Genomic DNA, 71,119 nt, shown 5'->3' with positions numbered 1-71,119 from the left:
TAGCATGCATATATTCATGGGGAGTTAGCTTTACTGATTGTGCTCCTTGAGGGGGAGTATTTTTTATGTGTCCCTGAATGTTTCTATGGATGTTGGAACATCTTGTTTGAGCTATTAAATGTTGTCTGGGAGTTTATTCTTTTCATGTTTATATGAGTAGCATGATGTGACAGTTGACTGTCTATTTAGGATGTTATACGAATTTATTTTTCCTTATATGTCCGCTGCTGCAAGACTCTGATTCTCTATGATGATACCTACTAGTTCTCTTGTCTGCATATTTCCATGTGTTAATTGTTGTGTGAAAATATTGGAAGCAGAATCTGAGATCTGTAATATATCTCATCTAGTCCTGAAGATTATGAATGATGACTGAAGAACTGTATTTATGGTATCTATTGGTAATCTGAGATTGTGAACCTTTCTTCAAGGTAGAGTTCTTTTGAAGATTGAAGGAAAGGTTGCGTGTGTTATCTCTCTGATTTATTTGAATTGGCCTCAAGTTGTTTTAGCCAAAAATTTGCCAAAGGGGGAGATTGCTGGATATTTGTATGTTGGCTTCACTTTTGCCTAAAACAAATATTCATTCAGATGTGGAACACAATGTTCCAACATCCAGGCTTGGTCTGTACGTTTTGTGCCTTGCCTAGGTTTACGCACGCGTTCGCTTGATTGAAAGAATCCACGCCAGCATATGTTGGTCAAAACCGTGTGCAGTTATGAGAAGATCAGAACGATGTGATTTCCTAAGGGAATGGTAATGACTTAGGAAAGTGTTTTTAAGGTGATGATAATGTGACTTTTAATGTGCCTACTTTTTAGGAGTTTCCTTATCCGGCCATGTTGATTGAGTAATGAGTCACCGGTTTGATCTGAAGCCTGATTGAGTTGATGACGCGCTTTGCTTCAGTATTTAAAGGAGGCTGCAAGACCTGAAGAATTATTCAAGACATTATTTTCAGAAATAGAGTTTATCTAGGTTTTGAGTCTTTTGTTTGTGAGCCTTTCGTGTATCATCCTGATGCATGTTTAGGACTGTACTTTGAGTTGTAATTTGTGCACTACTCCGAAGCTTTTAAGCAAGGAGTTAGGTAGTCTGTGAACTGCATCTAAGCTTTTAAGCAAGGTTGCATGTTGTCATGTTTTGAAGGTAACTTCATTTTATATGCGTCTGTAATTTGTGAATCACAGGGGTGTGTGATCAGTTGTAAGGGAGTGAGATGGGATCTCAGATCTAGGAGTTCCTAGGTTGAAATCTTGTTGGGGCAGGTCCTAGGTCATAAGTGCAAACGTGGTTTGTTGAGAGCTTTTGAATACGGACTGCACTAGTGGATTTCCTTCCTGGCTTAGTAGCCCCCAGAGTAGGTGACGTTGCACCGAACTGGGTTAACAATTTCTATGTGCCTCTTTTTCTTTCTTGTCTGTTATTTTGTTTTATTATGTTGGTTAGCTTAATGTTCTAAACATCGTATACAACATTTTTTTTTTGTGTTTCGTGTTGAAACATCTCTTAGAACATCTTAAGTCTAACGTGTCAGAATTTCACTTTGACTCTACCATCTTGAATGAGTAAAGTTGTTGCTTTAGGACTTGCCGATGAGCCAAAGACTTTGCCATATACAAATATTCAAACTTTGACCACATCAATGCCGCATTTGTTTCCTTTGCTACTTCTCTCGAAACTTTATACCCGAGGCACAAGACAATGGTACTCCTGGCCTTGTCCACCATCTTTGTCTTCTCTACTCGTGACATGGTGACCGATAACGCACCTTCACCCTTCAAAGCTTTCTCACATTTTTGTTGTATTAACACTGCTTCCGTCTCTACCTTCCATAACCCAAAATCGTTATCTCTGGTAAACTTCTCAATATTCCACTTCGAACCCATGATACTTGATTATCCTTTGACTCTTGCCCCACGGTGGGCGCCAATTGTTGGTGAATTCGATGAAAACTCACACCAATAACAACTTGATGTGTGGAGCAAGGGATAGTCAAGCAACCAAAACAAAGTGTATGGAAGTTATAATCACAAGCAAAAGTAGAAAACAACATGAGAAAAGAAGAGAGAACACAAAAGAATTTGTTGACCCAGTTCTGTCCAAATTGACCTCGTCTGGGGAGAGAGCATCCCTCCGTTCCACTATAATGATGAGTAACTTTACAAAAAGTGATATCAATGGGTTACAAGAATAAGTCTCTCGCCTAATTCTACCCAAAGCCCCAATCTCTTCCCGTAACCAAGAGACTCAATCCTAATAGTGTTTCCCAATGTAATCAACCCTCAAACCCTAGTGTTTGTTCCCAAGAGACAAACTCTATACAAACCCTAGTTTTGTTGTTGCCTTTCTAAACCCTTGTTTTAGCCCCCTCTATCTCAAAGTTTAGTCTGATACAAAGTCTATATTTATAGTAAAAGTATCACTTAAAATTTGGAACAAATCTGCACCCAAAGATATGTTTATGTTATTCGCTGCCAGCGCACCATCGTGCCATGTTGCGATCCCATCGTGCCACATTTTTTCCAGTGACTTGACTCATAACTGAAACATCCCATCGTGCCACGTTGCCCTTCAATCGTGCCACAATTCCTGCAGAACCTGATTTTAAGTTAACTCTCACAATTATATTTTGAGTGATAACAAAAAAGTAGGACATATACTCATATCGTGTTTCTTACATGATATATTTTGTGTGATAACAAAAAAAATATTGTGTTTGTTACATTCTTTTTTAATATATTAATTCACTTTCTTCCATTATCTTTTCTAAATGATAAGGAAAAAATTGGACATGTACAATATGTTACATTTTATTATATGTGTTATTTGCATTGAAAATTGAAGGTAATTTTGAAAGGTAAAAAAGACAGTCCAAAAGAGCCGAAAGAGCCATAAAACACATGCATTTCACGATGTACCGACATACCTTGACTATTTTGCTTTGCATGCATGCATTCTGGCTCCGTCATAAGTGGAAAGGGACAATACAATTGGTTTATATGAAATTTGTCAAGTAGAAAACGTTACCGTGGAAAAGGAAGTTACTGCCATGGTTTATATGAAAAAGGAAATTCTGTGAAAGAAAATATCAAAGAGTCCGTAGAACATTGAACATTTAACCAGCTTCTTTTTATTCCCTATAATTTAGAACTAGGGCATTTACATAACAGGAGGGCATTGCCATTATTATTATTATTTTTACAATGTGGTCCATACAATGTGGTCCTGGGACAATTATTTTTTATTTTTTCATAAACAAAACGTGTCCCAAAAAGTCTATTTTGGTGGGCTGGATGCTAAGTTACTCAATATTTTTCCTCAAAAAAAAGTTACTCAATATTTACCAGTAATAAAATAACTGTACATAACCTATCAGAGACCTTATAAAAGGGTTGCTCAATCATTCTAAAGTAATCAAACTAGCTAAGCACAAAATGGATACAAAAAGGCAAGCATTGCTCCTTCTGTTAGTCTTAACAATATTTCCCTTCACTATCAAAGCATCTTCAAGTGATGGTGGCATTGCCATCTACTGGGGCCAAAACCTAGGAGATGGCACCTTGACATCAACATGTGACACTGGTAATTACGAGATTGTACTCTTAGCTTTCCTCAATGTCTTTGGAGAAGGAAGAGTCCCAAGTTGGAACTTTGCAGGTCATTGTGGTGACTGGAGCCCTTGTACAAAACTCGAACCCGAAATAAAACATTGTCAACAAAAAGGCGTCAAAGTTTTACTTTCCCTCGGAGGTGCAATTGGACCCTACTCCCTTAGCTCACCAGAAGATGCTAAAAATGTTGCTAATTACCTCTATACTAACTTTCTTAGTGGTCAATTTGGTCCACTTGGAAGTGTTACCTTAGATGGTATTGATTTTGACATTGAAGGAGGTACAAATCTTTACTGGGATGACCTTGCTAGGGACCTTGACAATCTAAGACAACAAAACAGGTAATATTTTTTGAATGACAAGTTTTAGCATGATAGTACTAGCTAGTAGTACAACTTGACCGCTGTACAACTTGAAACTATAAAACTAAAAATATATATGGAAAAAAAATTTAAAAAAATATGAAGATGATGAAGAAAAAGTTGAACACATCATCCCCACTTTTATAAAAGAGATAATTTTAACTACGTTCTTACATATGAAGTGCTCCTTTCTGATATCTCCATGTCATGATATATTTCTTTATGAATAAAGTTGCACGTGCCTTTGTGTGCGTAAAGAATAAGGTTGCATGGTAGACCAAAGAAAGTGGCATATGCTTGTGAACCAAAGACAAGACACCACGCTTTATTATAGAGATTTGTTATTTGAACATCCATTTATTTAACAACATAATGAACAACCATATTTTTTCAAAGAAAAATATCTATTGACACGAAAACTATAGCAATAAAGAGAGAAAGAAAAAATATAATGTGAGTATGAGAGGTAAAGTTAAATCATCTGAAGTGTATAATGTGATGTGAGTATGATAGAGAAAGTATAACATAGGAAAATGTTAACTTGTGCCCCATGTTAAGGAACCTAAAATGGAATTTTTGTTTAGGAAATTGTGTCAATTTATTACTCCCTCCGTTTCAAAATATATGTCCAAGTCAACCACTTCACATAAGTCAATGCACAATTTTGACCGTTAATATCTTTAATTATCTAAAGTAAAAAATTATAAAAATTTAATATTTTGAAAATATTTGTCGAGACAAATCAAACATCATCTTACATGCTAATATTTATATTTATATTTATATTACCACTTCATAAACTATACTCCATTACTCCTAGTAGAAGTAAAACATTTCTTAAGAGAATCATTGAATGTGCAAAATAAGATAAAATGAGCTTAACTTTATTAATTTTGTTTTATTAACAGTGGTTAATAGAGTAGTTATAGTGGTTTGAAATAAGGGGTGCCAATTTAGTTGATGATGTCTTCTATTCTCTTTGATTTCTTTATGCTCTAGAGAAATAGCATTTTTCATATAAAATTTATCAATTGTTTTCTTTTTTGAAACTTTAAAAAGTGTTCTAAGGACATTTATTCGCATGACTCATATAATGTTTATCATTCAAAATTTAGCTCTCTATTCAATATATTTTTGAATTCTTCTTTGCTTACACCCTAATTAACAAATCAACCTTTTATCTCTTGCAGTTACTTTTACTTGTCTGCGGCACCCAAATGTGTTATACCAGATCACTACCTTGACAAAGCTATCAAAACTGGCTTGTTTGATTATGTACTTGTTCAATTCTACAATAACCCTTCATGTCAAAACTGGCTCTTACAATCATGGAATGCTTGGACATCTTTAGTTCTACCAAATAATACCGTTTTCATGGGACTACCAGCAGCTCCTGGTGGTGGTTATATAGCACCAAATTATCTCATTTCTAAGGTTCTTCCTATCATTAAACAGACTTCGAACTATGGAGGAATTATGCTTTGGGATAGATTCCATGATATTGAAACTAATTACAGCAATCAGATAAAGGAGTATGTTAAACGATCTGTTCTTCGTTTTAAGACACATGTTTCCGAGATAAAGGATGTATCTCAGCAGCTTTGAACTCCATGTTTCCGAATTAAATCATATTATACGCGTAGTTCACTAGATATATGTATGAGTATGGAATAAGACAAAACTCAGATCCTCTACAACGGTTATAGATCGTTAGATTAAGAAAGAAAAATGATCAGGATCACTATTATGTACCTAGTTACACTTTGATTCCCTCAGTTTTCATGTAACCCTTGGGAATCAAAGCGTCTTATCTTATTTATGTACTGGAAGTCACTTTGAAATTTGAATAAAATTGAATTGCGCGTTTTCAACTTAAATTCTTACTAGTCTATGTAATTCACAAACGTGTATAAGCTACATATAAACACAGCTATATATTTTTGTAAGTTTTTGCGTAAAACATTTTCTTAACAAAATATGTATTATAACTTGAACTTGAGTAAAGTTTTTTGATCTGATGAAACATCACTACGGGGTTATACTTGATGGCTGTTTGATTTTTAGTGCAACAAAGGAAACATGGCAGTTGGTTGAAGGTAGTGAAAGGGAGTAGTATGAACTTCTGCAAGCTTATGTGCATGAGTTAATTAGAAGCAACTAGGTTCTTTTGTGAAGATGAATACCATACAAATTCCATAGTCCCCACCAAAATTCAAAACATTTTATGTTTGTCCTGATCATGCATGTAGAAAAGGGAAAACCATTGTCTGTTGTGGTACAAGATGAAAATAATTGCAATTTTGTCATTGCTTATGCCATTGTGGATGTAGAAAATAGGGATAATTGGAAGTGGTTTTTGACACTATTGCATCAGGAGCTAGGATACAACGTGCAAAACAGATTGAATTTTATTTCAGACATGCAAAAGGTAACAAAATATTGCATGGATTATATTCTATTTTGATACATTTATATTCTGTTATTATATTCTGCATGTATGTTATAATTGCTAATTTTAGAATCAACTTGATTTTGAATGTTGTACTTTTATGATCTGTTTGATAGTAAGTGTAGTAATATAGGGACAATTTTGACAGTAAGTGGTATTTTATAAGGATCAATGTGATAATAACTTTTTTTGAAATTTGGCAGGGTCTGATTCTTGCTATGCATGAATTGATGCCATGGGTGCCACATAGATATTGTGTCATGCACCTTTGAAGGAACTTTAACAAGCAATGGAAAGATAAGGAGTTGAAAGGGGTGGTCTAGGAATGTGCTAAGGCAACAACTCCTACTCAGTTCAATCACATGATGGGGAGGGTTAAGAGACTGAATGAGAAGGCTTGGGAGTATCTGATGACAGGTCATCTTACGTTATTCTTAGCATGTTTTTCAGTTTATTTTAGTAGGATTTAGCAGCAAAAATGAGGAGTATTAGAACGATTACCTAAGATTTTGGGACTTTTGTAAATGTTTTCTATATTTGAGTCTGTAATTCTAGTTTTCCCGAAACATATAAATTTTATGGGGTTTTTAAAGTAATTCATGAATAAATCATACAAATCGGCAAATCAAGAACATTCGAAGAATTATATATAAAGATTCAAGAAACAAGAATAAAGATCCATGAGGCCTCAAAAGACTTACATTGGGAGGAATTATGTTCCCAAAGCACCAAGGCAAGTTATTTGAAGATGAAGACCTAAAAACGACATAAAATCGGAGATTGGGCCCGGAAAAATGCCTAGGACATGAAATTCACATCTCATGCGCCTAGTGCATCATCCATGCGCCCAAGGGAAGCAATGTGATACACTCACATGCGCCTAGGGGATTTTGCATGCGCCCTGTGCAAGCAAAAACTTGGGGCGCAACTGTTTTTTCATGCTTCCGTTTTGGGTAAAGCCAGCACTTTTAGCCCAAACCTAGGTAGAAACTCTCACGATAAATATCAGCCTTCCTCATTCCGAATTTTCAAGAGGAAGGCGACTTTGGAGCTTCAAGAGAGTTTCTATCTTCTCCTTGATTTTCTAGGGTATGTTTTTATCTTTAGTAATTTGTTTTTAGTTACCATGTATAACTAAATCTTTTTAGGTTAGAGTTCTAAGATGAACCTCTGTATATTTTGGATATTTATTTATTTTAATATGTCATTTATTATTTTATTTATTTTTTTGTTCGCTATTAAGTTTTATTAGTCTGCAGTTTTATTTATGTGAGAGGTGCAACCCTAGATTAGGTATTTAGGTTGTGAGAGGGCCTAATATTGCTATCATTAACCGGATGTTAATATCTTGATATTTATATCCCTTTACTGATAACTATCTGTCTAGGAAGTAAGTGATTATTAATTAACCAAAGATACCATAAGAATTGTTGACCCTAGGTGTAGGTACTCAGTGTTAAATCCCATTGAGTCGGGTGGTGTCTTACCGAACCTAGGAATTAACTGGTTAGTAATTAGGGAAACAAGCACCTAGTTGTCCAACCTAGAGCTACAACCTAATAGAACGATTCTCTTGAAACCCTTAGTAAGGTAGACGTAGATTAGGGCTGCCCGTTTGTAGAACTACTAAGAAAGCGTAGAGAAAGTGTGCTATGAGGGTCCTAAAATTCATATATGGTCAGACCTAAGGGTACCATGGCCTTCATTGCCTTGGGAAACATTGGAAAGCCAATATAAAGTTTATGTTTCAATTACCTATGAATTAGCAAGATCCCACACGTAATGATCACTGTGCGATCAGCAGGTGAAGTTAGCCATCGAAGGGAAAAGCCTAATTAGATACTCAGTGTTAAATCCCATAGGGTCAGGTGGTGCCTTATCCAATTAGGAACATCCCAACGGCCTCATCACTTGTATAGTCTATCTAAGATAAATAAACGCGACATATATTTTACTTATTATCCAACAATGAATATACAGAGGGGATTTGAAGAATCATAACCGCTGCTTACTTTTCTGCAACCAAAAACAGGTAAACTTGCTCTGTTGCAAACAGATAAAAATTGCAAGTCTTTTTAACCCTTACCTTTTATATCGTCAACTTAATAAAAATAAGTAATGCGAATTTTTTGGACGAAAGAACAATCTTTGTTGATACGATATACTCTACTTATCACTTTATTGCTTGGTAAACGATTGGTACACTTGCCATTAGTCCGATCGTGCATCAGTATCTCAATAAATGGCTAAACGAATCATGGACAAAAGCACATTTCATAGAAAATTGCAAGGCATATAACATAGGGAACAATACTTGTGAGCTTTTCGATGCAAAGATTTTGAATTATAGATGGAAATCAATACTAAATATGGTTGAGTAAGTCAGATGATATGTGATGATAACTGATGGCAAAGCATCATATATGACATTTTGGCTAAATTATTAATACTTTTTCTTTGAATTTGAAGACAAATAAGATAAGAGTTAGAGGAGTTGTTAATGGTTTGAGAAACATATTGTATTGTTTTCAATCAAGTCGTTGTAATTCAGTTTTATCCTAGATCATGCAACTTCATACGTTTTTTTTAGTGTTTTGTAGTGAGGACTCATGTAACACTACAAGAAAAAAAGTGTTTTGCGACTTTTAATATGACTGATTGTGACTTTCCTGTAGTGTAAATCTTCAAATCAAGACATCACATGAAGGATCAAGGATGAAGAATTGAAGATCAAGAGTTCTTAGAAGGTTGTTAAAGACAATATAAAAAGTGAAGAAAATTCATTTCCACTTCCAAGGTGTTTTAAGACGGAAATACGATCGAAATCGGGAAGAATATGCAAGAAATCACACCTGCGGGGCTGCCTCAGACGCCCCTGCACCAAAGACAACATTCCATGCTGCCTGAGGCGCCTTGCGCCTAACCTGTGCGCCTGGTACTAGGTAAAAACCCCTTTTTGCTTGTTTTCCAAACTGGATCGGCGGATAAAGTCCAGTTTTCTTCTCTTAATCCCTAAGTAACCTAATGCTACAAATAGAGACCCTTGCACACTATTTTATTCATTCAGAAACATTGACGTTTCAGAGCAAGGGTAGAGCATCAGAAATTCAAGGTGGATTTCTTCCTCCTTTTATTTTTTCTAGGGTATGTTTTTCTATTATTTTGTTCTGATAAACCTCTTGATTAGAGTTCCACAATGAATCCCTTCTTATTTGTTGGAATTTATTAATAAAGTTTTCATTCAGTTTATACTTTTGAATGTGTTGATATTTAAATTAGATTATGCTCGTTCTTAATACTTCGTCAATTGGTTAACTACGAGTGTAACCTTGAGGATTGATCTGTAGGATTAAAGTAGGCACTGACAACCTGAAATTTTACCGATTAATTGGTTTTCTAATTACTACTTCTTATAGAGCTTAGGAAGTTAAGGTTGGAGTCGTCTCCGTCATTACTCCGCTCTTTTGAAAAACGTAGTACACTACTCTGGTGGATCCTACACGAGTTATCTAAAGAGCCTAGTATGGGTTTTCCCGTCGTGGCACATTAAATCAGTGATGCACCACATAAGTTGTTTTATTTCTTAAAAGATAATTCTAATAAAGACGAAGGGGGAATCAAGGAAACTTTAATCGTTAATCATCTGAATCACAAAAACCTAATCTTGCATTGGGCAAGGAAATTTAACCCTGCAATTCTATAAACTTTTATTTACTTTTCGCTTTTGAAATAAGTTTTACTAATTAAATTTGAACGAAAATCCCTATGGAGAACGATAAAACTTACTACTTTACTACTTGTTGCGATTTGGTGCATTTGCCAATTTAGTCCATCATGTTTTTGGCACTGTTTCTGGAGATTGTTGATATTTCGACCGATGAAACTTATTTTTAAGTTTAGAACTAGGTTAGTTTTTCTTGTTTTTAAATTTTCAGATTTTATCTTTTTATTAGACTAGGGTAGCGATTTCTTTTTGAGTAAATTACAATCCCCTCCCCTCAAAGATGCTTGAATTACACTCCCCTCCCCTCTTATGTTAAAATATACACTCTCCTCCCCTCTTATTCAAAATATATTAGAAAACTTTTCACTCCCCTCTCCTAAGAGAAACTTGAATTACATTCTCCTCCCCTCTTATGTTAAAATCTTCACTTTACTCCCTCAATATTTTTATTTTATTTCTAATAATCTTGCAAAAAAATAATAATCTAACACACTTTCAAAAAATAGTAATGCAGGTCTATTTTAATATAATAAAAAATTGAATACATATTTTTTGATATTTTTTATTCACAAATTCATTAACATGTAGTTTTAAACTCTATTATAAAATATGAAACAACCCAAAATAAAATTGAAATATGTGAAAAATTACTAAAGACATTAAATCATGGTTATTAAAAAGTTAATTTTATACTCTAAATTATAAAATCAATAGAAAAATATTTAAATTGACATTTAAATTATAAAGAAATGAATTAATTTTTTTAAATGGTGGTTCAAAATTAATATATATCATAAAAATATTGATTTATGTTAAAATATATTAAAGTGTAGTGCATATTTAATTATTAAGTGAGGGGGATGTAATTCAAGTATCTTTTAAGGGAGGGGAGTATAAATTTTATTTTTCAAGGGAGGAAAATGTATATTTTAACATAAGAGGGGAGGTGAGTGTAATTCAAGTATGTTTGAGGGGAGGGAAGTGTAATTTACTCTTTCTTTTTTAGAGTAGAATTATGGTTTAGTCTATTCTCTATATATGAAACTTAATGTCTACCAAAAATACAATCTTAGCCCTTCTTAATTTTTTGACACGTCATCAAAATTATATACTTTTGTGTCTTTTGCATCAACTTCCCCCTATTTTTCCTCTTCAAAAAACAAACTAAAACAAACTTACTCAATAAAACACACTAACTCAATCTTTTTTTAAAAAACAAACAAACTTAATCTTAATCTCAATCAAAACAAATTTTCCTATAATTCAACTTTTGAATATCAAGAGTTAAAAAAAATACAATCTTCTATTCTTTAATTATGAAATTAATGTCTACCAAAAATACAATCTTACCCCCTATTAAATTTGACACGTCATCAAAATTATATCTTTTTGTGTTTTTTGCTTCAACTTCCCCATATTTTTTTTCTCTTAAAAACAAAATAAAACAAATTCACTCAATAAAACACACCAACTGAATATTTTTTTAAAGAACAAACAAATTTAATATTAATTCCAATTAAAACAAATTTTTCTATAATTCAACTTTTAATTATCTAAAAAGTTAAACAGAATTACAAAATATTTATTACAAGGCATATACCTACTTTTTAAAAAATTACACATTTTCAATTTTGTTTTTTTTTCAAAAAAGAATTTGCATTTGTTTTTTTAATCTTTTTCATAGTCAAAAGAAAAAATATATTAAATAAAAAAATAGATAAAGAGACCGAGGGCATTAAACCTGACTCAGGTACAACAAAAAACGAGGATACAACATAATAAATCAGACCATGTTGATCAACCCAAATCTATCGTAACAAAAATTCACTAATCAACAAGAGTAAATTTACACGGGCGCGGAACCAGGTTACAAAAAAAATGAAAAATGGACCTCTGTGAAAAACAATTAATGGATCGACTGTGAGCACAATATCAAAATCCAAGTGTCAAGAACTCCCTAAACAAATCAACAAGCATAAAAACTCTTTCGAGCTTGAAGAACTAGAGTGGAGACAAACAACACACTTTGAAACCTGCATATCTCAACATATTTGAAAACAACTGAGAATCAAAGAAGTCAGACCATCATGTCATATTATAAAATATTATTTTTTATTGTTGTAGATTATTATTATTATATCTTTTAGAAAAATGACTATAAAAAACAATGAAAACATGATAAATGAGTCACTAAATAATATTGTTGTACAATTCATAAACGTGACTCATAACGACATCTATATCAATAATGAAATCTTTACTATTTTAAATATTTCTACATAATATTACACTAACCTCCCTTAAGGTCTTCTTAAATAACACAACACCCGCTCTATTAGAAGCTTGCAACACTATCCGCCCAGATGGAATCTCGGAATCGGACAAATGCCTTAGGTTGTTTGGATAATCCCTTAAGGGACATGCCAAGGATTGGTTAAATGTCCTTCAAAGAGGAAGCATAGAATGAAAAGTTTTGTTTGTTAAAAATAGTGAATATCTTATAAGCTAGTTTATAATAAATACCTTATAAGCTATATTATAATAGATAGTTGATAAATTATTTTATATTGGATAGTAAATAAGTTAATTAATTGAATTTGTAAAGTTTGATAAATTTAATGGTTGAATTAATTTATAAATATGAAAAACATACAAAAGTCATATTTAAAACTTTTTCCAATTAAAATTGCGAAGAAAAAATTGTGAGAAAAAATTAAAAATTATAATCTATTTGAATTAACTTATAAAACGTTATCTATATATACTAATATAAAAAGAAATGTCCGGTGAATTGACCAATTTGCCCCTAGGAGGGGCATTTTGGTAATTCAATTATTGGAGGTTTTTTTAGGGTTGGCCTATGAATTTCCATTTTTGCCCCTAACCAATTTTTTTAATTACTTTCTTATTTTTATATTTTTAATAACTTTTAATTATTTTCCAATTTTTATATTTTTAACTATTTTTCAATTTTTACTCCCAAATTCATTTGCTTTTACATTGCCGTTGGGTGAGATTAAGGTATCGTTTGACCCGACTTTTTTCAAACTTCTCTACATTTTTAAGGAGAAGTTAGGCCGAATACAATATCAATTAAGTACTTACTAAAAAAAGTACTTTTTTTGAACGCATAAAATTGAATGGAATGAGCTTTGACCAGAAGCTGTTGAATGTTACTTTAAAAAACTACTTCTCGACAATTTATTTCACAAGCACATCTTTTCAACTCACGCTGGGAACCTTTTCTTTATTTTTTAATATTATATTTCAATATGTTTTTTTCTTCCATTTAACTTTATTTTTTTTAACCGTTCCATTAATTTTTTAAGGAGGTTCCATTTAATTTTATTACCTTTTTTCAAAGGAATTTTATTATCTTTTTATCACTTATATATTTAATTTCAATATTGTTTAATCATCACAATCTCACAAATATTTTTATTCACGTTGTCATTTAGTGATCCCAAATATTTTTATCTCCTTTCTTCAACCTCGCTAATATATAAACACATTAACGTTTAGAGTAATATTTTATGTCCGTCTGTCTGTTTTTTTGTAACGCTAATGCATATAATTTTTTTATTGTTGCTTCGTTGAGTGCTACCTCACCAATTTTTTTTAACTATTTTCTAGTTTTTATATTTTTAAAAACTTTTAACTATTTTACAATTTTTTATTTTTAACTATGTAAAACTAAGTTGATAGTTCATGGTTTTTAAGGTTTATATTTTGACATATTACAATCATTCACAATTATCCGTCATTTTACCATCTATTCTTTCAATGTAATCTTTCAGACTGAATATTACTAAGCATATGTGAAGAGACTGAATATTGCTCAGCTGATATTACTTTTTTGACGTCAAAGAGATTTTTTATTTTTTAACGGTCAGATTATTAATAACCAAGTTCCTACACAAGACGCTTAAGAGTTTAATGTGTTTCTTTAGCTCATTTTGTGTCACGTAAATATTGGTGTTAATCCCTTTTTGGTAACTCTATGACAGTAGCGCTCACTTTTATAATTTTAACTAATATGTAATTTATGATGTTTTCCTGCTCTTGATAAAGCTTTCATAAATATTTCGATAAAGATTTATAATTTTTGTGCAAAATTCATTAATTTGTTCATTTTTCCTTCGGAACAATTTTATTACAAAATACATTACTGAACCCCATGCCTTAGACCATGCATCATAAATATTTGGATTATGCGACCTTCATTCTCAAATTTACGAAGAATGTTAATATTCCGTAATTTGAACATCTCTCCTTTAAAACAAGTTTTTTAAAAGTGCGTATAATTCACATGAAAGGACTCGATACTAAATTGCAGTTAATATCTGCCTTTACTGTAGATCATGTGAAATGATTTATATACGTTGAAACTGAAAGGCAAAATGATATAAATCAAGTAGAGAGGCATTCAACTATCTGTCTGATTCAGAAGTTTGTTCACCTGAAAGGACTGGATACTAAATTGCAGTTAATATCTACCTTTGATGTAGATCATGTAAAAGGATTTATATATGTGGTACTTGTAACGCCCTCTTTAATTATTTAATCATTTTGACGAGTTTAGAATATATATATATATATATATATATATATATATATATATATATATATATATATATATATATTCAAGTGGTTTATATTAGAGTTATGTGATTTAAGTGACTATTATGAGATTTAAGTGATTTATATGATTTAAATGAGCTATATGAGATTTATGCGATTTATGTGATTATAGAGATGTTATGAGATGTTATGAATTATTTTATTATTAAATAAAATAAGATATGAAAATAAAATAAAATATTAAGAAGTAGGGTGTGTTGTGAGATGAGCAAGTTTAAAGGGTAGAAGAGTAATAAGGAGAGATAAATATAACAACATAAGTTAGAAAACGTTTTTACGTTAAACGCTTTTGGAAGAAAGAAGAGAAAGGAGAAGAGAAGAACCTAAGAGAGAAGACCTGGAGGCTGCTGGTTTCATCTGTTATAAGGTAAGGGTGAGACTATCTAGCATTAATACTAAGTCGGTAAATCATTTGATTACATCTAACATGTTTAGGGATTAGTTTTTGAGAGATTGATGAATTAGGGTTTGAGTGAGATTGAGGATTAATTAATGAAAAGTTATTAGATTGATGAAGAGACTGTAATTAGACCTTAGATAATCCCCATGATGATTATCAGAAGTAATTTTGAAGCTAAAACTATGTGATTAGATGAGATGTCGGTGAGTTAAGAATTAGGGTTGTGAGGTTTTGGAAAACGAGTTTTGATTGGTTTAAACTTGACTTTTTCTGTAGAATATGATAGAGCTTAGTCTTAGGAGCGCGTAGGCAAAAACGGCATCGAAAACGGATTAACGATTTGGGTTTTACACACAAAAACGTGAAAGGTAGAAAATCTGATGTTGTCTGTCGAGCTAAGAACGTGCCACGATGGAAGCCCAACGTGCCACGATTTTTCTAGAAACAAAACCATTTTTAGGCTGTCCAAACGTGCCACGATGAAGTGTTGACTTAGACTATTTTTGACCTATTTTTATGCCTCTAAAGGGGTCCTAAGATGTATAGTAAGGCCCCAAATCAATAAACTTAATGAGAGGGATTTTAATTAAGGTTTATAGGATAAGTTTCTTTTGCCATAAGGTGAAATTGTTATATGATCATTATGTGAACTACGTATGATGTTTTAAGATGTTATTGCTTATTGAATGATATTCATATATTGAGATGTTGTTCTTTATTGTCATGTTGTTGTTAATCGTTTAATTATGCTGCATGAGTCTACATGAGATGTCGTCCAAATTGTTGGAGTCTTTGAGAAGTTAATAGAAGTGCATGATGTTTGAGATGTAAGATGAGTCCATGCATAATCATTTCTAGACGAGGGCTCAATTGCCCTAGGAGCTTTTGCTCAACCACGACGATGAGAGCTTTTGCTCAACCATGACGATGAGGACTTATGTCCTAAGAGTATATTGATGCTCATATGAGACGAGAATGGTACCACATGCATTTGCATTTCATGATGATTCGAGATGGTTTAAGACGCTAAGAGTTGCATAGTCGAGTTTAGACGCATTGTCGAGTCAAGTCGTTGAGTTGTGTCATTTTAATGAAGTATCTTGTGATGATTATTATCTGAGACGATATGAGAAGATGATTGTGATTGTTTGTGATGAATACTTGCTAAGATGGAATAATGATGCCTATCTATTGATTATAATTGTTTAAATTATAAGATGTTATTTTGTTAAATGTACTCTATATGATTTATATGCTTGATATTAATGTTTGAGAAATCTCACCCTTTCTGCTTGAAAACGTTGCTCTTCGTATGGGTAACTTGCAGGTAATAAAGATTAGCTGCGGTCGTGGGTGACTATCTCTCACTGTGTCCTTAGGTGCTCTGATACGTAACGGGATGGGAGTTTATGAAACCGTTTTCTGTTCCTTTACGTATTGTTTATGAAACTTTGATAAACTTTTGTTGAACTGGGATTTTATGACTTTTGTAATGAGGCATGCGTGCCAAGACTATTTATGACTTTTGAACTTATTCCGCTGCAAAGTTTTGAATTAATATTATGATGACTATTAATGGAGAATAAATCGTTATTTATTCAGTTTGAGATTTTTGAGAAATGTGATATCCCGTTTATGTTGGATTTACTCTGATCATTTGATTTTAAATAAGAAATTTTCATGTTGGGAAAACAGGGTGTTACAATTGGTATCAGAGCAGGTTGTTCCGTCCGGCCAAGTAGTTGAGTCGAGTCGTGTTGTATAACAGTTGGAATACATTTATTATGTTATTCTGATTGTTGCTTTCTGTTATAAGAGGACTAGAATGGATGGAAGAAACGACGCTGCTATTGCTGCTGCTCTGGAGGCTGTGGCTCAAGCTGTTGGGCAACAACCAAATGTTAATGCGGGTGCTAATGCTGAAGTGAGGATGCTGGAGACGTTCTTGAGGAATCATCCCCCTACTTTCAAAGGAAGGTACGACCCTGATGGGGCTCAGACGTGGCTCAAGGAGATAGAGAGAGTCTTTCGAGTTATGCAATGTACGGAGGATCAGAAGGTGCGTTTTGGTACGCATATGCTGGCCGATGAGGCTGATGATTGGTGGGTGAGTCTGCTATCTGATTTGGAACAAGATGGTGCTGTTGTGACTTGGACCGTGTTTAGGAGAGAATTCATAAACAGGTACTTTCCGGAGGACGTTCGTGGGAAGAAAGAGATCGAGTTCCTTGAGTTGAAGTAAGGGAATATGTCTGTGACTGAATATGCCCCTAAGTTTGTGGAGTTAGCCAAGTTTTATCCACATTATGTTGCTGAGACTGCTGAGTTTTCTAAATGCATCAAATTTGAGAATGGTCTGCATGCTGATATCAAGAGAGCAATCGGTTATCAGCAGATCCGTAACTTTTCTGAGCTGGTGAGCAGTTGCAGGATTTATGAAGATGATACTAAGGCTCACTACAAGATTGTGAATGAGAGGAAATGCAAGGGTCAGCAGAGTCGTCCTAAGCCTTATAGTGCCCCGGCTGATAAGGGCAAGCAAAGAGTTAACGACGAGAGGAAGCCTAAGAAGAAAGAAGCGCCTGTTGAGATTGTCTGTTATAATTGTGGTGAGAAGGGCCACAAGAGTAATGCTTGTCCTGGAGATGTGAAGCGGTGTTTCCGTTGTGGAAAGAAGGGGCATACTAGTACTGAGTGCAAGTTTGATGATGTTGTGTACTTTAACTGCAGAGAAGAGGGACATATTGGGTCGCAATGCAATAAGCCTAAGAAGGCTCAGACTACTGGAAGAGTTTTTGCGTTGGCTGGCACTCAGACAGAGAACGAGGATCGCTTGATCAGAGGTACTTGTTATATTAATAGTACTCCTTTAGTTGCAATTATTGATACTGGAGCTACGCATTGTTTTATTGCCTATGATTGTGCTACTAAGCTGGGTCTTGCTATATCTGATATGAATGGAGAAATGGTTGTCGAAACTCCGGCTAAGGGTTCGGTGACTACTTCTCTTGTTTGTTTAAGAAATCCTTTGTCTATGTTTGGTCGGGACTTTGAGATTGATTTAGTTTGTTTACCTTTGACTGGAATGGATGTAATCCTTGGTATGAACTGGTTAGAGTACAACCATGTTCACATTAATTTTTTTAGTAAGTCAGTGTATTTCTCTTCTGCTGAAGAAGAAAGTGGAGCAGAATTTTTGTCTACTAAACAGTTGGAACGCGATGGAATCCTGATGTTTTCGTTGATGGCATGTTTATCATTGGAGAATCGAGCAGTGATTGACAAACTACAAGTGGTGTGCGATTTTCCAGAGGTCTTTTTCGATGAAATTCCAGATGTGCCACCGGAGAGAGAAGTGGAATTTTCGATTGATCTTGTTCCGGGAATGAAGCATGTGTCTATGACACCTTACCGTATGTCAGCATCTGAATTAGCGGAGTTGAAGAAGCAGTTAGAGGATTTGCTTGATAAGAAGTTTATACGACCAAGTGTTTCACCTTGAGGAGCGCCGGTATTGTTGGTTAAGAAGAAAGACGGTAGTATGAGGCTATGCATTGATTATCGACAGTTGAACAAGGTGACAATAAAGAATAGGTATCCACTTCCAAGAATTGATGACTTGATGGATCAGTTAGAGGGTGCACGTGTGTTTAGAAAGATTGACTTAAGATCGGGATATCACCAGATTAAAGTGAAAGATGAAGATATGCAGAAGATAGCTTTTAGAACTCGTTATGGGCATTATGAATATAAAGTTATGCCTAATGCACCTGGAGTGTTTATGGAGTATATGAATCGCATTTTCCATGCATTTTTGGATCGTTTTGTAGTGGTCTTCATCGATGATATTTTGATATACTCTAAGTCTGAAGAAGAACACGCTGAGCATTTGAAGATTGTTTTGCAAGTGCTGAAGGAGAAGAAGCTTTATGCTAAATTGTCGAAGTGTGAATTCTGGTTGAAAGAGGTAAGTTTCCTTGGCCACGTTATTTCTGGTAGTGGTATTGCAGTAGATCCATCTAAAGTTGATGCAGTATCACAATGGGAGACTCCTAAGTCGGTTACAGAGATTAGAAGCTTTTTGGGTTTAGCAGGATATTACAGAAGATTTATAGAAGGGTTTTCTAAGTTGGCACTCCCGTTAACGCAGTTGACCCGTAAAGGAAAAGCCTTTGTGTGGGGCGTTCGGTGTGAGAACAGTTTCAATGAATTAAAGAAGTGGCTGACGACGGCTCCAATCTTGATTCTACCGAAGCCCGATGAACCTTTTGTGGTGTATTGTGATGTGTCCAAGTTGGGCTTAGGTGATGTGCTTATGCAAGATGGTAAAGTGGTTGCTTATGCATCAAGACAGTTGAGAACTCATGAAAGAAATTATCCTACCCATGATCTTGAGTTGGCGGCAGTAGTATTTGTGCTCAAGATTTGGAGACATTACTTGTATGGTTCGAGGTTTGAAGTGTTTAGTGATCACAAGAGCTTGAAGTACTTGTTTGATCAAAAGGAATTGAATATGAGACAACGAAGGTGGCTGGAATTGTTGAAGGATTTTGATTTTGAATTGAATTATCATCCGGGTAAAGCTAATGTTGTTGCATATGCCTTAAGTAGGAAGACTTTACATATGTCTGCTATGATGGCTAAAGAGTTTGAGTTACTTGAACAGTTTAGAGATTTGACCTTAGTTTGTGAATTGTCACCTCAGAGTGTTAAGCTGGGAATGCTAAGGATTGACAATGAATTCCTAAAAAGTATTAGAGAAGCGCAGAAAATGGACGTTAAGTTCGTAGACTTGTTGGTTGCTAGTAATCAGACTGAAGATAGTAACTTTAAGGTCGATGATCAAGGTGTGTTGAGGTTTCGAGGTAGAATTTGTATTCCGTACAATGATGAGAAGAAGAAGATTATTCTTGAAGAGAGTCATAGAAGTAGCTTGAGTATTCATCCGGGAGCTACAAAGATGTATCATGATTTGAAGAAGTTGTTTTGGTGGTCTGGATTGAAACGTGATGTGGAACACTTTGTATATTCTTGTTTAATTTGCCAGAAGTCGAAGGTGGAGCATCAGAAACCTGCAGGATTGATGGCACATTTATATGTGCCAGAGTGGAAATGGGATAGTATATCCATGGATTTTGTGACAAGTTTGCCTAATACTCCTAGAGGGAATGACGCTATTTGGGTGATTGTTGATAGATTGACGAAGTTGGCACATTTTATTCCGATCAATACTAGTTTTCCAGTGGCTCATTTGGCGGAGATTTATATTCGAGATATAGTGAAATTGCATGGTGTTCCTTCGAGCATTGTATCAGATAGAGATCCTAGATTTACCTCTAGATTTTGGAAAAGTTTGCAAGAGGCTTTAGGTTCTAAGTTGAGGTTGAGTTCGGCGTATCATCCACAGACAGATGGTCAGTCGGAAAAAACGATTCAGACGTTGGAAGACTTGTTGAGAGTTTTTGTACTCGAGCAAGGAAGGACTTGGGATAGCCATCTTCCGTTAATAGAGTTCACGTACAATAACAGTTATCAATCTAGTACTGGAATGGCACCTTTCGAGGCTTTGTATGGTAGGAGGTGCAGAACTCCGTTATGTTGGTTTGAGTTAGGCGATAATGTGGTTTTAGGACCAGAGATTGTTCAACAAACTACTGAGAAGGTAAAGATGATTCGAGAAAAGATGAAGGCGTCGCAGAGTCAACAAAAGAGTTATCATAATAAGCGTAGGAAGGACCTTGACTTTCAAGAAGGAGATCATGTTTTTCTAAGAGTTACTCCCATGACTGGTGTTGGACGTGCATTGAAGTCAAAGAAGCTGACTCCGAGATTTATTGGACCGTACCAAATATCGTAAAGAGTGGGAACGGTGGCTTACCGAGTGGGTTTACCACCGCATCTTTCGAATTTGCATGATGTGTTCCATGTGTCGCAACTTCGGAAGTATGTTCCGGATCCATCTCATGTGATCCAAAGTGACGATGTGCCAGTTAGAGATAACCTTACGGTTGAGACTTTACCAGTGAGGATTGAAGGCCGCGAAGTGAAGAAGTTAAGAGGCAATGAGATACCCCTTGTGAAAGTCGTGTGGGACGGAGCAACTGGTGAAAGCTTGACGTGGGAACTAGAGAGTAAGATGCTGGAGTCTTACCCAGAGTTGTTGCTCGAGGTAAATTTTCGAGGACGAAAATCCTTTAAGTGGGGGAGAGTTGTAACGCCCACTTTAATTATTTAATCATTTTGACGAGTTTAGAATATATATATATATATATATATATATATATATATATATATATATATATTCAAGTGGTTTATATTAGAGTTATGTGATTTATGTGACTATTATGAGATTTAAGTGATTTATATGATTTATGTGAGCTATATGAGATTTATGCGATTTATGTGATTTTAGAGATGTTATGAGATGTTATGAATTATTTTATTATTAAATAAAATAAGATATGAAAATAAAATAAAATATTAAGAAGTAGGGTGTGTTGTGAGATGAGCAAGTTTAAAGGTTAGAAGAGTAATAAGGAGAGATAAATATAACAACATAAATTAGAAAATGTTTTTACGTTAAACGCTTTTGGAAGAAAGAAGAGAAAGGAGAAGAGAAGAACCTAAGAGAGAAGACCTGGAGGCTGCTGGTTTCATCTGTTATAAGGTAAGGGTGAGACTATCTAGCATTAATACTAAGTCGGTAAATCATTTGATTAAATCTAACATGTTTAGGGATTAGTTTTTGAGAGATTGATGAATTAGGGTTTGAGTGAGATTGAGGATTAATTAATGAAAAGTTATTAGATTGATGAATAGACTATAATTAGACCTTAGCTAATCCCCATGATGATTATCAGAAGTAATTTTGAAGCTAAAACTATGTGATTAGATGAGATGTCGGTGAGTTAAGAATTAGGGTTGTGAGGTTTTGGAAAACGAGTTTTGAGTGGTTTAAACTTGAATTTTTCTGTAGAATATGATAGAGCTTAGTGTCAGGAGCGTGTAGCCGAAAACGGCATCAAAAACGGATTAACGGTTTGGGTTTTACGCACAAAAACGTGAAAGGTAGAAAATCTGATGTTGTCTGTCGAACTAAGAACGTGCCACGATGGAAGCCCACGTGCCACGATTTTTCCAGAAACAAAACCATTTTTAGGCTGTCCAAACGTGCCACGATGAAGTGTTAACTTAGACTATTTTTGACCTAATTTTATGCCTCTAAAGGGGTCCTAAGATGTATAGTAAGGCCCCAAATCAATAAACTTAATGAGAGAGATTTTAATTAAGGTTTATAGGATAAGTTTCTTTTGCCATAAGGTGAAATTGTTATATGATCATTATGTGAACTACGTATGATGTTTTAAGATGTTATTGCTTATTGAATGATATTCATATATTGAGATGTTGTTCTTTATTGTCATGTTGTTGTTAATCGTTTAATTATGCTGCATGAGTCTACATGAGATGTCGTCCAAATTGTTGGAGTCTTTGAGAAGTTAATAGAAGTTCATGATGTTTGAGACGTAAGAAGATGAGTCCATGCATAATCATTTCTAGACGATCGCTCAATTGCCCTAGGAGCTTTTGCTCAACCACGACGATGAGAGCTTTTGCTCAACCATGACGATGAGGACTTATGTCCTAAGAGTATATTGATGCTCATATGAGACGAGAATGGTACCACATGCATTTGCATTTCATGATGATTCGAGATGGTTTAAGACGTTAAGAGTTGCATAGTCGAGTTTAGACGCATTGTCGAGTCAAGTCGTTGAGTTGTGTCATTTTAATGAAGTATCTTGTGATGATTATTATCCGAGACGATATGCGAAGATGATTGTGACTGTTTGTGATGAATACTTGCTAAGATGAAATAATGATGCCTATCTATTGATTATAATTGTTTAAATTATAAGATGCTATGTTGTTAAATGTACTCTATATGATTTATATGCTTGATATTAATGTTTGAGAAATCTCAACCCTTTCTGCTTGAAAACGTTGCTCTTCGTACGGGTAAATTGCAGGTACTAAAGATTAGCTGCGGTCGTGGGTGACTATCTCTCATTGTGTCCTTAGGTGCTCTGATACGTAACGGGATGGAGTTTGTGAAACCGTTTTCTGTTCCTTTACGTATTGTTTATGAAACTTTGATAAACTTTTGTTGAACTGAGATTTTATGACTTTTGTGATGAGGCCTGCGTGCCAAGACTATTTATGACTTTTGAACTTATTCCGCTGCAAAGTTTTGAATTAATATTATGATGACTATTAATGGAGAATAAATCGTTATTTATTCAGTTTGAGATTTTTGAGAAATGTGATATCCCGTTTATGTTGGATTTACTCTGATCATTTGATTTTAAATAAGAAATTTTCATGTTGGGAAAACGGGGTGTTACAGTACTAAATTGCAGTTAATACCTGCCTTTGCTAGGGGTGGCAAAAATACCCATGCCCACGGGTACCCGTGGGTAAAATCCGTCACGAGCATGGAGCGGGTAGCTAAACGGGTATCCACGGGTATAATAAACGAGTATTTGACTACCCATTATTATATGGACACAGAGACGGATTGGATTGTATCCATACCCACGGGTACACAAACCCGATAATAAATTAAGTAAATTACTAATATATCTTTATATAGCATATCTTATTACTTAAAGTTGGTACCTTATTGAAGAAAATGTTACTGCCCACCTAAAAATCCTCAATAATAACCTATTTTTATTTTAATTTTTTTAATTAATCTTATTAAGTTCACCGTTTTCACTTCATTCACATCATAAAACATAAAGATTATATAAGAATCATGAATTTTCTATGAATTATGTATGATTTATGAAATTTTGAGTGGATTGTGTATGGATGTTTAAAAGTTGAAGTTTTTTGGTAATTAAAAAAAGTTATTATTTGTACCAAAAAATAAATAAATTCAAAACTCCATGGATACCCATGGATACCTCAATACCCACGGGTACCCGTATAATGGGTACCCACGAGGATACGGGGTGAGCACGTGTATCATACTTATCCAATGGGGCGGTGACGGACTTATCCAACGGGGCGGGGACGGGTATCATATTGTCCGTACCCATGGGTATCCATTGACATCCCTGGTAAAACTATGTTATATACTTGTAAAAAAATGACTATTATCAAATAAGTATTCTTTTAATCTTGTAAAAAAAAGTCTATTTTAGTCGTAGCTTATAAGTTTACAAGGTCAAAAACGTGTGTTTCCAAACAAATCTTTCATAGTTTCATTACAAAATTAGTTGTATGACTATACAAAAATCAAATTTCATGGGTGTAAAGCTAATGTATACCAATTAAACTATTTTATTAGAAAATGTATTTCTTATTTAAATTTTCAATTTTCAATTTTCTAATTCCACGTAATCATAATAACATTTTTTTTCTTTGAAGTATCGTAATCATAATACTCCCTCCGTTTCAAAATGAGTGTCGCTTTAGCCAAAAAAAATTGTTTCAAAATGAGTGTCGCTTTACATTTCCGATACAACTTTAATTTTTTTCTTCCAACTTTACCCTCTCCAACTTTTCTCTCACACAATTTTCAATGCAACTTTAATTTTATCTTTTTCTTATAAAGTAAGGGCAGTTTAGTAAAAGCGTTATATCCAATGATTATTTCATTCTATTTCTTAATCTGTGTGCCAAAAGCTAAAGCGACGCTCATTTTTTGAAACGGAGGGAGTAAGAGCATCTCCAATGGGGGGTCCTTACTTAACAAGGATCACTCCCCGTTAAGGACCCTCCATTGGAGGAAGAAAAATTGAGTCCCCGTTAAGGAACGGACAACTATATAAGGACCCTCTCTCTCCTGAGTAACTACGGGTCCCATGTTTAAAAAAGTAATAAAATGTGTACTACTTGGTCCCACTTGCATAACTAGTGGGACATATTTAAGTATTTTTCATTGGAGTCCTTATTAGTGTATTGCCATTGGAGTCATTGAGCCCTTAATAGGTACTTTTATTAAAAAATTATAAATAAGTGATGTGTCACGTGGGGTCCATTTAAGGAGTCTTTGTTAAGGAAGTACATTGTGGATGCTCTAATATACTAGTTGTACTTTTTCTGGATCCTTCGTTCCTTTAAAAAACAGTTTCTGCAAAACATAACATTGTTCTGGATCCATCCAACGTTGTTGTTCAATGAGTATGTCTGAAAACGAAGAGCACGTAGATTACACCGACATCGAACCTTCTGCAGCGGCTAGAAAACGTTTGAGGGATAGGTCAAAGGTAGGTTACATTCAAATCGTGTTTTTTTCTTTTGTTTTCTTCTTTTTTCATTTCATTTCAACACAAACTATGTTTTTTTATTTTTACGATGTGGGTTTGTTTTGTTTTTGTCTCAAATAAAGGAGGTGTTGTCTAAACAAGCTGTTAAGATCGCTAAACGTGCTGAAGAACATGAAAGTTTCATCAACAAGGTATGTTTTTTTATGTTGGGACACCCCTTCAATCAGAAATGTCGGTGTTTTTTTATTTATTGATGATTTTGGCAAGTATTTTATTTTGTTTTGTTCAATTCTATATTTTTCATCATTTATGGCCATTTGGGTATGTGAATATTGAAAAAAGTTTTAATTTTGATGTGTTTTTGTTGTTTTTTCAGGTTACTCATTTATTGAATGTTCTTGGCTTTGGTGGATTTTGTTTCATCTTAGGAGCAAGTAAGTTGATAAATCTATCATTCTAAATGATTCGGGGCAATTTTCTTTTTGTAGTAAAATTTTTAATGTCTCATAATTTTTGTTTTAATTTTGTGTTATTCTCTTTTACAGGACCACAAGATGTTCCTTTAGTGTATTGTTTGTTCTACTTTGTCTTTGTTCCTCTTCGTTGGATATACTATAGGTTCAAGAAATGGCATTACTATCTCCTGGTAAATTAACATATCTCAAATTCTGATTTTGAAATTTAATTATTTTGCATTTGTAAAACCATTGCTTGCTTCTGGATGCATATATTTTTTGTTTTTGGATGATTATTAGTCTACGAAGCACAAATATGAACATCAGACACACGACACAGAAACACTGACACTAAGAATTTGTGAAAATAATAGGAATTCTATGTAATCACTTGTGTCACTGTGGTGTTGGTGTTGGATATTGACATGTGTCGGATACTATACTTGGACACGTCTACCATATGATGGGTCAATGCTAGATAGGTATTAGTTTCATTGGCATTCTGGCACAATTTTGGTCCTTTTGTAGCATGCATAGGCATTGTGTGAGGAAAGATCAAAGACAATAATTTTTAAGTGTCAAAACCATGTTATCGGATTCCCTGCAGTAAATGCGAAACCTGGTTAGCAATCACTACCATCTAATAAAAAATCAATGATAGAGATTATAGTTAAAGCTGATTAGTTGAATGTGTTATCTGAGCAATCCGATCGCGAAATGAACGAGATTATTTCCTACATGTAACTGCATGACGCAGTTATAGTAGTGAATCTAGATCCCTAAACCATATGTGATGTTAACTATACTGTCAAAAAGAATCCACTTGTGTTGGCCTGGTGGTGTTGGCTTGGGACCTTGGAGTGTGCTCCTCTCAAGGTCTCAGGTTCATTTCTCCCACGGTGCCAATTTCGGTGGGCAAGTTTGACTTCTTCAAAAACAAAAAACTATACTGTCAAAAAGTGTATTTATTAAGGTTGAATGTTTTCTGAGACACGTGGCTGAAAAATCATTGGAAGAAGACTTATGTAAACATTGGAGGAGTGCCTCATCGCCAATGTACTCAGGATCGGTCGGCCGGTAAAAGAATGTAAACACAAGGAACGTAACGCGGTTCGTAAGTAGGATCGGTAGGTTTTTGATAAAGTTGAGAGAAATAAATAGAGAAAATAGAAGAAAAACAGAGGAACCAAGAAAAACAAACAGAGAAATTGAGGAAAAACAGAGGAACCAAGCAAAAAAATAATAGACAAAACAGAGGAAACAGAGGAATAATAGCAAAAAACAGAGGAAACAGAGGAAAACAGGGCAAAAACATACTGGAGTAAAGTCGAAGCACGGTCGAGGTGCTGTAGGACGTAGAATCGTACGATCCTACGAGCCAGCACTCGATCCTGACTACAATGCTCATCGCTGTCATTATCCTAAGGATAACCTTATTAATTTGTTCAGTTATTGTTGTAGAAACATAAGTAATGAGAATAAGTTGATTAAACTATTGTTCATGTGTTTCAGGACTTTTGCTACTATGCCAATACAATCTTTTTGGTTTACCTTCTTTTTTATCCAAAGAATGAGAAACTTTTTCTGGTCTGCTTTTCATTTGCTGAGGTGAGCATTTTATCCTTAGTAATTTGACATCCTAGCATACGAATGGTTCATTGGTCGAATGTGTGATTTATTTAAGTGTGGTTTTAGGGTCCGTTAGCATGGGCATTGATTGTTTGGCGTTGCAGTTTGGTGTTCAGTTCGCTTGACAAAATCGTTAGTGTTCTTATCCATCTTTTACCAGGTATGTTATACCTACAATATTTAATATTCATTTTTTCAGCAAGATAATAAACTTGTTCAAAATCATTGGCTTCTACTATCATTATTGGACATATGATATGCATTCGATTCAATATTGGACATATCCGTGAAACAAATCTCTGATGAAAAGTATTTTACTTGCTTTGTTCAAGTTCTACTATCATTATTTTCCCATTGAAAATTTATAGGATTCTAGAGTGGTATCTAGCATTGACCTTAGTTTAATCCATTAATTTTTTTTTCAAATAGATATAGATATTTGTTATCCCATGTAGGTAGCTTGGTTGGTGAGTTAAGCGACGCCAAAGAAGTTTTAAGAAGGAGATCCAGGGTCTGAACCCTGGAAACTAACATATAAGACAAGGAGATGTTTAAGTTTAGTATTTAAAGTCCCATATATGTGATCAACTTCGAATATTGTTCAATGATGATAAAAATAAGCTTTCTTGATCACAAGTTTTGAAGCTGGAAAATTTTGTAGATGTGTGCCTTACTGTATTTGTGTAAATCTCACAATTTGCACTTAAAAGTTTATAAGAAAACAAAAAGGCTAAAGATGCAGGAATGTGTGCTTATTAAACTTTTTTTTTTTTTTTTTAGGAAATGAGCTTATTAAACATGTGTTTATGCAAAAGCAATGTAAAGAACCTTCAATTAATATCATCCAACATACAAATATTTTGCTTTAATATCGGATTTTTGTGTGTTTATGCTTAACATTATACTGTTATTTTCTTCTTCTATTTATGCTGGTCAATAGAGCTGCAATTTTGCTACCCCACAAAAAACACCACCAATGCACTGGTATTTTTCATTTCTTTGGTGTTGATTTCAACCATGGTAGTAGTCATGGTTGTCAAACTCTCGAGTTTACGGTTATAGGTCACGAAAACGAGTTAACTCACATGTAAACTCTCTTTTTGATAACATTGGTAAATTCTCGATTTTACTAGCAAATTTACAATTTTATATTGTTTTAGCCTTAAAATGGAAAAATTTGATCAATGTTATTCAGTATCTGGTTTAGTTATTTACATGTTGCAATATATTTGGTATCTGGTTTGGCCTACTACTAGTTGTTGAACCAAATCCTATTGTTTGTTGACACGCCTGCCTGATTTTGGATGTTTTCTTTTCTTCATCTCTACACCCTTGCATTACTAATCTGTCGGATGTAAAACCATTTAGGAGTCTTAACAATATTTATTAACTCCCCATGTTTCATGCTGTACAATTAGTATAAAAGTGATTTTTGTATTTGTTTATATGATGAAGAATTAGAACTTCTACGGTTCTACCTAAACATGACAATATTTGATAGATGTTACCATTAGAATGGATTTGTGATAGACATGTCATTGTCGCCTACGTTACTTTATGCATCCATTTATAATATTCATTATACCTTAATGATTTTTTTTTCTCCAGGATTGGTTTTCTTTACCATTCGATGGTGGAATCCTGAGACCTTAGAAGCTATGCGACCAGAGGGAGCTGCCGCAAGAGTTACATGGCCTTATATTGAAGATAAATCCTATCTATGTACATGGCTGTTTCTGGTTCCCTTAGTAGTTTACACCTTGTGGCAGATTCTATACTACCTCATTGTCAATGTCTTACGCCGACAACGGTTTTTAAGAGATCCTGAAGTCATGACTTCCTATAGGTAATCATCTCTTCTCATTCGATTTAGCCAGTTATGTTTGCTTTAGACCAATAGACTTTGAAAAGGTGGTCCACAATCGTGATTGGAACCACACTAGCTGTACTTGGCCGCTTTTCTCTACGATATCAAGGGTCGCAATGTACTTTACTATTATTTATCATTTCTTAAAGTGGCACTAGCGATCATTTTGCAACTGTCGTCCCTTGAGGTTATAAGGTCAAGCTCTTACCACTGAGCGGACAACTCATGGACACGTGACTATTATTTAAAACCTTCCTTCAGACCATTTTTTGTACAGTAGGTGTTTTATTGTAGCAGATCATTCTTTGACACTAAACATTTTATTAATCTTACATTTTTTTAGGGAACTGTCTAAAAAAGCTCAGAAAGCAAATAACATGTGGTGGCGCTTAAGTGGCTTGCTCGGGGATCAAAACCGCTTGTTAATGTTCATTCTTCTTCAAGGAATGTTTACGGTGGCAACGATGGCGCTGACTGTTCCGATATTCTTGTCCTATAAATTGTCAGTGGTTTTCCAAATATTGAAGGTTTCTGCATCAGTGTGGAATGGAGCAAGCTTTCTGTTAGAGGTTATGCCTAGGCAGGTTATTCTCAAGGAGAAAAAGAAATCAGAGATGCAAACTGTTCCAATACTAAATGATCAATCATAGATGAAGATAAAGTTAAAATGATAGGAAGTTCAACAAATCTGTTGTGATAGATGTCTCCGAGTCCCAACGTGGATTAATTTCCGTAGTATGACCGAACTAATCATACTTCGTGTATGTTAAGTGAAATCACAATGTGTCACCGTGATTTCAACAAAAGCTACACTTAGGAGCTTGAATAAAATTACGGTATCACCGAAGTTTTGTCAAACTCACCGCTGTTCCAAACATGCACCTAGTATTAGTAGTTGAGGTTGTAGTTTTATAATGGTTTTGAATGGGATACACCAATGTATATTCTCAGTTTTTCTTCTTGCATTCCACATTCATTTATACTAATGACTACTATATATAACAATGTCTTGAAAATAATATATATTACTATAGTTTTGTCTTCACTTGAATTTCATTGAGCTTCACTTTCATTATACTATCTCTAATTATAGAATCCGAACGGTATAAACAACCCATAAAAACCTCCTAAAACACCTTGAAACATTTCAGATTTTAAAATCTAAATAGGGTGTGTGAGAAACTCAGGTGGAAAAAGTAATGATCCTGCAATTTTATTATCTTTTTGTTTAGATATAAAATAATATATATTACTATAGTTTTGTCTTCATTTGAATTTCATTGAGCTTCACTTTCATTATACTATCTCTAATTATAGAATCCGAACGGTATAAACAACCCATAAAATCTCTAATTATAGAATCCGAACGGTATAAACAACCCATAAAAACCTCCTAAAACACCTTGAAACATTTTGGATTTTAAAATCTAAATAGGGTGTGTGAGAAACTCAAGTGGAAAAGGTCATGATCCTGCAATTTTATTATCTTTTTGTTTAGATATAAAATAATATATATTACTATAGTTTTGTCTTCACTTGAATTTCATTGAGCTTCACTTTCATTATACTATCTCTAATTATAGAATCCGAACGGTATAAACAACCCATAAAAACCTCCTAAAACACCTTGAAACATTTCGGATTTTAAAATCTAAATAGGGTGTGTGAGAAACTCAGGTGGAAAAAGTAATGATCCTGCAATTTTATTATCTTTCTGTTTAGATATAAAATAATATATATTACTATAGTTTTGTCTTCACTTGAATTTCATTGAGCTTCACTTTCATTATACTATCTCTAATTATAGAATCTGAACGGTATAAACAACCCATAAAAACCTCCTAAAACACCTTGAAACATTTCGGACATTAAAATCTAAATAGGGTGTGTGAGAAACTCAGGTGAAAAAAGTAATGATCCTGCAATTTTATTATCTTTCTGTTTAGATTATTTTAGGTTAGTAAAGCTAGATTTTATTAGGTTGCAATTTTCTCCTCTATTTCAAATTTATGTCATTATCAATTTTGTTATCGTATATGGTACCCATATGTGTCATTCCAGTCTTTATAAAATAGGTGTGTGGCTAGAATAAAGATTAGAAGCAATTACTAAAAAATCCAAATATACTTTTCTTCTTTTGGAGCTACCTAGTGCTTGAAATTTGCATATTCTTTGCACTCTCTTGATTACCATTAGCATCATTTATTGGTGCTTTCATTTTCACTTTATCTAATCGAGTGACTGGCCTACCATATGAAGCATTTTTGAAGTGTTTTATCTCTATATGGTGACATTCAAACTTAACATATTCTGCTCAAACACTACAACTTTGTCGATGTTGTTAGCTTAGCCAAATTAGTGGAAGCAAAACTGGTGGCTGCCAACCCAAATTTAAGCTTCTGTTCATATATTTTAATTAGTTCAATTGATAAAAAAATTCAAATGTGGTCACATCCACTTCCTACACTCCTTTATGGATCTATCAAATAGTGTCTCAGTTTCGTGCGTATTCAGAATCAGTCTAAGGGTTAAGCTACTAAAGCTCTTACTTTAAGTTAGACTTACCGACAAAAAATGTATGTGAATAATTTATAATTAGGTGTTTTAATTTAGAGACTATATTACAAATTAATTAAAAATAGGACCTAATTAAAAATGATTTAAAATGAGACTATATTACAAATTAATTAAAAATAGGACCTAATTAAAAATGATTTAAAATTTCATGAGGACTTGAGGACTTGATGTATGTGAATAATTTATAATTAGGTGTTTTAATTTAGAGACTATATTACAAATTAATTAAAAATAGGACCTAATTAAAAATGATTTAAAATGAGACTATATTACAAATTAATTAAAAATAGGACCTAATCAAAAATGATTTAAAATTATAGGACCTAATCAAAAATGATTTAAAATTTCATGAGGACTTGAGGACTTGATTTTTTTGGTGGTGTCTGGGGTTCGAACCCCGGACCTTACATATATTATGCATTGTCCTTACCAGCTGAGCTAAGCTCACGGGGACTCATGAGGACTTAATTACAAGTTATTTAAGAGTTTAGGGATCTAATTAAAAAACTTAGTTTAGGAATCTAAAAATATATAATTGACAATTTTAGAGATTCAATTATAATATATTTTAATTCATAATCCTATTTAAAAATTTAATAATTTAAAGATCCACATAATAATTTAAAAAATTCATTAGTTTAGTGATCCATAAAATAGTTAAACATATATAAACTGGCTTTAGCAATCAAAAACATCTTATCACCATCTCTATCAACTTACTTATGTGAACACGCTTCATTTTAAAGCTTAAAATTATTGTCTTAAATAAGATAGTTCATGTCATACTTTGTCCATGCTTGATAAAGTTGATTTGTACATGTCCAAGCTCTATTTTTTTTGTTCCTTTTCGAATTGAATTTTCTAAGCAAAACTGTTAACTAGTTACTAGTTACCAATGAGCAGAAAATATCACAGCTTTATAAGACCAGATAAACATTTCATAAAAAATGTTCAAGATAAAACAATGCTTCATCTTTGAATCACTCTATTATGCATGTTATTCTTTTCAGTTTTCATATTATTAGTGCGTGCACAACATTGCCATTACCTAATAAATAAATAAACTTTTCAAATGAAGAGTTTCTTTTACTATTATATTGATTATTTTTTTAAAAATGCATTATTATAAGTTATAACGATGTAAATGTGGGGTTCGAATTAAGCTTGCATGGATTAGGACATACATTGTTCACTTCATATTTGACTGGGGAAGAGAAAGCAAAGATTCCTAATGAAAGTGGTTCTCCTTTATTAGGCTTGAAAATTATAGTACATGATTGAAAATTGAAACGTTACTTTCTTTGTGATATTTAATTTTTCATGTATACATCACAATGATAAAGTAAAGTCACCTTTGAAAATTTTCGCAAAACACAATATTTTTGAACGAAATATCAATAGTAACAATGGACTTTGCAGACGATGTGTCGTGACAAACGTTCGGGCGTTTAACCAAGGAACAAGTAACTTAGTTTTTTTTCCTAACCCTTATGCTTTTATCTTTCAAGACGACAACTGCTTCGACCATTTTCTCAACAGCTGCCCTACATCCTGCACCCGTTTCTAAGTATGTGGGTAGGCCAGTAATTCCGATCATGGTCCCTTTTGACGACATTTGCATGTGTCGAATAAGGGGTGATGGGCTGAGTATGCAAACTCGGGGCAACATCTACTTCAGCAATGACCTTATTTAGGATTAGAATTTTAGTCTGAGATGTACACGATGACTTATGACAATCCACATGACAACTTATGCCTGCAAGAACGAAGTGTTCAAAATAATAAGCTGAGATAACAAGTATCCCATGACAGTCCACATCCTCCAAACATGAGGTCCCTAAGAGTGAAATGCTTACGATAATAAACCAAAGTAACAACTAATAAATGTTCTATAACATTCCACAACCCCAAACATTAAGGGCGAAATGCTTAAAATGCCGAGATAACAAATATCTATAACAGACCACATAGCTAACAAGTCTTGATTGTTGCCAAACCCAATTAAATTCATATATTTGTAGTAAATCACGTCTTTATTCAACAAATAGTCAAATACAATCAGAGGTTCATTGCTGCATATTATAGAAACATACAAGCTTTGCCAAACCATAAGTTCACACTCAATAAATCTGGTAGAAGCTCTAATAGCACATCAAAAACAGAATTAGAGCTTCACCTCAGCTATCTTCCTATACAAATCAGTTATACTTAAAAAATTCTAATGCATCATCTTTGGGACCATAGTAACAAAATACCATGCATCAATATCAATCAACAAAACCAAGCAAACCAAAACTCAAATCTCTCAAAAAAATTGTTCAGTAGGCTCTAATAATTGAACCAAAAAACCATAACTAGAGCCCAATTTCTCAATAGGTTTTTTTACAAAGTGTAGTGTAAGGTTCTAAACGACGGTCGCAATAACGGTTGCAGTCATGTCACAATTCAGATGTGTACGATGTAGTCTCAACCGCAGTCGAGTAAACACATCGAAAATCATTATGTTGTAGCTGAGATCGCGGACCATTGCTTAAAACCCTATTTAGTGTAACTAATCTCTTGCATGAGGCAATGAGCCATTGCCTTTCTCCTTGATGGAGTTAAGTTTTTGTAGCCTCCATTCACCCCTAAGACGAGCAATGAATGTTGCAGCCTTCGCATTCACGTCAGGACTGGGACAGAAAACGGGCCCAGTCACATCGCCGTTATGATTCACAACGGCAATGGTTTCCATTACTTCCACATCAATGTGCTCCCGCTCCGGTGATGTACTTCGGGAGCTCTGGTTACTTCGAATCTTAACAAAATCGCCACGAACTGCAAACTTCATCGCCGGCATTTTGAATGGTGGTAAAGGAGGTGGAACGGGGATCAATGGCGACTGGCTGCCTGCATTGAAGGTTTCAACCGTCTCAATGAAGTTGCTTGATTTGTTAGGCAATGGCGGCTTTGTGTGACTTCTCCGGCGTGGTGTTGCTGGTGGAGGAGTCGGTGGTGGCGGAGGGATATGTTTCTTCGGTTTAGACGATCTCCTTGATGGCGGAGGTGGTGGTGGCGCTGGCACTGAATGGATTTTTTTATTTTTGCCGTGGCTTTTTCTGAAGATACTGTGAAAAACTGACGGAGGTGGTGGCGGAGGAGGCGGTGGCATCATCGTCACTGGTGGCGCTGTTGCATTGTCTGTTAACTCTTCAACATTATCGTAATGGTGATTATGATCGTTTTTCGGTTTCTGTTTCTTCTTTCGTTTTCGTTGATTAGATAGCACGGAAGCCCAAACCATTGCTATCTCTCTCTTCACGTTACTCTTCTTTCGCTCAGATCGTGTCTTCACCGACAGCCGAGGAGGTGACGGCGGCGGAGTATCCGCCGTTTCCGCCGATGGAGTATGGATCCTTGTGAATTCAGTATCTTCAACCTCCGTTATCTCGCTGCTACTCTCCACTCTCCGATGTATCTGGTTTGAATGACGCCGAGCTGAAACCGGTGGAGGAGGCGCTGGCACTGGCGGTGGCGGAATGGTTGATTTCACCGGAGAAGAAGAACGAACTTCAAAGGTATCCACCGGAATTTCCTTAACGTGAACTTTCTCTTCTTTCTCTTCAAGACTCCGATCTTCCGGCAACCGTTTGCGGTGGTCTGAGACGGAAAATGTCCCCCTCGCCGGTGAACGAAACTGTTTCTCGATTTCGTAATCATCAAAGAAACGAAACTTGTAACCATTATCACCGGTTTCCATCTGACGTAGATCTGGATACGAACTACTACTCCTTCTCATGCGAGTAACACCGGTTACAACCGGTGACTGTAACCGATTAATCTCCGCACTAGAGAATCCATACCATTGTTGTGACTCATAGCCACAAGTTTCAGTTCGTTCAGACGACACTGAAACTCTTCGGAACGTGTCGTTTTGATCGGGAATGACGTTGTTGTTGGTGGTGGTTTGATGAGGTGTTGATGGTTCTTCATCGTCATTTCGTCGAGCGAAGACGCCGAAAAGGATGGCGAGAACGACGAGGAGAATGTTGAGGGAGTTCCAGCTGGTTTTGACGGAGGAGGTATGTTGGAGGAGGTTGGTGGTGGCGGAGAGAAGGGGAGGGACGGTGAGGAAGAGGAGGGTGAAGGTGAGGATAGGGAGTAGAATGATGAGGAGTGGTGGGCTGAGTAACGGTGGCGATGAGTTCCACGCGCCACCACGATGGGGCATTGTATTGTGTTGGTGAATAATGTTAGTGACAAAGTTATGGGAATTGGTTGGTTGGTTGCTTTCTCTGTTTGTATGTTTGGTTCTGTGTCTGTTTATTTATTGATATTTGGTGGAATGGATAATTGGATACAGATGTCAACTTTTTTGAAGGAGGGAGGGAATAACAAATGTGAGTATCTATCTATTCCATGTTTGACGACACATATACTCACTTGGAGTCACACGTTACTATTACAATGTTTGTTTCTTTTAAGCTACTTCCATGACAAAGAAACTTATTCCATGTCCTTATCAAATTTTATGTATGAGAAGATTGATAAATGTAATGTGATCTTTACCTTACTAGACATGAGATTCACGGTGCAAATTGAGTGAAGGGTGAAGAAACTCGTGATAGGTTTATAAGTTATAACTCCAAAATATAGGCCATGTATCTATAAATAATCTTACTTTCAAGTAAACAAGTGTTGTGGGTGTCAAACTTTTAAGGTTATGAATAATGTACCTAAACTTGAGTCATTGGTTAGACTTTATAGTAGGATGACATTAAACAACTTGTGATCAAAAATGGATTAGGTGAGCCTGATTTGATAAACTATCTTGCTACATTGTGTCTTTAGGGAAAGTTCATCTTGTGATTCACTTTGGACTTAGGATGACCTCATCTGTTTAATGTATTAGGGATGACCTAGTTTTGATCATGATGTTTCATTTTATTAGTTGCGACCATCGTTTGGAAGTATTCAAGAATATGTATGTAATCTTGTCATAGGCATCTATTGTGCCTTTGATCACACTTATTAAAAAAATTGGATATCCTTATTTATGTAATCAAATGTTCTTGCAATTTTTCTCAAAGGGACAAACGAACAATATTCACATATTTGTGATTTTGTGTTCAAATCATGCTTAGGGAGCCTCTCTCGTCTCTCTAATATCACAAAGTTTTTTCAATGTTTATTCAACAAGAAAGATGGTTTCATAATCCCTTCGGTGAACACAAACCTATGATATGACCAACATTTCTAGTTTAAATTATTTTCTCAAGAAACTAGTTTAAAAGTTTTAAAAATAATAACCCAGCATAACCGAATTAGTGTCGTCCTAATCAATTATTATCTTATTCAGAATTTTCAAGTAAATGACCAAATCGTAGACCAACTTCAATCAATATAATTGTGTTTAAGATGACTAAACAAGAGCACTTTACTTAAATCCATCGTTTTCTTTTCTTCTCATTTCTTGACCATTGGAGTGGAGTACAGTTGGATTCTTGGCAGGTGGATATGAACAAAATATATCTCTTGTGAGAAAGATGTCAACCTCTTACAAGTCTAACGATAACGATCTATTTTAATTTTCATAATTTTGCAACTCAATTTAGTTATCGATAAAAAATAATACCAATTAAGTTTTGATATTTTCATATTGAAAATAAATTAGTAATATCATCTTAATAAAAATGGTGGGCATTGACTTGGATATGGGAGTATGCTCCTACTTGAGGTATCATGTTCAATTCTCCCGGTATCAATTTAGGTGAGCTAATTTAGCTTCTTAAAAAAACAATGACTTCAAAGCTAAAATCAATTGTAAAGTCAAAAGCTACAAATTATAGTTTCAAATAAAATCAATTCTACAAGCAAACCCAAATCTCCTTTAAATCATTCAAACATGTTAAAATCAAATTTATAATCTCTAGAATCACTTTTGACCCTCAAATAATTGAAACCAAACATGTGCTAAGTTTAAACTATAGTGATATATTAATGGTCTGTTTGGATTGATTTATTTTTTAACTTCAAAACAGTTTATACAAATAAATAAGCTTTTATTTAATATTTATAAGTTTTCTTTAAAAAAAGAACATTATTTATAAGTTTGTTAAGGTAGTTTATTAAAAAAAAGCTTTTATTTAATATTTATAAGTTTTCTTTAAAAAAAGAACATTATTTATAAGTTTGTTAAGGTAGTTTATTAAAAAAAATCATTATAAAAATACAATTTTAGCTAGTGAGAGTTTATAAATTAACATAAAAGTTTATTTATTTGTATAAGTTATTTTTCACAAAGTCAAAAATAAGTCGATTCAAACGGCCCTAAAAGGTTGGTAATTGCACACAATAACACCTAATTATTTACCCAATATTTTAAACTTGTCTTCCTCGTCCAACTAAATCTACAAGTATAAGGTTGAAATTGGAGATTGAAAGAAAAAAAAACATGTATTTTATTTGCAGAAAAACCAAATTAAACCTACTTTTAGAAGAATCACTTATTTTTGTCTCCAAGTAATTTTCTTTCCTAACTTCCTTGCGTAAACAGCTTATTCTGTAGTGGGAAATTTTAAATTTGTTTTGGTTTGTGTATTTGTCCCTCCAGCTAGGTCAGAAATCATAAAGACAAACAAGTACCGGAAACTTCTCTACCCGTACAGGTTTTGCTTAAATTATATAATTGGATTTGGAGCGTGGCTGCAATCATTGAAACTTATGTCCTTTTTCACAACAAGGAAGGAAAGTGCACTTTCGTCTAAAGACGGAAACCAAATGAAACTTTGGTTCAAATTGTATGGAAAAATTAATCAAAAAGATTATGACATTGTTTTAAAAGCTGCTTATGTTCTCAAGTTCTTCAAAATAGTTTATATAAAAATAATTTAAACACAAGTGTTCATCATAATAAACGTTCATGTTATAGGCTACAAACAAGTCACTTATTTAAACAAGCTTAATAGTTAGATGCCATGATCAACATGCACAATTGAGACCTGTGGTGCATGGTGTACACAAAACTTTAATCTTTAAATTAATTTATTTACATACTCATATGGTGTACACAAAACATGTCATTTACTTACACATTACAACATTTTAAAGAGGTATAATATAAGTTTAACTCACTTTTATGGGGTATAATCAATATCTAACGAACTAAACTAACATTTGTTGACCAAACAAATTAAATGTGGTTACTATAAAATTACTTTTCGTTAAATGTTGTCTCACGATCGCTAGTTTTCACGGTTCAAGAATTTATACAACTTATTTTCCCTATTGACAACAAAGATAGAAGTGTCCTCGTGAGCTTAGTTCAGTTGATATAGACAATACATATATGCAAGGTCTAGGGTTCGAACCATGGACACCGAAAAAAAAAAATGGAAGTCAACATAGATTGCATAGATTTTTTAAAGAAGAATATAAAGGATACAACAAAATTTTGTAAGTTTATATGTGTTGTTCACCTGCATTTGTTTGTCCAGTCTCCAGAAAAACAATAGCAAGACAATATACTTGAAATTTAGAAGAAAAATGGGATATCAAACTTGAAATCTCTTAGTAGAGAGATTAAACTTAAGTGAGTCTAAAACAAGTAAGAGATATTTTGCAGCGCAAAAAACATATTTATTTCTTAAACTTTTTAACCCTCTTATTTTTTGTTCAAATTCAGGAGACATTTATCATCCATATAGAAAGCAACCAAACAAAGGTAAACAACTCACCCTTCAAAAAAACAAAAGGTAAACAACTCACTAATATTTGTAAACAAAAAAATCATTAATATTACTTTGATTAGAATGCAATTAAGCCCGCAAACTAAACTTTTGTTTTTGAGCGTTTCTTTTTAAATCCATTAGATATTTTAAAGTATCTCCATTACTTATGTCATTTAAATTTAATATGAGACCAATCTTCGAGTCGACAGGGGAACATTCACTTCTTTATACACGCAGTTGAATCCTTTTTCTAAAAACACAATTCCAAGAATCGAACTAGAGTTTTAACAATTTAATTTTGGAGTTCAATCAAATGAGCGTGTACACATCAAATTATAAATAAAGTTAATGACAAATATTATCTCTTACCCAACAAATGCTAGCTAAAGAACCTTGCTAAGAATATTGTTTATTTCATTGTCCATTTCTTGGGGCCACGAGGGCGTTATCATTTCATATTTCCTCATATCCTATCCCCTATTGATATATTTTATTTTACAATACACCAAAGAACAATGGCATGGAAACCCCACAAGACAAAGTACACTTGCACTTCATCTAATTCAAAAATAAATATCAAACATTGTTTGCATCGATTGAGTACGTGGATAACACATCAACCATAGATGAGTAAAATAGATTATTTTGTGATTCAAAGAAAGCTTCGATCTATTTTGGGGGAGATGGTGTATATTTTAAGGGGAGGGTAGGGCAGAGAGACAGGTTGGGAAAGAAAACGTACACCTACAAGCAAAGCAAAGAAAGAAACAACCCACCAAGTGACCCTTATATGATGGTTCAAGGATACGAGTCTCCAACACAAAACTTAATATTCGAAGAGAAATGATATTTGTACAATCATTTTAAGATAATTTTTGGACAAATCTCTTTCATATTCTCATTGTGTTTTTACTTCCTCTTTCTCTTCATCTCTCTCTCAATTGTTTTTTATCAATAAAAAGAGAGAGAAGTGTGACTCTCTCTCTCTAACCTTATCGTGACCACCCCAACCAAACTAGCTTCGTCTTAGTTTGTGGAGGCATCACCGCCTAGAAATCTTGGCTATCTCTAACCCGAAATCGGTTCCGGCCACTAGGTGCTCCTGGTTCTGTGTCTTTGCTTCTCACCATGGGTAGCTGGAAAAAGGTGGATCTCACCAAGGAAGAAGAAGATGAAGGAGTAGATGCGGGTGAAATTGAGACTTTTGGTGATGAACACTTTGCAAATTCTCTTGTTGGTAAGCTCTGGACAGATAGCCCTTTCAATGCCAGGATCTTCAAACAGGTAATTACTCAAGCTTGGAGATTGAAAAATCATGTGGAGGTTCAAGATCTGAATAAAAACTTGTTCCTCTTTCGGTTTGCAACAAAGAGGGATGCTGAGTTAGTCCTTAAAAATGGCCCGGGGAGCTTTGATCGAAACATTGTGGTACTTAAGCGACTCTCCGGCGACGAACAACCTTCTGATTTGGAGATGCACTCGGGAGAGTTTTGGGCAAGGATATACGATTTGCCATTGAAACTGCGCTCAGATGCGATGGCGAAGAAGCTTGGTGATGTTCTTGGAAAATATATGGAGGTGGATAGTAATGAAGGAAACCGTATGGGAAAGTTCCTTCGTGTCAAAGTTGAGATTGACCTTCGGAAACCCCTTAAGAGAGGAACTGTTGTCAAATACCAAGGGAAGAATCTCCGTATCTACTTCAAGTATGAACGATTACCAACTTTCTGTTTTGTATGTGGGTGTATTGGACACCAGATCAAAGACTGTGAAGAGATGGAAGGGAAAGATGAAACTGAGTTTGATGAAATAGAGGAAAAAGAATTGCCTTTTGGTCAGTGGATGAAAGCTTCTCCCCTACCAAAGATCCCTAATGACATTAAGAAGGAAACCAGTTCCGGTTCGTGTGGAAAAAGCTTATTTGCAACACCAAGCAACAACCATGGGGGCTTAAAGAACGACAAGGGGAAAGGTGTAGAAGCGGAACAATCTGTGGCAAATACAGTTCAAAAAACATTTCAACCGGAACCATTTGACAATACGGTGCTGGAAAAGTCGCAGAGTGAAGTAGAAAGTGTGGCAGAATCATTGGGGAATGTTGCAATTACACCTCAGGACTCACAACAGATTGGCCCGGGATCTTCAACAAAGCCCAAGCCAAAGCCGCAAAACAAGCCAACAAGGAAATGGAGTCGGAAGAAAGGTGATAGAAAGGGGAAGAAACTAGAACAACAACTTGTGTCTGAATTGGGAAAGAGACAACTGGTAGAGGTAACAATTTCAGAAGGCGACCCAATGATCTTGTGTGGGGTGGAACAAAAGAGGAAGATCGCTGTTGACAAAAATTCTTTGCAATTACCAGAGGGGGTGTTGGATGACCAACACCTCCTACCCCAATGAAAATCCTGAGTTGGAACTGTAGGGGGTTAGGGAATCCCCCTGCAGTTCGAGCCTTGTTGAGGCTCATCCGGTTAGAAAATCCCATTTGTGTCTTCCTAATGGAAACTAGATTGAAGAGTTTCGAGATGGAAGGCATAAAACAGAAATGTGGTTTTAATTCTTGTTTGGCTGTGGATTGTAGAGGTACAGGGAAAGAGAGAGCATGAGGTTTGGCTCTATTGTGGAGAGATCCTATGAAACTTACTGTTTCATCTTACTCACTGAATCACATTGGGGGACATTTTATTGATGGTGAATCTGACCAGCACTGTCATTTTTCATGCATTTACGGTTTTCCAGAGGAATGTAACAAAAAGAAAACTTGGAAGCTTATTGAGGAACTAGGCTCATCTACTGGGAACAAGTGGGTCTGCTTTGGGGACCTGAATGACATCATCAGCTCAAATGAGAAGATGGGGGGCAACACAAGGAATCCAAACCAGCTTATGCTGGGGAGGAACACTTTGGATAATTGTAGTCTTATAGATTTGGGCTTTGAAGGGCATCCTTTCACTTGGACTAACAAGCGGGAACTTGAAGAAAATATCCAATGCAGACTGGATAGAGCGGTAGCCACAAAGGAGTTCATCAGCCGGTTCTCTCCTATCAGAGTCCTACACCTTCCCAGGTATGGTTCTGATCATGCTCCTATTTTGATTGATTTGGAATCTGTCTTTTTGCGGGGTCGTAAGAAAAAGACCCGTATTTTTCGGTTTGAGGAGGCCTGGACAAGAGAGGCGAATTCAGAGGAAATTATCTGTAATACTTGGACCGGAGGCAGTAACAACCTCTCTGGTCGGATCTAGGGTATGAAACAATTAAATATCTCCTTTGAACACCTTAATATGAGCTCTGTTAGGTTTGAAATTAAAAGACTTGAAAAACTTCTCAGTGATAGTAACTTGTGGTCTAGCTCCCGTGATGATCTGCTTCGATTCAAAACATTAGAAAAACAATTAGATGAACATTTGAAAATAGAGGAAACCATGTGGAGACAACGAAGCAGGGCAATGTGGCTTATGGAAGGGGATAAAAACACAAAATTCTTCCATGGAAAGGCTAATCAAAGGAGGAAAACCAATGAGATACAGAAGCTTAAGGATGGTGATGGGGTGTGGTGGAGGGGAGAGGATCATGTTGAAAGAATCCTTGTTGACCATTTCTCAGATATTTTTTCTTCCTCCAATCCGGATGATATTGATGTTGTGTGTGAGGTGGTGAGAGGAAAGTTGAACAATGATCATAAAGAAATGTGTGCTACTAGTTTCTCTAATCTTGAAGTGAAAAAAGCCATTTTCCAGATGCATCCGCTTAAAGCCCCCGGACCAGATGGTCTCTCTGCTTTATTATACCAAAAGTACTGGCACATAGTAGGTGGGGAAGTTCAGAATTATGCTCTTGATGTTCTTAACAGTGGAAGAAGTCTGGAAGAAATGAATAGGACCTATATAGCTCTCATACCAAAATGCAAGAACCCCTCATCCCCCAAGGACTTTAGGCCAATTAGCCTCTGTAATGTGGTGATGAAAATAGTAACCAAAACCATTGCAAATAGGCTGAAGGCAATTTTACCGGATATAATTGATGAAGAACAAAGTGCTTTTGTTAAGGGGCGGTTGATCACTGATAATGCACTTATTGCTATGGAGTGTTTTCATTGGATGAAAAAGAAGAAGAAGGGGAAGAAAGGAACAATGGCTCTCAAGCTTGACATGTCAAAGGCCTATGATAGAATTGAGTGGAGTTTTGTTCAAGGACTGTTGGAGGCTATGGGATTTCCAGATATTTGTTGGACTTATCTTAAGATGTATTTCCTCTGTTACTTATCAAATTCTGATTAACGGCCAACCCAGCAAACTTTTCTCTCCTTAAAGGGGCCTTCGACAGGGAGACCCCCTTTCCCCGTACTTGTTTATTTTATGTGCTGATGTCCTATCAGGTTTGCTATCTAAGGAGGCCAGACTCAATAATATCCATGGTATTCAAGTGGCCAGGCAGGCACCTAAGATCTCACATCTGCTTTTTGCCGATGATAGTTTGTTGTTTGCTCGGGCTAACACTGTAGAAGCGGAGAGAATTTTGAAGGTTCTACATTCTTATCAGAGGGCTTCTGGTCAAGTCGTCAATTTGGACAAATCAGAGGCATCTTTTAGTCGAAATGTGCGTGATGAGGAAAAAGAAATGATCTGTAATCAGATGAATGTAAAGACTGTGATGTCTCATACTAGATACCTAGGTCTCCCAGTCGTGTTTGGCAGATCCAAGAAGGAGATTTTCTCTTTTGTTATTGACCGTGTCTGGAAGAAATTGAAAGGATGGAAGCAAAAATTTCTTTCAAGGGCTGGGAAAGAGGTGTTGATCAAAGCTGTTGCGTAAGCCATTCCGAGCTATATCATGAGTTGTTACAAATTACCGGAAGGTTGCTGTAATGAAATTGAAGGACTGTTGGCAAGATTTTGGTGGGGTGCAAAAGAAGGGGAACGAAAAATTCACTGGATGAGCTGGGAGAGATTGTCCAAGGCAAAGATCAAAGGAGGGATGTGATTTCGAGGAATTAGTGACTTTAACAAAGCACTGCTGGGGAAACACTGTTGGAGGTTGTTGACTGGAGAAGATACTCTTATGGGGAAAATCTTTAAAAGTCGTTACCACCCTAGAGGAAGCTTCCTGGACGCAAAGTTGGGTTTCTCACCAAGCTATGCATGGAGAAGTATCATGAGTGCTAGAGAAGTAATTGTGAAAGGAAGTAAATGGAGAATTGGAAATGGAGAAAAAGTCAGGATCTGGCATGATAACTGGCTTCCGAGCAAGGGCAGCACAATAGTTAAAAGTCGAACTGGGACACTTCAACAAGATGCTTATGTGAGCGCGCTTATTGGCCAAGATACTAAACAGTGGAACAGAGACTTAGTCTTCTCCAATTTTAACTCATTTGAGTCAAGACTCATTGTAAGTATTCATCTATCTTGTAGGCTCCCTGAAGATTCCTTGGTTTGGTCTGGAGAAAAGGATGGGAATTACTCTGTGCGTTCATCTTATCATTTATTAGGGGATGAAAGGAAGAACAGTTTACCAGGATCATCTCACGACCCCCATGAAAAGCTGTGGAAAGAAATATGGCGGGTGAATCTTCCTAATATAGTCAAGAACTTCATTTGGTGGCTGTCAAAAAACATCCTACCTACAAGAGCAAATCTGTGCAAGAAAGGAATTAAAATTGAACCGTTATGCCCAATGTGCAACTCTGCCACTGAAACAATTCAACATCTTTTCGTGGATTGTAATTTTTCCAAGCTTACCTGGTTCTCATCTAGCCTTGGGATTCATGTGCCTTCAAACCTTGATTTAAACAGTTGGCTGTTAGGTTGGTTGGTTAAGAAAGATATGCTAGGTTAACAATTAGTTTGCACTACTCTGTGGAAAATGTGGTTTTATAGAAATCAAGTGGTGTTCAATCAGACCAGTCCCTACCCCCCCTGTTGTCGCTAATGCAGCACTAGACTTTATTGTTGAATTTAATCACACCATGCAGAAGAAGCGAAATCAGTTGCAGCCACACGGTGCAGCAGCAGCTGCAGCCGCTCCTAGTCTTGTCTGTAATGCTCATGTTATTCAGGTTGATGCAGGTTGTTTTCCGGAAGGTTTCACCACGTTTGGCTGCGTTTTTATGGATGGGCCAGATAATGTCTATTTCTCAGCCTGCAATAAGGAGAAAGTGAGTACTGAACCTGTTCTGGCTGAAGCTCTAGCTATTCGTTGGTGTCTCCAATTAGCAAAGGAAAAAGGTCTTCAAGATGTTATAATTCAATCTGATGCTCTTGCTGTTGTTGAATGTTTTAGAGGTTCAAATTCTCTTGCTAGTATTGATTTGATAGTCCTAGATTGTAAGGCCCTTATGGAAGATTTTAGTAGTGTGTCTATTAATTATGTTTGTAGAAACTTAAATGTTCTAGCTCACAGACTTGTTGGCCATGCTATGCAAGCTGGTTGTAACTCATGGGTAGGATATGCTTTTCCTATCATTAGCTCTGCTACTGTTTGTAACACTTCTGATATCTAATGAAGTTGTTTGAATTTCAAAAAAAAAATATTGTTTTAAAAGTTGTCACAAAATTGTTGTATATTTATGTCCGGTACTTACCATCGTTTAAGTCGCTTTTCCTTTTGTACCGTCTCTTGCTCCCAGTTTGTCATGTCTTACAATCAAATACATTACAATAGAAGTTGTCGTATTCTTTATTTTTAATACATCAAAATCATAAACATTAAACGAAGAATATTCTTGACAAACTAACTTGTTGTGTATTTGTCAACAAAAAAAAGGAAAAATTGTTATGTAAACAAGACCCAAATCTTAAGAGAATTGTTATTTTCCCATCTGTCTTTCCTCATTCTCACCTACGTGAGTTAACTCCTACGTAAGTTAACTCACGCTGAAAAATACACATATATGAATTAACCCACACTGAAAATACACCTATATGAGTTAATTCACGTTCGACTATTTGACGGAAATGAGCAAAAATAGATGGGAGGAGTGCTTACCAAATCTTAAAGATTGGAACGTTTAGCCCAATCCATTATCAGCACTGGCCGATGTGGATCAAGTTAAATGGACTTGGATGACTCTTATATTTAACTAAGTTTTGATAGATACACACCCCATCTTTAAAAATAAAAAATAAATCCAACATTAACACTTTTTCACATAGTGTATTTTTCACGCATGTATTACTTTTGTGGTATATGTATTTTTGAAAGATAAATGTTAGAGATATTATCTTTTTAACAATTTTTTCTTTTTAACAGTCACTCTCTTGAGAAAGGCTTACATAGCCACAAATACCAATAAAATTATTTGGACAAACGCACAACAATAACAAAAATTAAACGATAAAGAAGTTGTGAAATTGTATATCCTAATCAGGGCTGTCTCAAACAATTCAGAGGCCCCGTTGTAATCTTGACAATTTTAATTTAAAAAGTATTGAAAAAAAATTCAACACCACTTAGAGTGACAAACATCTACATTCTAGTTAAATATAATAACAATAGTTCAAACATGACTTTTACCCACAAACAAACCGACATTTACATACGGATTATGTATAATTGACAGTAAAATAGTTGAATTCTAGACTTTTACCTACAAAAAAAAATGACATTTAGTGACGGATTTTGTCCATAAATACAAGTTTTTTTATTTTATTTTTCAAATTTTGAGACCCCTTTATGTTTGAGGCCTTGATCCTAATGTATTCATCTTCTTTCAACTTTCATCCATAAAAATAATAGAAATTGTAAAAGTGTATACAATTATTTAAAATTTGTAGTTATTTGGTTGATTAGAAATGATTAAATGAAGAAAATAAAAATCTAATTAAAAGATAAAATTGGAATAAAAAATGATGCACCAAAAAGTAAATAAGTTGCTAGCCGATAACGGTACCTGAATTTACGAATAGTCGATCGATGGTTAGACAAATAGAAAATAGTCGAATACGAAATAGTTCAATACTTTTTTTCTTTTTACAAATAAATGATATTCATTCATTCAAATTTGTAGAGTACATCGATACAATACAAATTCAACGCCGTTAAAACATAAAAGATGAATTTGCGAACAAACTCACACATCCATGTTAATAGGATAAAATGGTAGAGTACATATGTCTACAAATATGAGTATATACAAGCCACCGAAATACTCATGTTTTCGGATCTGCAATGTTGACGATGAAAAAGTCATTGATTCAATATGCATTTGATCAAAACTAATCTTTCAACATGAATCAAATAAACGCCGTACTAAAACATAAAATTTAAAAACACACCGAACAAAGACGGGAAATCAAAATAAACAAAGTCGTGCTAGACGACGAAATCACAAAAACAAACGAAAGAAAACTGGAAATATGTGAAAATCGCTTATTTAACTAGAAGAGAAAGAAAAACAATCTGGAGGGCTGATTTCAGATTAAAAGTAAACATAAATCACCCATATTTAATAGATGAAGAAAAAAAAAAGTTGTGACAGCTGGGTTTGAGAAAGGGAAAAGAGAAAGAAAGAAGAATCCTCTTTAATAGTTGAGTCTTTCTTAAGTTCATAAAGATGCACAAATGTAATATAAGTGCTATAAGTAGTCAAAGCTAAGTGAAAATTGACAATTTGATGTTTTACTCGTGTTCCATGTTTATAGTGTCATTAATAGAAACGTCGAACGCAGAGTGACACATATTCACGGTAATGGGGAGAATCACGCACTACCCATGAAAATGGTTGAGCAAGGCTAAATTTTCTATGCCATGATATCTCTACGAGTAGGACAAGTATTGTCTATAAGGAAAAAGATATTTGGTACGGGAGTTTTGAATACGGAAATATACGAACGCGTGTTAGCCTTTTTTTTTTTTTTTTTTACAAAATGTGTGTTAGTCTCTCAACTCATTACACCGCCGACTATTTTCATATTCTCCAAATTTCTGTCAAGACAACTTCACTGGCATCAATTCATGGCTGCTACCGTCACCGGAAAAGTAAACCCACCTCTACCGATTACCCTGATATTTGGAGTTTTACTTTGTTTTCACTAACTCATGGCCGACACCGTCACCGGAAAAGTGAACTGACCGTCATTGTTGGACACACCTCTTCAACTCTAATATGGGTTCTGCTTGGATCTCGCAACGATGCTGATTTTTTCCAATGGCAGCAATCGATAGCAACAACTGGCAGGTCGTAGACGTGGGTGATGTACTGAAGGAAGTTTGCGGTGTGCTTGCGGAGGTTTTTGTTATGGCTCACACGACCAACCGGAGCAATTGTTAAGAACAAGAGCTATTTCAGAGGAGAATGTTTTCTTAGAATAATAGTGATGTTATGTTGCTAATGTGTTAACTAGTGAAGACACACTCAGTTTTATTATAATAGTGATGATCTGTTGCTCACACCACCAACCATATTGCTTTTGTTTTGTCTTGGTTTTTTATTCTTAAAAAAGGTTAGAAACTGTAGCGCGTGAATATTAGGATTTTGCACGCGTCCGTGAAATTTCTTACTGCATTAGTCGTACTGAATAGCAACTCTCTGTCTATAAATATCATATATGTATCTTTTATTGAACACACAATCAATCAAACAAACTATTTTTCTTATTTTATCTCTTTAACCTTTGCTTGACTTTTCATTTATGCATTTCTTAATTTTACAAAAACTTTGTACTTAAGATTCTTAACATGAGTTAAAGAACCCATAATTGAAGGACATAAATCCATTCTCAACAGCGAAAAGAGAATCGGGGTTAAAAATTATTAGTCAATATCTCAACAAAACTTTGAAGTTTGAGAACAATCCATACACCCTTAACACGCATGTTAACATTTGATTAGGCGGGATATTATACCAAAATTAGAAAGGAAAATCCCAACAAATTTCTCTATAACACTTGTTTTTTCAAATTCACATTTGTTTCTTAGACCATGTCCAATGGGGTTATTGAAAGGGTATTTAGAGTTGTTGAATGATTGGAGAAGAGGGTATTGAAGATGAGATGGAGGAGGGAAGTGATGAATGCATTCAATATGTTGAGACCTGCACCGGCCATGCCACGCGGCGCTTTGCTGTTGGTCCAGGCGAGCGCGTGTAACACACGCACCGACAGGGCGCGTGGAACACTGTAAACGCGGAGAGAGAAGAAGCTTTTGAATAAAGATGTGACACGTGGTGTTATCTGGTTGGCTGCTTGGATTTTTATCTTCTTAACAATTGGACTCAATTATTTCATTGCAAATAATTTTTTATTTATTTTTTTTACCAAAATTCGTGATTTTTTTTTCCTCTATAAATAGAGACTTGGATCATTTGATTTGGACACAGAAAAAAAATCAAGTTTTTCACTCTCTTAATCTTATTATTAGCATTTCTTTTGAAGTTTTAGTCTTTGATTAGTAAAATGGATCCCAATAACAATCAATTCAACACCCAAAATTCTTCTAATTACCCATTTAGCTACCAAAATCCCAACAATTATAAACACCTAAATCAATTTCCCAACCAACATCCTCAAAACCCAAATTAATTTCCCAACCAAAATCCTCAAAACATGCCTAATTTTGGTTATGCCTCAAATTTCAATCACCCATCCTCTGTTCCAAACAACTTTCATCCATATTCTAGATCTATGATGGGATATTCATCTCAAACACCCCCATTTAACGGTTATATGCCAATGATGAATGAAAGTTTTCAGAGTGTTGGTGAATATCCTGAATTTTCATCACAAATAAATCGTGGTGGAATGACAATAGCTAATGAAGTCACTCCAGAGGATACAACTCCTAAGAGCAAGAAAAACCAGCAACCAGCATGGAACACTGAACAAAATTTGGTGTTAATTAGTGGGTGGATAAAATATGGAACATGCAGTGTTATCGGGAGAAACCAGACAAGTGAATCATATTGGGGTAAAATTGCTGAGTATTGTAATGACCATTGCTCATTCGATTCTCCACGCGATGTCATTGCATGCCGAAACCGTTTTAATTATATGAGCAAATTAATAAATAAATGGGTTGGTGCTTATGATACCGCTAAGCGTCAGCAAGCAAGCGGTTGGTCGGAAGATGATGTGTTGGCAAAAGCCCAAGAAATATATGCAGGTGGGAAGAATGTTCAATTTACTTTAAAGGAAGAATGGCGCGCTCTCCGTGATCAACCCCGTTATGGCAGTCAAGTGGGAGGAAGTGTTGGCTCAGGAAGTAGTGGATCTAAGAGATCTCACGAGGACTCTGTAGGATCTAGTGCTCGTCCAATGGGTAGGGAGGCAGCCAAAAAAAAAGGAAAAAAGAAAAGCAAGGACGCTGGCTTGGAGGAGGTGGAACAGGAGTGGGTTCAATTCAAAGAAATGAAGGTGCAAGAGATGGAACACTTTAAAGAGTACACCGAAAAAATGGAAAAGTACACCGCAGTGCAACAAGAGAAAAACAAATTGAAGAAAATGGACATGTACATAAAGTTAACTTCCCGAGAGCATCTCGATGACAGAAAAAAATGGTGGAAAACTTGGAGCGTGAGCTGTTTGGAAATTAATTTCACTAATATTTGTTTGTATTCGGTCAAAATTGTCAGTGTTGTCTAGTCCTCAGTGTTTACTTTAATAATTGTCAGTGTTGTCTAGTCCTCAATGTTGCTTTAAATAATTGTCAGTGTTGTCTAGTCCTCAATGTTGCTTTAATAATTATGCATAATATTTGTCCCGTGACTTTTTTCACAAACTTTAATTTCACAGCCCATGGTATTCCTCACTAGTTTTTTCACATCCCATGGTATTGCTTTACTATGCATACAAAACTTTAATTATGCATACTATTTTGTCAGTGTTACATCCACTTTAATAATTCACTCCCCGTGCTTTAACAAACACTTTAATAATTCACTCCCCCTGCTTTAACTATTTGCTTATATATATATAGGGACTTGAATAGCATTCATATCTACTTCCAAACATATTTGCCACTTGAATATTGTTTAAACTATTTCCTTTCTCAAATTGCATTCATATCTACTTCCAATATCTACATCCAAACACTATCAATGGATCCTTTTGGTTTTGATATGAAAGCCTACTTCCAAAAACGTGATGCTGAAGACACTTATATCGTCAACCGATTTATTCAGTGTCGAAAAAAACTAGAGGAAGGTAGTGGATCTCGTAAAAAAAAATATTTAAATAGAGATCATGCAGCAGCTAACCAAAGACTCGTTGACGACTACTTTGCCAATGAGCCTACATATGACGATGCAATGTTTCGTCGTCGGTTTCGGATGCAAAAACACGTTTTCCTTCGAATCGTTGGAGACCTTTCAAGTAGTGATAACTACTTCACCCAGCGAGTTGATGCCACCAACAAAGAAGGTATATCACCATTAGCAAAATGTACCACAACAATGCGAATGTTAGCATATGGTGTGGCAGCAGATGAGGTCGATGAATACATCAAAATAGGAAGTAGTACAACATTGGAGTGCTTGCTTAGATTCTGCAAAGGAATCATACGACTGTATGAGCAAGTGTACTTGAGAGCACCAACCCAAGATGACCTGCAAAGAATACTACATGTTAGTGAAATGCGGGGGTTCCCAGGGATGATCGGGAGTATTGACTGCATGCACTGGGAGTGGAAAAATTGTCCTAAAGCATGGGAAGGTCAATTTACCAGGGGGGATAAGGGAACCACCACAGTTATTCTTGAAGCAGTTGCATCTCATGATCTATGGATCTGGCATGCCTTTTTTGGATGTCCGGGAACGTTGAACGATATAAACGTTCTAGACCGGTCACCAGTGTTTGATGATGTGGAACAGGGAAAGACTCCAAGGGTGAATTTCTTTGTGAATCAACGTCCCTATAATATGACATACTATCTAGCTGATGGTATCTACCCTTCTTATCCAACTTTCGTCAAATCAATTAGACTTCCTCAAAGTGAACCCGATAAGTTATTTTCAAAACATCAAGAGGGATGTCGGAAGGACATCGAACGTGCTTTTGGAGTGCTTCAAGCTCGATTTAAAATCATTCGTGAACCAGCTCGCTTGTGGGACATAGCCGATTTGGGTATCATCGTGAGGTCATGCATCATATTACACAATATGATTGTTGAGGATGAACGAGATACATATGCTCAACGTTGGAGCGATTTTGAGCAATCTGAGGGAAGTGGATCTAGTACACCGCAACCATACTCGACCGAGGTGTTACCCACTTTTGCAAATCATGTGCGTGCTAGATCCGAGTTGCGTGATCCAAATGTTCACCACGCATTGCAGGCAGATCTAGTGAAGCACATATGGACAAAGTTTGGAATGTTTCGTAATTGAAGATCATTTGTATCGTACTAAATAAATTACGTGTGTGTTGTGTGCTTGTTTGTTGTTTTGCATTTTAAGCTAATCGTGTGTCGCGTGCTTAGTTTGTTGTATTACATTTTAAGTTAAGAAAATAAAAATAAATTATTTAAAAAAATATTGTTTTTTTAAAAAAATTATTTGTATTATTTTAATTTAATTATAATCGATAATTATAATTTTATGCAATTATAAAAACATAAATTAAATAAGAATAAGAAATAAAAAGTGGTGGGGTAGGGTGTTGAATGAAAATTTTTGGAGTGGTAAAAATTGAATGAATGTTGAATTAAGAGAGAGAAAATGATGTGGAGTGTTGGGAATTAAAAAAGTGGGTGTCGAAGGTTATTGAATATTTTTTGCCATTGGACATGGTCTTAGGGCCTGTTTGGTTTGGCTTCTGAGAAGCAATTCTAGCCCAAAATCAATTCTCTACAGTGCCAAAAGCAATTCTAGCCAAAAACAACGTGTTTGGTTCAGCTTTTCAGAATTGCTTTTATCCTCCAAAAGCAATTCTCCATGAAGCTACAAATCCTAGCTTCTAGCTTTTCTAGAATCAATTCTCCTTGAACAACGTGTATAGGTTTGTATATTTTATTATTACAACATGTTATTTTACTTTATTGCCCTTTATCAATTCTCATTCTTTATCAATTCTCCTTTAGCTATGTCTATTTTAGTAATTATACATTCAAAAGCAATTCTACATAATTGCATCCAAACATAAATCATTTTGTTTAATCAATTCTACATAATTGTATCCAAACATAAATCAATTCTCTCAGAATCAATTCTGTCAGAATCAATTCTATCAGAATCAATTCTCTCAGAATCAATTATATTCAAAGCTGAACCAAACGGGCACTTAGTTAGTAAGTGCTCCAAGCACTAATTATTATTAAATTAACATACCGTGAGATAAAAAGATAAAGAATGGAGTAGTTGTTGTCTTTTCAGTTTGAGCACCGACGAACATTATCCAAAAACAAACATGTCGTTGCAAGGACGTTGATCAGGTTCCTGTCACTCTACCACCTGTCATAACACGCTATCTCTTTTCCACTTCCACTCTGCTTCATTTCTCTTTCTTATTCTCTATTTTATTCTTCACTCTTTTCTAATCTATAAAAATACCAGAGATGGCACATATTTTGAAACATACAAAGCATCTTTGAAGTGTTTGATTTGAGTGAAGTTAGTTTTATTGAGGAGTAATGATGGGTGAAAACGGAACAAGGGATGACGATGATGAGAAAGTGGAAGTGAATATATATCCTCTGAATTCTTACTATTTTGGATCAAAAGATGCTATTCCTTCCAAAGATCACTCTCTTCAAAGATTCAAATCCAAGTTCGTTTTTTCTGTTATATATTTTCCTATTTTCGTGTATTAATTTAATTCTCTTTCTTTTAAAAATGAATGAACTCATTTTATTTTTTTATTTTTGCATGTTTGTTTGTTAATAGCTATGATGCCCGTGGAATGCGAACTTGTGTTGAAGCTGTTATGATGGTTAGTCCTTTTTTTTTAAGACAAGTTGTACTCTCTTTTTTCTTTTTTTTTTTGGTAGAAAGGACAAGTTGTACTCTCTCAAAGTGGTCCATAATACAATAATCCTGAATTGTAATGTAAATGTAGTTCTGTTCGTAGCTCTAAGAGTTGGGGTTTGAACTCCGGATTCCCCATTTCTCTACACTTATAGCGTGAGTCTAGCCATTAAGTTGCTGAAAAAAAAAAGAAGATACTTGTGTTTTTTATGATTTGGAAAAGACAAGTAAACAGCTAGGCGAACTGAAAGGCGCTGCTTTGAAAAATGGTTTTCGACCATGATTACAGCCGCGACATTTAAGAATTTTAATGTTGACCACATCACAGCTACTACTGTAGCTGCATCAATTAACTGTAATTTGCTACAATATCAATAATCACAATCACAAATTCACAATGTGTTTGCCAATATAGAAAGGCTTCTAGCAAACAAAGAAGTTTTTAGAATGTTTACACTTGAGCAATTACAAAATATGCACGAATACGAATGACTTTTATATAATTATACATGTTCAACCTTAAGTCATTGCGTTTTTTATTTTCGTTTTTAGATGTGCTTGCGGATGAATGGTTGGTCACACAGGACAAGCTTAGATTAGGAATACAATTGTTAAGAGAGAAAATTAGGGTAGCTCTTGTCGTAGAAAAGACAGAAGAATATCTTCTTAGGTGATTTAGTCATGCGTGGAAAACACTCATAGATGCATTGGTAAGGATGGCTTACTAGATGGAGAATAGTTTGATTTTTAGAGGTAGAGGGAAAAAAAATCTGTTAAAAAAGCTTGAGTCATCAAATGGTTTATCTTTAAACTTAATTAACGTATGGATTTGATTTGTATCCATCGGGACTCACAGGGCTTAAACCTGCAGCTTTTCTGTATTTTGAAAGCATATATGTTCAAAAAGAACTGTTACACTGTTTCCACTTGCCGTCATTCTTAGTCTTCGCAAAAAGAACTATTAAACCTTGGCTCTTTTTTGTTACCAAGCTCTCTTCAATTAAGCAACTAGTAAATTTTTGAACTTCTAGTGTTCATTTTCACTATTTTCTTTCAGATGTAAACTTACAAATTTCTTCTTGAAGATTGAGGTTTGGTAAAGCATGTTTGACCGGAAAACTTAGCTTGAAGTTTTTTTTATTGATACTCTTTATCTTGTCTATTAGAATTCGGTTTTGCAGTATGATTCTGAAATGGTAATGTAACTGTTCTTGATTTAGGTTGAGTTGTTCAAACATCCACATTTGTTGCTGTTTCAAATAAAAAATTCCATCTTTAAACTTCCTGGTGGCCGTTTAAGGCCAGGTGAATCAGGTATGCTAGGATTAGGAATCTTTCAAACATGGACCGAGTTCGAAATGTTTGCCAATATTTTTACGAGTTTTTACTAGGGAACACATTTATTGATTTCTAGACACCGATGGATTGAAGCGTAAGCTGGGAAGGAAGCTTTCTGCTGATGAAAATTTGGCAGAATGGGAGGTATTAAATTCATCCTTTCTTTTTAAACTTATAATCTGGTTCTGTTTTTTTTTATATTGATACTGTTTCTGATTTCGAATTTTGTTTGCATTTTAATTTGAATATTGTTTTAGTGATTGCAAAGTGGCTTGCATTTTATATTCTGATCAGATACTTGGTGTGCATTTTGCTAATTGCTATTATTGATTGCGTACTAGTTTTTCATTTTACTATTACTCAATAATATTTGGAAACCCAAAATTTTCTTACACCCATTGAACATCTCTTGTTTTTCCTTCTCCATCGTTCTTTTCCGATTACATCATCAACATATCAAATCTATCATACCACTCTCTATTTCTTTCTCTCACAAGGTGCTTTCTCTCGCAAGTTTGTAAGGCAGTTGAGGCTATAGAATACTAGTTGTATAGTCCCTAGTCGCAGAGGTGTTAGGTGTACTAGTTGTGAAGGTTTTTCAAGTATAATACTGAAAAAATCTCACCAAAGGTGAAAACAGGAGTCACCCACATTGGGTGAACCAATATTATTCTTGTGTGTTGAATTCTCTAACCTTATTCTTTACTTTCAACATTAAAGTTTTAATTCATTTCACATATATCATCATCATATTGTTTGTTAATTCTTATGCTAACACTTGAGAACATTCTAAACTTAACTAAGTTTTATTTTTTTTCAAGTTTCAACTTGAGAATCATCACCTTAATTATAGACTAATATTAAAATGATTCACAATTCAAACTTTCCTTGTGATTGTTATTTCTACTTCAATATCGTGCTAACAAATGAAAAGAATTTAAATTAACTATATTATTTTTTTATTATAAATGCTATTAATTTATTTTTTTTCTCTAATTTTACCTACGAATTATACTATGTACACTACTCACTTTATTTCTATATACACTATTATGCAGTCATGAAAATGAATAATCGATATTGAATAAAGATAATTTGTTAATTTTGATATCTGCTCATGTATATGGAGAAAAATTCGGTTGAAAGAGTAGGACATAACTGATGTGGTCCACATGTTTTCTGACATATATTAGTCACTCTTAAACGACGATGCATCCTTCATACCGATATCATACTAACAAAAAAAACTTGATACACTCATTTGTGTATATATCTACCGTAAAAAGAGAGCTAGGTTGAATATGCTTGAATTATATGATATGATCAAGGCTGTACAAGACCTGATTCATCTGACCAAAAATTATGAAACGAGAAACAACACACTAGTAATTACAATGAATGAGGAAATAAAATAAATTGATTTTTTTTAAGGAAAATAAAATAAATTGATGAATGCAATTACTAGGAAGATTTTTTTTTTTTTTTAGGAAAAAATAACTAGGGAGATGTCGTTGCATTATGATGATGATTTGTGCCTTATTTATTTTATTTCCTTGACTTGAGATATTGGTCTAACATACTATTGTTTTTCTTAATATGACTAGAAAAGCTTTAACGACATTTACTTTAAAATAGATGAAGTGTAACAATCGTCATTTAGGAGAAGAGAGGAAACTTCCTCTTGGTCAAAAACAATGACACTAATAGTAAGATTGAATTTGGTAAAAGAGTGACGCAGTTTCCCTTTGAATAATTGGTAATGTTGAATTCTATGCTACATTTTAAAATTATTTTTAATATTATATACTTTACACAATTCTATGCATTTGATCCACCTATCTAAAAGTTCTCTATCACCTTTTTCCTTTTGAGGAATATGCTTTAGGCACGTAACTACACTCCAAAAGACCAAAACCATAATCACTATCTCCATTCCTTATACTATATATTCAAAATATGCATCCATTCATATGAGTATATCAAACAAGTATTTGCTATAGACTATAGTAGTGACTCTATCCATCCTTAATCATCATGACTAAATACGAGGTAGTTTTCATCTCTACACCAACCATTGGAAACATGGTTCCAACTGTTGAATTTGCTAACCATCTAACCAAACACCACCCTCAACTCTCTGCAACCATTCTCGTTATCACAATCCCAAAACTACCGCTCGTTAACACTTACCTCCAATCCCGTTCTTCATCAGCAACTAATATCCGTTTCATCCACCTCCCAACCGTAGATCCTCCTACACCCGATCAATATCGATCCTTCATAACTTACATCTCCCTCCTTATACAGAAACATAAAACCAACATAAAAAACACACTCCTCGACCTCACAAAAACAGGCACAGGTAAACTCGCTGCTTTGTTCGTTGACATGTTCTCCACAACCATCATCGATGTTGCCAATGAGATCTCCGTCCCATGCTACCTTTTCTTTGCGTCTCCCGCGAGTTTCCTTGGATTCACGCTAAACCTTCCGAAACTCGAATCGGTTGAATTAGAAACTGAGTTTGAAATTACGAGTTTTAGAAACCCGATTCCAAAACAAGTTTTGCCTAACATGGTTTTGAAATGGAAATCCGAAGAAGACGCTTATTCGTGGATTTCGTATCATGCGAGAAGGTACAGAGAAACAAAGGGTATTGTGGTAAATACGTTACAAGAGCTTGAACCCTATGCTCTTCAATCACTTTATGATGATTCGCAGCTTCCACCGGTTTACACAATTGGGCCTGTTATTGATCTTGTTGGACCAGCCGAATGGGATCCAAACCCGGTTCAATATAATTATATAATGGAGTGGCTCGATTTGCAGCCTCTTGCTTCTGTGGTGTTTTTATGTTTCGGTAGTTTGGGTAGTCTTGAAGTCAAACAGGTTGAGCAAATTGCTATTGGGCTTGAACGCGCTGGGGTTAGATTTTTATGGGCTTTACGTGGACCTCCGAAGGCCCAGTCAGCAGACCCAAGAGATTACACAAGTTACGAGAATGTTCTACCGGACGGGTTTTTGAAACGGACTGCGGGGATGGGTATAGTTTGTGGGTGGGTCCCACAAGCCAAGGTGTTGGCCCATAAGGCAGTGGGTGGATTTGTGTCGCATTGTGGTTGGAACTCGATATTGGAGAGTTTGTGGTATGGTGTGCCGATTGCCACGTGGCCGGTGTATGCAGAGCAACAAATGAACGCGTTTCAAATGGTTAGAGAATTGGGATTAGCAGTGGAGATTAGGTTGGATTATAGGGTAGGTGGAGATTTGGTGCAGGCGGAAGAAGTTGAAAATGGTGTTAGTACATTGATGAACGGAAGTGATGAGATTACGAGGAAGGTAAAAGAGATGAGAGAAAAGTGTAGAGTTGCTTTGATGGAGAACGGATCGTCTTATACTAGCCTTATGTCTCTGATTCAAGAGTTGACAAAATGATCAACCTATATTAGATATATCTTTTAGTCCAAAAAAATATATTAGATATATCAGTAGAATTTTGAATCTTGTAGGTTTATGTTATTGCACTCTTTGGAATCAAAATTGGGTTGGATAATGCTTCTATGCAAGCTGAAAAAGCCTATATTGTACTCTTTCTACATATGAATGAAATGATTTGTTCACTATAAGCATATATGAAATGTAATTTACTTAATTTAGGTGGGGGAGTGCCTTGGAATGTGGTGGAGACCTGATTTTGAAACATTAATGTACCCTTTCTTACCTCCTAATGTCAAACATCCAAAGGTACATTTTTCAAAAGGCATTTTATTAAGCAAGTTTTAATGTTAGATGTCATAGTTTCACGATCTATCTTCATGGTGTAGGAATGTACAAAACTCTTCCTTGTACGGCTTCCAGAAAGTCGAAGGTTCACGGTGCCAAAGAACATGAAGTTGCTATCAGTTCCGTTGTGCCAAATTCGTGACAATCATAAGGTATGAAGTATGAACAAATATGCTTGAGTTTGAGTTGATGACTGTGTTGACGCCTTAACATGTGTATTTCACAGACATACGGGCCAATTATATCTGCGGTCCCACAGCTACTCTCGAAATTCTCTTTCAATATGATCGGAATTTAATCCTTCGGCGCAACTTGCTATCATGCACAGTGAAGCAATCTCATTACAGCCAGTTCTGATCTTCATTAGGATTGCAGTCAAGGAAGGGCTTGTAAATATTATAGCTTTTTATACAGCAATGAAACTTTAATGTTGAAAAAAGCAATATATATCTTGCATAGTTACTATGAACTCTTTAATAGAGTGAAGGAGTATAAAAGTTGTTGCTGAGTTTGATAGGGTGTTACAAGTTAGTTAGAGAAGTGATTAGATTGTGTTATTTAATGTAGTAGTATATACTATATACACACATCTTGTATCATATTTCTCCCCATATTTTTTTAATATGAATTTTGATTGTGTGATTACAAGAGATCCTCTCTTTCCTCATTTTCCCTCAACCATGAACTCTTATAACATAAAGTCAGCTTAGACATTATATAATTATTAATTTATTATCATTTTCCTTTGACATATTAGAGAATGCAGAGGCAGACCATTGTGAGCTAGATCTTCATTAGGAATACATCATAGTTCATAGCCAGTAATTTGATACCTAAGAAGCACTACGCGGATACCGAAAATGATACTGACACATCACACCTGCAATAACTTAGAAAAACAAAAAGATTTAATGTAACCATATATGTTGGTATCAGACGCTGATACGTATCAGACATTGGACACGCCTTTAGTATGAAGCGTTTAGCTTCATACCATACTATACCTTTGAAGGCTAAGTTTGGATCAAGCAACAAGTCAAGAGGAGTTTTTTATGTACAAATTGTTGAAATAAATAGCTTTTGTTAAAATTTACTTAAACTGGCTCATATATTCCTAGAGATAGATTACTGATAGCAACATTATTCCTATTTAATTTTTAAAATCAAAACGAAATATGAGTACTAAGAAAGTTCTGATTGGATTCTGCAGGACTATAAACATTAAACACTATCTGTGAACTATTATCTGATGCTTCAAAACAAAACAAGGATAATGAGAGTCTGTTTGAATGTTCAAGTCATTTTTATTTTTAGTTCTTGTAATAGATATTTATTTTCTAATTAATTATTTATGATCAATATTTTAGGAATTCAAATCAATATGATAGACCAAAACAAGCATTAAGAACACATATTTCTAAGTGTGAAGGACTAAAAATATATTATACCCTAAAATAAAGACCGCAGAATTAAAAGAAAAATGTAAAATTAACTAAATGATTGAGTTCAAGTGGTTAATAAGCTACACTAAAAAACGAATCGTCCATAAGAACATGAGCTCGTTTTCTGGATGAAACAATTTTTGATTAGATTATTATTATCTCACTGCCCCAGATTCATAGGTATACCTTTTCAAGAACATGAGAGTTAGCACCAAAATAAAAATAGTAAATCTTAACATATCAATCACGTGTTTTGATGTTAAAAATTTTATAATAAAATAGAACTAGTATTTTTCTAGATATTTGGATGATTAAAAGAGATGGCCTCCCATCTTTAAGATCTAGCACAGCTGATAATACCGATATTATTAAGTTGAATATCTTTTGTGACGTCCCACATTTAGGCACTGTTTGGTTCTAAGGAAAGAGTGGATGGAAAGGAGCAAAGAAAGAAAGATTATAGAAAACCCTTCCTTCCATTGTTTGGATGCACTGTCGGTAAGGAAAAAAAAACATCTTTTGGGAGGGGCCCATGTTAAAAAACTTTCCGTCTAGTGATGCGAAGAAAGCATGATGAAAAGTTTCAATGTGCTGAAATGACATATCTACCCTTTTTTTCACATTTACATTTTAATTTTTAATTTGTGCTTTTGGCTTACAGCGTCACTTGTTTTTTGATTTTTTATATTGTTCTTTCATAAACATTTATTTATATAAATTACTGGGTGTAGTGGCAATTTTTAATAAAAATTAATTAATTACAAAAATAAAATATTAAATAAATTAATATTTATTCTATAAATATATACATATATAATATAAGGATAGTTATGTCTTTTATCAAATATACATCTTTCTTTCCTCACATAAAATAGTCACTTTCACTCATACCAAACAACCAAAAAAATCATCTAACTTTCCACTCACTTTCTACTCACTTTCATTCCTTCAACAATCTTTTCTTTTATTATCTTTCCTACTACTTTCTTTTCTCTTCCAAACAAAGCCTTAAACCCCAAATCTTCCACTTTGCGTGCCGCTCCAAAAATTGATGGCGGCTATATATTTATTTATAGCAAGCAGCATAGAAATTAGGCAAAGAAAGTGATTGAAGGGCTTGTTATGGGATCACAAGAGACTTTAGGGAAAGTCTACTGAGAAATAACTCAGTCACGTGTAAATAATCTTTTGCAAAAACGTGGCACCAAGTTTAGTCTCTAAAAAATTTCCACAAATAGTCCCTTACAATTATCAACCCCACATATTCATTTTTAACCAAAAATTTAATCACTCAAAATAGACAGTTTAATTAAAGGGTTCATTTTTTATTTTATTTTATACATAATTTTGAGAGATTATGCAAAGCAATGACTCTTTTATTCATGAAATAGTAACTTATTAGTAAGACTTTAAAATTATAACCTCAAAATACTTAGTGTAAATCTATTCCAAAATGATTGTAAAATGGTCATTAGTGTTGGTTTAATTTTTTTTAACAAATAGTGTCGGTTTAATTAATAACTATTCTATCTTTCCTCCAAAAAAAATATTGTTAAAAATAATAAATCTATTATTTTATTTTTTATTATTAGGAAAAATCTATTATTTCTCTTCAAACTAATAAATGAAAATATAATGTTTGGCAGTTGCACGTGAGAAAAGAACAAAAGAGCAAGAAACTGTGTGTTAAGAGGGTAACATGTCTGAAAAGTCAATATTGCAAGTCTTCTTCATCTTCAAACTCTCTCCTTTTTCTCCTATAGTCAAGGTTGAATCTTCACACCAACCAAACATTGCAAATTAAATTTTAGTTTCATACTATCATTAAATACTAATAGTCAATACATACTATACTATATAATAGTACATATATTTAGTTAGTCACATAAATACTATGACCAATATCTTACATTAAAATCTTTCTTATAGCTCTCACATGAGAGCTTAGGAGCCAAAATAATCATGAAGAAAGGATGTTTAGCTCCAAATCTCAAACTCAATGTTCCTTCATCTAATCAAGCTTCTTTTGCAAAGTTTCTGTGAGTGATGATCTCTTACTTTAAGTATATGAATGTGATTATAATAATTGTTTGTTTTGTGTGTATGGTTTTTTTTAAGTAATTGAAATTTATTTGTAGGACTCAAAGTGGTACTTTTAAAGAAGGGAACTTGCTTGTTAATAAAGATGGAGTTAGAATTGTTTCTCAAAGTGAAGTTGAAACTGTAACATATTTCTCTCTCTCTCTCTACTTTTATCTTGCATTTGTTTATTTTGTTTCTTTTGAATTATATATCTAACATGTTTTTCATTTATTTTATTTGTTTTTGTTTTTTGTTTTGGATTTGGTTGTCTTGTCTCTAATGAAATGTTTTCTGTGACAAGGGGTTACCTGATTTTTCTGAAATTACCTTATTTAGAAGGTTTTGAAAACTAAACTAGAGTACTATTTGTTATTAAAAAAAAAATGGAATATTGATTAAATCCTTATAGTAAGACAAACATATTGAGTATAATATTTGGATTCACAAAATGTACAGAGAGAGAAGTGGGGTTGATTTTGCTTATTTTTTTGGTGAACATTGATTTTGCACATTGAGCCTACTTTCTCTAGCTTTTGATAATATTTTTCATGAATTAATAATAAATAAATAGATCTGATTTTCTTTCCATTTAATCAATTTTTTATAAGGACTAAAAGCAAAAAAATCTTAATATTGTGAGCTGCATAAGATTTTAATCACAATTGCTCATATGACTGACATCATTTTTTTTATAAGTTTTTCAATGAATTTAAATAACTTAATTAATAGTTTTCCATAGATCCCCGTGAGCGCTCAGTTGATAGGGATATTGCATATTATATGCAGGGGCCGGGGTTCGAACCCCGGACACCTCACTTCTCCACATTTAAATTGACCAAAAACAACTTACCATAGAAATTTCATACTTTATAATGTGATAATCAGTTGTAGCATACAACCATGGTGGTTTTTGGTACAATTATGGTATTGGCGTGGAAGTTTGAGTCTAGGACTTGATGTATTATTCAGTCACTATAACTTTAAGAGCAGATTGTTGAATTCTGATAAATTTGCTATTTGAGTTTAATATTTGTGCTATTTTCAGCAACCACCTATCAAGCCAATAGACAATCAGATAAGTTTGGCAGAGATTGATACAATCAAAGTGATTGGAAAAGGAAATGGAGGGATAGTCCAATTGGTGCAACACAAATGGACTAATCAGTTTTTTGCATTAAAGGTATTATACTTGCTACTATATAAATCCTCGCATATACTCAAATTCTATGAAGCACAGACACTCCTCGGATTAGGCCTGTCCCAATGTCGGACACGCGTCGTGTCTGACACCGACACATATGATTACACTAAATTATGTGGTTTTCTTAAATTATTAGCGGTGTCGGCGTGTCAGTGTCGTATCTGATGTCCAGTGTCCGTGTCCGTACACGTGCTTCATAGCTCACATTTCACTTTATTCTCTTTTTTTTACATGCAATGTATTTTTTACAATCAGCAAATTCAAATGAATCTTGAGGATGCAACATGCAAGCAGATAGCAAAAGAGCTAAAAATCAATCAATCGGCACTATGTCCTTATGTGGTTGTTTGCTATCAGTCAATCTATGATAATGGCACCATATCAATCATCTTAGAGTACATGGATGGAGGGTCCTTAGAGGATCTTCTCAACAAAGTTAAAACAATTCCAGAACCATTTCTTGCTGCCATTTGTAAGCAGGTAAGGAACAAACAATAAGCGAGTAAATAGTCAAGTTGGTCCTTAAAGTTGTACGGTTGTATATTATCCCTGATATTATCGACTTAATGTAGTTCTAGTACTTAAAGATACCAATGGATGGAAAAATTCGATTAGAAGTTTTCAATTTCAGAGGTCGTTTTGGAATATCAATAATGCGAGAGACTAGATTGACAGTCTTACAATTTCAAGGACCAATTTAAAGTAATTCAGCCTTAAACCTATAACGCATTTTCTGAATGCCTAACTAGATCGTCTCTTTCTTGTTTTCTTGGTTCTACAATGTAGGTACTAAAGGGTTTGATGTATCTTCACCATGAGAAACATATTATTCATAGGGACTTGAAACCTTCTAATATACTGATAAATCATAGAGGGGAGGTGAAAATTACTGATTTTGGTGTAAGTGCAATCATGGAATCTACATCTGGTCAAGCAAATACTTTCATTGGTACATACAACTATATGTCTGTGAGTAAAATATTATCAGTTATTTATCATTTTCTTCTAACCAACTATGGTCCTGTCTGGATAAACAACTTAATCAAGCACTTATAGCATACATGTTTATCATATAAGTGCTTATGTATAAATTATTTCAATAACAAAAGATAAAATATAGTCAAACTGTTTTTATATATGTTATAAGTTGTTTTCATAAGTTATTCGAAAGAGTCAAAGAAGTTAATCCAGACAGGACTATATGTGATACCATATTCCTGACTACAATTTATATCCATCGTGCTCATTTTACAGCCAGAAAGAATCAAAGCAAGCGATAGCGAACAAGGCTACAACTACAAAAGTGATATATGGAGCTTAGGACTGATGTTGCTCAAGTGTGCTACTGGGAAGTTTCCGTATACACCACCGGATAATAGTGAAGGATGGGAAAATTTGTTTCTTCTTATTGAAGCAATTGTTGAAAAACCTTCACCTAGTGCTCCACCTGATGAATGTTCTCCTGAATTTTGCTCATTTATCTCAGCATGGTAAACATTAACTATATACTTCAGTATCTAAATTGTTCAGTCTCAAGAATATTTGTGATATCTTATATAGTTTCGAGGAACGAACCTTCATCTGTGTTTAACCAAATCTTATAATCTGGCACATTCAATCACTTTTATTCAGCTTATGTCATAAATTTTATGTTGATTTGATGAGGCTTCTGATCTTCTATCAATCTTCTTTGTGTCAGTTTACAGAAAAATCCGAGGGACAGACCATCAACTCGAAACCTATTGGTATGCATACATCTTATTATCGATATGAACATGTCTTGTAAAATAGACTAATTAGTAAATACTAGTTCTTACAGTGTATTTATTTTATCTAAATTTCAGAGGCATCCTTTTGTCAACATGTATGATGACTTGCATGTGGATCTTTCAGATTATTTCTCCAATGCAGGGTCTACACTTGCAACCATATCAAACTAAGGGTAAAAGATTATTCTAATTTGAGTGTAGTTCACTATATGAACAAAATGAGGCAGTGGCTTGTAAGTGTAAACTGAAAACACAACAGATGATCATGTTTTCGTGATCCGAAATGATATGACCGAATTCTTATTTTCTATTAGAGTGATCCTTTGTGTTGAAATAGGGTTTATTATGTTGCTTGAGATTGAAATATTCTTCAAAAGCCAGTATCACCCAGTTAAAGACATTACTTAAACTACAAGTAATTGTGGGATGTGCTAATTTTCTACCTTCAATTTGAAATACCATTATGCAGTAAAATATTATTGAATAGTGTTACAGCGCCTCAAGTGTTCGTTAATCGTGTAATTTAACGAAGGATAAAATTTCACTGATGTGATACTTGAGAACTGATATACTGTTAATAACTTCAAAATGAATGTGATTCTTGTTGATCAAACTGTTGAATGATAAATATTTATTATATCATCATTTATGTTAAAACTCATCAAAATAAACAAGAAATAGTTAAGAATCAAATCGTTCTTATTGTCATATACATCAAAAACATATACCGTTACAGATGGACTTCAGACATTGGCAGGAGTACTAAACTCAAACTTTATCATCACTATGAAAACTAAAAATGATAGAAATTATACAAATTTTAAAAAAAATAAGGTTACAGGAATTTATACATTTATGTTGTTATAATCTAGCTAACATGAAAATTTTACATAACTAAAAAATAATGTAGAATTTTGATTTGGGAAGATCCTCAGGTGATACCTTATCTTAAACTGAGGTATCCCTGTAAACTGCAAACTTTAGTATATAGAACATAGCCCTTATGAAAAAAATATCCAGGGCTAAATAAATATACTAGTGACTGAGAAATACTTGAAAAAAATTAAATAAATAGTATATCTGTAAATACTGCAAATGCTGATCTATTTTATGTTTTTTTCTTGAACTGTCTCTGAGCCTTCAGGTCAATAACAATAACTGAGATATTATCTTTGCTTCCTCTTTGATGAGCAATTTTTGATAGACATTCTGCGGCATAATGAGCTGCAGGATCAACTCCTTGGTCTTGCCCGGTTGATACATTGGTTCCGTCGTTCTTCTTATGCCAAATAAGGATTCGCTTTCGAGCAAAGTCACACGCTTCTTCATTTGTAATCACATCCCATAAACCATCACTGGCTAGAATAAGGCACTCGTCGTTTTTCTCTCGGAGGACAAACTTGACTTCTGGATCTGGAATTATCCATGGTTTCAAGTATTTATCACCTGGTGGTGGATATGAAGAAAAATTCCACTTCAGCAAAGATGAGTATAAACTCAATATGGATGATAAAATTAAGAAAACAAAAGACATAAATTTCGATGGTTAACACAATTCAAATATATGTTAATTACATTTTGTGGATGGTTAACAAATATAACAAGGTTGCAACTCGTTAGTGATCCACATATACATGACCGCAATTTCCAGTATTCGAAATTCAAATATACATGATATCTATTAATCACAATTTGCGTTCAAATATACACTTGAAAATTGTGGTTAACGATGTTCAAAATTGTGGTTGATTGTGTCCAATGGACGGTCAATGAGTTGTGACATCTTGTTTTATTCTTTGACCATCCACTAAACGTAATTAAGCACTCACTAAACAAATTTATTTGTTATCAAAAGATAATGTTACATGAACAACATCATGTTGAGTAATCAATAGAGAAAGTTTACAAAGTCATTGATTTGCTTAGAATTTTTTTTTACATGTTTCAAAATCTAATGATTCAGAATTGATCATAAATTATGTACATATGTATAAGTTGTTAGTGATAATTCAAAAACAATGCAGTAAAACACATACCTATGGATCTCGACACTGCCAAAACACCAAGAACTCGGTATCCGTTCCATTGTATGATCCTTCCTCCTGCAGCTTCTATCCTTTCCCACTCATCCTCTCTATTAGGCTGCAAACAGGAAATAAAGTTTCCTGCATCAGATCACTTCAGCTTCTAAGAGTCCAGCAAACAAATTGTGAAACAAATGCCTTACTTTTTGGTCAATAGACAATGGAAGTGCTTCTTTTCCTCGACACAAGACCGCTCTTGAATCACCACAATTCGCAACTATTATGTGGTTTTGAGTCAAAATTGCAACCAGTGCAGTTGATCCAACAGTCTCAGGAGCAAGAGTTTCCTCAGTACTTGACTCAGATCCGTCGTTACTGTTCCTTCCAACATTAGCTTCAGGAACTCCTACAATCACATCATCTACTTTTTGAAAGCAATTGGTGAGTACTTTCTTCCATTGATCTTGCCAGTTGTCTTTTTCGTTGTTTTCGGATAAACTTGATTCTGCAGCTTCTATCTCCTCAACCAAAACTGAGTGAAGATGTTTCTGACAGTAATTGGCAACCTATGAAGCCATCACACAAACTTGGTAAATGGGATGAATCAACTTCAATAATACACACAAACCGTATATTCTCTCCGTTCCTTTCTGGAAAAACCAATAAATATTATTGCTCTTAACTTTTTATTATCCTAGTCTACCTATTTCTCTCTCTGAAATAAATAACTAAGGATATTATTAACAAAACAACAGTTAATGTTGCATTGAACTTTGAAAACGACAAGTAAAAAGAAACGAATTTTTTCGGCAAAAGTGACAGTTAAAAAAGAGCGGAGAGAGTAATTGACAGGAAGGAATTTAAGGTATACCTGACTTCCCCCATGTCCATCATAAACACCAAAAAAGTGTGCTAGGGAATCTTTTGTGTTTTCATTCACATGGTCATCCATTAGCATCATTGAAGGTACATGAAAAAGTTGAGGTTTAATAACAATAGTATCTTCCATTTCTTGTCTCCTTCCAATAACTGACGAGAAACCGTAAAGAGGAGTATTGCTCAATTCCAAACCATTATCAGAGCTTGTTGTGCATGTTTGCTTCTCTGACATCTCATGAACCGCTGCAATCGGTTTCGAATCAGGACCATCTGAGATACTTATATCTTCACTCTCATGTTTCATTACAACTGAAGCCGTGTTCGACACTAGCTCATTCAAACCATACTTATCATCCTCGATATTATCATCAACCGTGACAGTATTCGGTGTGTTCATTTCAGACAAATTAGTCCTCGAAACTGCAGACTCCCCCGTAAAAGGACTGCTTTTGCTACTAACAGAAGATTGAGAGGATGGATTATGTATACACTGAAAATCCTTAGCTGTCTTGAACTCCTCATCGTTTCTTTCAAAACTGTCACTTTCAAGAACCATTTCCGAGACCGGTTCAGCTGCAACTTGATCCTCCTTAACCTCTAGAGACACTGATATTTGTTGATGTTGTGGACTAATATCCGTGTCGCCGTCTTCACAACTTCCAACAGAAAAAGACTGACAACCCTCAATTGAAGCAGGATTTAATATTAAAACTGATGATGTATTTTTCATAAGATTTAAATCAGTTATTTCCATGTGATTTGTCACTGTTTTCTCTTTTTGTATTAAATTCCCAATTGAAAATGGCACTGCAACCGTCGAACTTATTTCCTCCATAAGTTTTCTTTTCTTTCTAAAAATATCCTTATCCTCTAGAATCCTATAATTTTTAACCTTCCTTAACACTCTTCTTTAGTAACACTTGAATTGTTTGTTATATAAACACCAAAAATATCTTGCAAAGTTGCAACTATACTATAAAATACAAAAACATTTATAGCTTACCATTTTTTGACTTTATATAATTAAATCCTATGAGTCAATAGGACAAAAATCTTCTATTTCAACCTCAGAACCAACCCTTTTGATTCCTGTCAAAGAAAACAAAAGATGATTCAAGAAACTAATGCCAAAAATATTGATGAGGTCGGTGCCTATATTGTCTCACTCTACCAAACAAGAAGACAAGAAAAAATAGGGTCATTAAAAATGACAAAAAAAATAAATAAAACCAACAACAAGAAATGGTACAAGAATTTAGTTTCCCTTAAAGTTAGGGAAACAAATTCTACCACTTGAATTTTCATTGTGATTTCATTTTCTTTTGCTTTCATTTGTCTACATTATTATACAATATGGCTAATATTATTGGTCATGCTAGCTCCCACCTACTTTGTGATTGTTCCTATTTCCATTGCTATCAATAATAAATATTGTGCATATATAGAACTGTTTTTTGTGAGCACAGATATTTATCTCTAGAAACAGTGAAAGCACTAATAAATTGTGTTTCCAAACTTCATAAAATAGATATATGATATGATTGATGGAAAAGGAATAAAATGAAAGGAGGAACAAACAAAATTAATATCTTCAACAAGTTGATGCCATTAATGGTTAGTTATATGCTTGTATATATGAGATTATAAACAATGAAACATATATGTTCTCTTTATTGTAAAAAATAAAATAATCATTCACAAACATCGGATACGACAATGACACTAACAAGTCAACACTAATAATTTAGGAAAATGAAATATATTAACTTAGGAATGTTAAAATATAAAAGTTGTAAAACAATTAAATATAATCACATGTATAGATGTCATGTAGATGTCAGAAACTGATACATATTAGACATTTTATACATTCATTCTGAAGTGTTGGTTGCTACATAAAAAATGAAAACAAATACCTAAAAGATGATTGCCCTATTTTTAAACTTTAGGGAAAAAAGTCTTGCACAAAATATTCTCTTCACCAACAAAAGGAGAAATTTTGG

The 71,119-nt window shown here is 34.5% G+C and overlaps 8 protein-coding genes and 2 pseudogenes across 10 annotated transcripts; 8 read left to right on the top strand and 2 right to left on the bottom strand.

Moving 5' to 3' along the window:
- The first annotated feature begins 3,438 nt into the window (after positions 1-3,438).
- Positions 3,439-5,699, top strand: LOC146945932 (acidic endochitinase-like; annotated as a pseudogene). Its single transcript, XR_015028208.1, has 2 exons — positions 3,439-3,956; positions 5,168-5,699. The product of XR_015028208.1 is annotated as an acidic endochitinase-like (transcript).
- Positions 5,700-25,303: 19,604 nt separating this feature from the next.
- On the top strand, positions 25,304-30,464 carry LOC146945931 (glycerophosphocholine acyltransferase 1-like). The gene is made up of 8 exons (XM_085744209.1): positions 25,304-25,468; positions 25,591-25,659; positions 25,845-25,902; positions 26,014-26,114; positions 27,436-27,531; positions 27,619-27,712; positions 29,161-29,398; positions 29,763-30,464. The coding sequence occupies exons 1-8, from the start codon at positions 25,379-25,381 to the stop codon at positions 30,067-30,069; spliced, it is 1,053 nt and encodes a 350-aa protein (XP_085600335.1). The 5' UTR covers positions 25,304-25,378; the 3' UTR covers positions 30,070-30,464.
- Positions 30,465-34,013: 3,549 nt separating this feature from the next.
- Positions 34,014-36,276, bottom strand: LOC146945930 (hydroxyproline-rich glycoprotein family protein). Its single transcript, XM_085744207.1, has one exon. It carries the CDS (start codon positions 36,204-36,206, stop codon positions 34,548-34,550), a length of 1,659 nt encoding a protein of 552 aa, XP_085600333.1. The 5' UTR covers positions 36,207-36,276; the 3' UTR covers positions 34,014-34,547.
- Positions 36,277-40,673: 4,397 nt separating this feature from the next.
- On the top strand, positions 40,674-43,045 carry LOC146945928 (uncharacterized). Its single transcript, XM_085744206.1, has one exon. It carries the CDS (start codon positions 40,834-40,836, stop codon positions 42,103-42,105), a length of 1,272 nt encoding a protein of 423 aa, XP_085600332.1. The 5' UTR covers positions 40,674-40,833; the 3' UTR covers positions 42,106-43,045.
- On the top strand, positions 42,339-42,950 carry LOC146945929 (uncharacterized). The gene has a single exon (XM_085748118.1). The coding sequence runs from the start codon at positions 42,339-42,341 to the stop codon at positions 42,948-42,950; it is 612 nt and encodes a 203-aa protein (XP_085604244.1).
- Positions 43,046-50,327: 7,282 nt separating the features above from the next.
- LOC146945927 (uncharacterized) lies at positions 50,328-51,451 on the top strand. The gene is made up of 2 exons (XM_085748117.1): positions 50,328-51,219; positions 51,432-51,451. The coding sequence occupies exons 1-2, from the start codon at positions 50,328-50,330 to the stop codon at positions 51,449-51,451; spliced, it is 912 nt and encodes a 303-aa protein (XP_085604243.1).
- A 2,527-nt stretch (positions 51,452-53,978) lies between these two features.
- On the top strand, positions 53,979-60,369 carry CFIM-25 (homolog of CFIM-25). The gene is made up of 7 exons (XM_085744205.1): positions 53,979-54,401; positions 54,518-54,563; positions 55,819-55,912; positions 56,013-56,080; positions 59,594-59,680; positions 59,761-59,871; positions 59,946-60,369. The coding sequence occupies exons 1-7, from the start codon at positions 54,265-54,267 to the stop codon at positions 60,015-60,017; spliced, it is 615 nt and encodes a 204-aa protein (XP_085600331.1). The 5' UTR covers positions 53,979-54,264; the 3' UTR covers positions 60,018-60,369.
- On the top strand, positions 56,110-59,562 carry LOC146945926 (UDP-glycosyltransferase 43 pseudogene; annotated as a pseudogene). The gene has a single exon (XR_015026551.1). The product of XR_015026551.1 is annotated as a UDP-glycosyltransferase 43 pseudogene (transcript).
- Positions 60,370-62,775: 2,406 nt separating the features above from the next.
- On the top strand, positions 62,776-66,526 carry LOC146945924 (mitogen-activated protein kinase kinase SIPKK-like). The gene is made up of 8 exons (XM_085744204.1): positions 62,776-63,200; positions 63,300-63,384; positions 64,289-64,423; positions 64,700-64,924; positions 65,231-65,413; positions 65,699-65,934; positions 66,144-66,189; positions 66,289-66,526. The coding sequence occupies exons 1-8, from the start codon at positions 63,124-63,126 to the stop codon at positions 66,382-66,384; spliced, it is 1,083 nt and encodes a 360-aa protein (XP_085600330.1). The 5' UTR covers positions 62,776-63,123; the 3' UTR covers positions 66,385-66,526.
- A 368-nt stretch (positions 66,527-66,894) lies between these two features.
- Positions 66,895-70,038, bottom strand: LOC146945923 (protein phosphatase 2C 77-like). The gene is made up of 4 exons (XM_085744203.1): positions 69,109-70,038; positions 68,441-68,803; positions 68,250-68,355; positions 66,895-67,659 (listed from the first exon to the last, which is right to left on the bottom strand). The coding sequence occupies exons 1-4, from the start codon at positions 69,949-69,951 to the stop codon at positions 67,322-67,324; spliced, it is 1,650 nt and encodes a 549-aa protein (XP_085600329.1). The 5' UTR covers positions 69,952-70,038; the 3' UTR covers positions 66,895-67,321.
- Between the last annotated feature and the right edge of the window lie 1,081 nt (positions 70,039-71,119).

The sequence above is a fragment of the Medicago sativa genome, chromosome 2, assembly GCF_051527215.1.
Source record: "Medicago sativa cultivar Bolivia chromosome 2, Bolivia_mono, whole genome shotgun sequence".
In the NCBI taxonomy this organism is placed as follows: Eukaryota; Viridiplantae; Streptophyta; class Magnoliopsida; order Fabales; family Fabaceae; genus Medicago; species Medicago sativa.
Note: the sequence above shows the minus strand (reverse complement) of the source record. Positions and strands in the feature narration are given on the sequence as shown.

Bases quoted from the DNA above. Each gene is read 5' to 3' on its own strand.
- LOC146945931 (XM_085744209.1), top strand. From the start codon at position 25,379: ATGAGTATGTCTGAAAACGAAGAGCACGTAGATTACACCGACATCGAA. The intron at 25,660-25,844 runs GTATGTTTTTTT...TTGTTTTTTCAG, and splicing joins ATGAAAGTTTCATCAACAAG to GTTACTCATTTATTGAATGT. The intron at 25,903-26,013 runs GTAAGTTGATAA...TCTCTTTTACAG, and splicing joins TTGTTTCATCTTAGGAGCAA to GACCACAAGATGTTCCTTTA.
- LOC146945930 (XM_085744207.1), bottom strand. From the start codon at position 36,206: ATGCCCCATCGTGGTGGCGCGTGGAACTCATCGCCACCGTTACTCAGC.
- LOC146945928 (XM_085744206.1), top strand. From the start codon at position 40,834: ATGGGTAGCTGGAAAAAGGTGGATCTCACCAAGGAAGAAGAAGATGAA.
- LOC146945929 (XM_085748118.1), top strand. From the start codon at position 42,339: ATGAAACTTACTGTTTCATCTTACTCACTGAATCACATTGGGGGACAT.
- LOC146945927 (XM_085748117.1), top strand. From the start codon at position 50,328: ATGGGATATTCATCTCAAACACCCCCATTTAACGGTTATATGCCAATG. The intron at 51,220-51,431 runs GTTTGGAAATTA...TTAATTTCACAG, and splicing joins GAAAACTTGGAGCGTGAGCT to CCCATGGTATTCCTCACTAG.
- CFIM-25 (XM_085744205.1), top strand. From the start codon at position 54,265: ATGATGGGTGAAAACGGAACAAGGGATGACGATGATGAGAAAGTGGAA. The intron at 55,913-56,012 runs GTATGCTAGGAT...ATTGATTTCTAG, and splicing joins TTTAAGGCCAGGTGAATCAG to ACACCGATGGATTGAAGCGT. The intron at 59,872-59,945 runs GTATGAAGTATG...TGTATTTCACAG, and splicing joins AAATTCGTGACAATCATAAG to ACATACGGGCCAATTATATC.
- LOC146945924 (XM_085744204.1), top strand. From the start codon at position 63,124: ATGAAGAAAGGATGTTTAGCTCCAAATCTCAAACTCAATGTTCCTTCA. The intron at 64,424-64,699 runs GTATTATACTTG...TTTTACAATCAG, and splicing joins ATCAGTTTTTTGCATTAAAG to CAAATTCAAATGAATCTTGA. The intron at 64,925-65,230 runs GTAAGGAACAAA...TCTACAATGTAG, and splicing joins TTGCTGCCATTTGTAAGCAG to GTACTAAAGGGTTTGATGTA.
- LOC146945923 (XM_085744203.1), bottom strand. From the start codon at position 69,951: ATGGAGGAAATAAGTTCGACGGTTGCAGTGCCATTTTCAATTGGGAAT. The intron at 68,356-68,440 runs GTAAGGCATTTG...TCCTGTTTGCAG, and splicing joins CATTGTCTATTGACCAAAAA to CCTAATAGAGAGGATGAGTG. The intron at 67,660-68,249 runs GTATGTGTTTTA...ATCCACCACCAG, and splicing joins GGCAGTGTCGAGATCCATAG to GTGATAAATACTTGAAACCA.